Source organism: Medicago truncatula, chromosome 3 (assembly GCF_003473485.1).
Source record: "Medicago truncatula cultivar Jemalong A17 chromosome 3, MtrunA17r5.0-ANR, whole genome shotgun sequence".
NCBI classification, from domain to species: Eukaryota; Viridiplantae; Streptophyta; class Magnoliopsida; order Fabales; family Fabaceae; genus Medicago; species Medicago truncatula.
Genome location: NC_053044.1, coordinates 2,601,762 through 2,662,709, shown reverse-complemented (window position 1 = coordinate 2,662,709; position 60,948 = coordinate 2,601,762). Strand labels below are relative to the sequence as shown.

Here is a 60,948-nt window from a genome sequence, read left to right as displayed (position 1 = left end):
TATAATGCTATTAACTTACATTTTAGTTGTTATAAATGTTATTATTTTTTACTTTTTGAGTGCATTTATTATTTTTTAGTAGATTTACATGTTATAATTAATTTTTAGGGTATATGTTAGTTGATTAATGTTGTTAAAATATTTGCATGATGTTTATGTTATATGCTTAATTTTTTTATTTTAGTAAGAGTATAAGATTTAAAATTTTAGGGTTATTTTTATGAATTTTAGACTCTATGTATAATGTGCACATCAAGTGTTCGATGAAATGTTTGAATGAGTTTTTCATTGATTGTTTTTAGTTTCTTATTGTGTAGATTTAAAACAATGGTCGGGTGGATCGACGTTCATGCGCAATTCAACGGCGGAGAACCTCAGAGTTTGAAGGTTCGGTGCCTTGGTGTAACGTTAAGATGTCTCAAGGATAAACTGACTGAATTCAACGAAAGAGTCAACCCCAGAGACACAAGGATGGTGGAACACGTTTGGTATAAACGTCCAACGCTCGACGATGGGAGAGTATCATTCACTTGGGTGGAATTAACGAACGACGAAAACGTGACGACCATGTTTTGGGAGCACAGCATGTTCCAGTGGATCGATATGCGGGTGAAGTTGCTTAGATCAACTGAAGATATCATCAAAAGTTTGATTCCGCTAGAAGATCGTCATTAGTTAGGGTAAGGTGCATTCCAACTACAACAATTGTCTTCATTTGAATGGGGTAATTCAAACCTGTCAAACAACAGGACTCGAGCATTTCGCGAGCACCTCATGTTTCTCCTTTGAAAATATTAAATTCTTGTTATGCTGGTTTAGATGAAGGTATTAAGTGTCAAGGATTGAACCTCAATTCTGTGGCACTTGAATACCATCATCTAAAGCAAGCCTCATAAAAATTTATTCTTTTCAAAGGGAAAACATGAAGTGCTCGGCGAAATGCGTGAGTCATGTTGTTTTGCAGGTTTGAATTTATCCCATTCAAAGGTAACACAATTGTTGGGGTTGGAATGCACATTCCAACTGCAACAATTGTCTTGCCCTGGATGGGGCAATTCAAACTTGTTAATCGGCAGGACTCCAGTATTCGATGAGCATCTTGGACAATGGTATTCAAGTGTCAAGGAATGCACCTCATTCTTTTGACACTTGAATACCAGCGTTCAAGATGCTTATCGAATACTGGATTCCTGCTGCTTAGCAAGTTTGAATTTGCCCCATTCAGTGGTAAGATGATTGTTGCAGCTGGAAGGTAAATTTCAGAATCTAATGTGTAATGCAATGTAATGTGATAACATATATTTTGTTTTGAATGGAACAATAATTATCTTATTTTGTTTTCAAATTTATTTATTCCAAATGCAATTTTATTCTAAATACCATAATGTCAAACAAAATGTGCGCGACAGAAAAATAAAACATAAAAAAATCCAAAACAATTAGGCATTAAAAGCCATTACATTCATTCTTCCTCGTCACACAAATCAATCGGCTTGTCCGCTACAGTCCCTGCGGTACCTTGTTTTGGTTGAGGACCGAAATAGCATGTCCTCCCGCTCCTCCTCAACCTTGAGTGATTGTACACTGGCACCTTCGAACCCTTCTTTTTTTCGGAACCATCGCAAACAATTCCATGCCACGTCATAGGTGATTTTTCTTTTTTCTTCTCATCATCGTGAATGTTACCCTGATTCTGATTCTGAGACATATCTACATTAAAAGAAAAATGGCGATCAATTCAACCTATACTAACAATTCTAACCATTCTAACCATTCTAACCTAAACTATCCTAACATATCATAAAATCAACAAATCAATATAATCAAAATTTAACAAAAAATAACATACAATTCGACCACAAAGCAACAATACAATAGGATTCAAAAAACTTACTTGTTTTTGTGATTAAAATTGGCTTGTAATGACTTCAAATGACTCAAAATTGCACCTTGGATAATTAAAAACGCAACAATGGAGTTTTGGAAACTCCTATGCAGTTCTGTTCTTATAACATTTTCCTCGGTAGTTAACTGCCGAGGTTTTCCTCGGCTGTTAACTGCCGCCGGTTTCCTAAAAACTTCGGCAGTTAACTGCCGAGGGACATTTGTGTAATTTACTTGTGTGGCATAGCCAAACCAAATGTGGGAACAATTCTCCCTTTGTTATTAACTCTCGGTGACGAAGTGCATTCAATGTTGCTTTACTCTCTTATTATCCAGTTCTAGTTCTCTCGCGATTCCCTTTCACTTTCGTAGTTCTAAAGAAATGGCGAAGGGAAACGACAACCGAAACGACGTCGTTTGTTCTCAGTCACTTACGGAGGAAACAACCAACACTCAAAGGCGGCGATTGGTCGCCGGAACCCTAAAATACACACCGCTGGAGCTTCCAACTCTTCCTGTTGATCTCCTTCCTGAGATTCTTTGTAGGCTTCCGGTGAAATTACTTATACAGCTTCGATACGTTTGTAAGTTATTCAATTCTTTAATTTCTGATCCTAAATTCGTAAAGAAACACCTTCGTATGGCAACCAAACGCCACCACCTCATGCTAACAAATGTTGATGAGTTTGTTACGTATGATTCCCCAATCCCTTCACCTTTTTCTACTTCTACCATTGTTACACAAACACAACTTTACCTTCCTACTAGTACTCTCACAAACGGACATCTCTGGATGGGCCTGCTGTGCTCTTGCGACGGCGTGTTTTGTGGTCAGCTCAATGATGATTCTTATTTCTTGTGGAACCCTTCCGTTAGAAAGTTTAAGTTATTGCCTCCTTTGGAAAGTCACAATTTTATCAGAACACTAAGCTTTGGATATGATCACTTCGTTGATAATTATAAGGTCATTATTGTTTCTGACGAAAATGAAGTTAGGGTTAATACTTTGGGGACTGATTATTGGACAAGAATACAGGACATTCCATATTCTGACCCCATTTGTTTTGGAGATGGAGTATTTGTTAGTGGCACTCTTAATTGGTTTGCATACGAAGTCATTATTTCTCTTCATTTAGAGAACGAGTCGTATCAAAAACTTTGCCCACCTGACTTCGGGGATGAAAATAATCCGTGGGACTTTGGTGTGTTGAGGGATTGCTTGTGTGTCTTTGCAACTAGTGATGAATATTTGGATGTTTGGATTATGAAGGAGTATGGAAATCAAGAGTCTTGGACTAAATTGTACACTATTCCTAACCTGCAAGATCAGAATTTGAAAGCCAGTAGAGCTTTATATATTTCAGAGGATGACCAACTGTTGGTGGAGTGTTGTGAAATTGAGGGTGAAACTGGCTATATCAAGTTGGTTGTTTATGATTCCAAAACTGGCACATTGAATATTCCTGAGTTTCAAAACAAATATGACCTGATATACTCAAATGTCTACATTGAGAGTTTGATATCACCTTAAGCTGGGATTCAACTGCAACATATATATGGTTAGTTTTTGTCTGTGTTATTTATATGTTATGCCTGCTCTAATTCTTGATTACTTGTTAGATCATTATTAATCTACTAGTTATAGCTTGATCATTGCTTTTTATTTTCAATAGTTTGGTTAATTTGAGTTGTTGATTCTCTCACATCTTGCACTATATTTTAAATAGTTCGCAATCATTAATTGCATCAAAATGTTTGTCATTTGATTTTCTAAGATTCGCGATAAGATGTAGATGTTACAATGTCCGCTTAGTGTTGCATAAATTTCTTAATGTTTGCTTCAAATCTTGCACAATGCATTATGAACTGAACTAAAACCACAGTTACTGAGTAAATTTTTCATTTATTTTTTTCTTGCCCAAACTTTGAGTTTAGTAACGTAAAGTTCTATGCTCATTCACCTTTTCCTGAAGAACCTCACCCTACTGTTTTCAATGTTCATGTTCATTGCTCCGTAAAGATTCTGCATGTGTGATGCTTGTCAGCTCTCATTAGTCCTTTCTCCGTAAAGATTCTCGCAGAGCTTCTATTTTATGATGTATGGTTACATTTATCAAATGAGGATTCTTTACCAATTAGCCTATTATTTTCTTGGTGGTGATGATAGTTGTCCAATTATAGGGTTTTTCATGTAACCTAGGTTCTTTCTATCCTCTTTTTGAACAATATAAAATCAACTAGTTATCTAGAGATCAAGAGAGAACAGACTCATATCTTGAAAACTTCAGTTTTCCCATGACAGTTTGGGATAGCATGGTCATTCTCAGTGTTTGTTATTACTCCCTCCGTCCCGCAATAGATGACCTATTTGAAAATTTGCAATTTTGACCTAGTTTACTTTGACCATATTTTTCTACTAATATACAAATATAAATAATATCATATAAGATGCCGTTAGATTCGTCTCGATGAGTATTTTCAAAATATCAAATTTTCATAATTTTTTTAACATATTATTCAAGATATTTAAGCTCAAAATTATGCATTGGCATGCGTAATGGAGTCAACTATGTCATGTATTAAGGGACGGAGGGAGTAGCTTAATTGACTTAATTTCTTTACACACTTCTCTGGTATGATAGTGTTGATTACTGCAAATTAATAATTAAAGTATATACGACTCATAGTAGTTGAACTGCAAATTATTACTCCCTCCGTTCCTTTTTAATTGTCACTTTTGAGTTTTTTACACAAACCAAGACAACAAATACTTTTTACTACTTTTGATACAACAATTCATCTTTTTCCAATAATAACCTTCATCATTTAATATCTTATTTCATATATCTACAATAAATAATCAAGGGTAATAAAGGTAAAACAACATTTAATGTTGCATTGAACTTTGAAAGTGACAGTTAATTAGAAACAAAAAATTTATGCAAATGTGACAATTAAAAAGGAACGGAGGAAGTAATTATCAATCATACTGCAAGTGTGTTGAGGGATTGTTTGTTGGGTTTAATTATGGTAACTTTATGCCTTGCTAGTCATTAGTTTTCTAAAGAAATTAACATGTTATTAATTTCTTGGTAACTTTATTCCTTGCTAGTGCTGAATTAATCATATAGTACATTCAGTTTTCAATAAAGGGTTACCATTCCCACTATGTTTGTTTTGATGGTAATTATTATTTCAAACATTTTGGTTTCTGTTTTGACGTAATATTGATCTTTTAATTGTGCATATGATTGATTTTATTTTTTTGTTGTTACTGCTGAGTGGTGTCTAGTTTTCTGATTGGCTGAGTTGAAATGCTAATATGATTCATGCCATGCATTCATTTTCGAGCTGCTAAGTATTTAATGTTAGAGAGATGTGTTAGAGACTTAGAGGAAAGAAACTGAATGAATCATAAGAAGGGAGAGGCAGAGAGTCGCGACTCACAATTTAGAGAAAAATGGCCACACTGTTGCGTGCGACTGAGAGAGACAGAATGAGAGGCCGCACTTGCTCCTTGCACAAAAAACCCGATTTACTTTTACAATCTTGACTTCAATTTTTCAAGCTGCAAATGGTCTTTTTTAAGATCTGGATCTAAATCGTGATTTTGATAACATTGATTGTATGCACTGATTCAAATTGACAAGGAGCGTATTATGATTTTTATGTTTTAGCTCTTGCTTTTTTATAATGTTTGAGGGATAGAAATTCACAAGATAACGGTTTCTTCTTGTTGAATGATTAATCTGAAAATGAATTTTTTATATTTTGGTGTTTCATTTGCAGGCGTTTTAAAATTCTGCTTCAAAGATATATTCATTATATTGTTGTGTAAATAATATTTTTAAATTCTTAACACATGCAGCACATTGTACAATTCATAACATTGGTAAAATGGTCCGAATATGATTGATAGTTTCTGAGATGGTAGTGAAGATCCTTTCCATACGAGTTCTACCTTATAATGTCTCACTATTGTGTTTGTAATTTTAATTGCACCTTAAGCCTCAAAGTACTCCTTATGACGTAATAGTTGGAATGTCTCTTTTTCAGGTTGGCTGTGTTTGTTTGTTTCAATGGAAGGGTTATTCAAAATCAGAATTGCTTGGGTTCTTTTTGTGGTCTGGAGCTTTGCTAAAGATGGGATTGAAAAGGGTAATAGTTATAGGGTTATTTAACTTCTTAAGTTCTGTTTGATTATTTCTTCTGGAATCAAATTAGACGGTAAAAAACCTATATGTTTGGAATAGATAGGATAAACCTGTCTCTGACTTTATTATTGTCTGTTGTTTGCCTTGATAGAACATGGATAGGTTGTGTGATTTTGAAGCGTAGTGAAATGGATAATTGAGGGATTCTTTAATTGCAAAATGCATTTGGATGTTGTATTTTCCTTGCAAAAACATATTTGTTACCCGTTTGTTTAAGATTATTTAAAAATCAGTTTACATGTTTTAGTTATGTTTGTGTAAGCTTATTTTTAAAATCATTTTTCTGCAGAAAATAAAAATATATTTTGATTAGGTTTTAAAGGAAAAAATATTAGTAGAAGAAAGAAATACAAGATATGTCAATGTCTTTAAGTCACCGTAATAAGCTTGTCTGAACCTTTGAATAGAGATCTTATAGTTTACACAATGATTTGTGAATTTTCTTTTTCCACCATCAACACCTATTTCAGATTATGAAATCGGAAAAAATGGAGGGTGTTGGACGGTGTTTTTAACGTGTTTTTAAAAATACCTCACAGTTGACGGGTCCTCGTTATAACATGCACTTTAGTGTTACGGATAGTTTAGGAAAATATTGTCTTAAAAGATCAGTTTAAGTATTTGTATTTTCCTAGCAAGAAAACTCAGTAGGGTGTCGTGTCTTTCGGTATTGACCAAACAAATTGATCAATCAATATTTGGTGCTATTGTGGATGTTATGGAAGTATGTAGACAATAAACAATGAAGAATTGAGTTCCATACAATTAGGAAATTTTTTGTCCCAAGTCCCAGTTCATTCCAAACAGTTTCACCTTGCACAGAGAAGAAAACTACAAGCTCAAAAGGCATTTTTTACTATGGCTAACTCATAGATATTTCTATAAAACATGAGTCGTATTTCTACGAGACATTTTTTACCACCAATCCAAATGGAGTCTCTGAATATGTCAAGAAACTAAGACTTTTCATCTACTCTTCATCTTCAAAAGAAAAGGACTAGTTGAATGTTTTCCAGCACAAAACTACTGTGCAGTGGGACGACTTGAAGCAAAGTTTTTCTAATCGGTTCTTTCTTATCACAAAGTGCATGGAAAAGAAAGAGGAGATGCCAGTTTTGAACAGCAGGACATAGAATCTATATGATGTGTGAGAGAGGTTCACGTTTCTCTTGAAGAAATGTATTGTACACAACTTTGATGACTTGCAAGTTGCAACTGGTGCAAATGTTCACTAAAAGTCATATTACTCACATAGTTCAAATTCGAATGGTCTTAGATGCTTCAGTTGAAGGTATTATGAAGACCAAACCTTCAAATGAAGTGAAAACATTGATTGAGAATTTGGCTCTAATAAGAATCTTGGTTCCTTGGAGTTACAATTTCGTAACAGTCACTGCATTATGTTCGTCTAAGCCATTGAATAGAGACCTGAAAGCTCGCATAATTATTTTGTTAAATTAGGAATTCAAAATCTGAACCATTAGATCTTTATCAATGGTCAATGACTGCACTGATTATAGGAAATCCTTTTCTGCAGTTCAGTCAATGACTTACTTTCACATTGAGGGAATGTAAAACCAAACAAATCAAACAACTACTAGTATAGGTTAGTGAAACACTGTTATAACTGGTTTTGCATAAATGAACTGGTTACTAGAATATGCAATGACAAGAAATAGACTAGTTGCTTATGTTTGAACTTGGAAGAGTTTGAACACATAAAAGACAAATGAGTAAACTATATCTCATAATAAAGAACTTGTAGAACACACATGTTAAGGAAATATTATTTATAAGTCAAATAGAAGGTAATGAAATCAATGGGATACTCACATTGTGCCATCTCCAGCTGGACCAATTACCTTGCTTGCTGAATTAGCAGTTATGCAAATGCCATTTGCTACACCTCTTTGATGTTGATCCTGTTTTCCAAAAAAATAAGTCATATATCTTGTTACAATTCCATACAGAACTTTTTCAAGAGGAAAAAAATCTGAAGAGTAGAAACAAAATCTTACCACTTCTTTATTTTGCAGAATGAATAAACAAGTAGAAATTATTTCCTAAATCATTCAAAAAGAAAACAATTAGGCAAGTTCAATGAAGATCAAGTTTTCAATAAAATTAAACCGATCTCCCGAGTTTTAGCAAAGTCGATTCAACTCCTTTTCAACCTCAATATCGCTTGTTGCCAACCTTCACAAGTTGTTGGTTGTAGCATGATAGAGTTTCACTTACAATCAAAAGATTCTTTAAAATGGAAGCACTATATATCCACATGTACAATGTAAAGCCTGACAGCATTGTCATGAAGGGGAAGCTTTGCAAGATTGGTATTGATAACACCACAAATATAAGATGAAGACATGTTTTAAATTAAACAAAAGATGAAATGTTGATTCCGAGTATTTGTCACAAACCCCTGCGATGCGAGCAAGATTGATAGGTCCACAAATTTTTTGTCACAAACCCCTGTGAAGCTGCATCAATGTTCCTCTTTGACTCAGAAGGCACTATCAATTACTCGAGAATCTATGGCTTTAGAACCCAACGAAAAACATGAGGTCATATCCAACGGAGGGCAGGTAAACATGACCATTGGTGCTATAAACTTTGGAAGGACATTCTATACCGTTGTTTCAGAATAAACTTTGGATTATTCCAGAGGCTCCAACTACGGGTGGTAAGGCTGAACTCTTTATGCATTCTCCTGCCTTAAGCCCATTCCACATTTGGGGAAAGAATCTAAAGTTAGAAAGGCAGAACAGTCCGATATTTAAAAATATATTAGAGCACGGAATAGTTGATATCTGCTTTGAAAATTGTTCTAGAATGAGTGAAGCTCATTTTTCTATCGCTTCCAATTTCAAGACTCATTTGGTTGATTACATCGGTGAAAGAGGAGACAATGTACCAAGGCTTTTTTCTAGGTTGCCTGACATAGAAACGACTATGTGCCTCGACAGAAAAAGAAAGCGACCAGATAAACATGCTTTATGTTCTCAAATTCGCAGGGAGCAAGAAAATGTTTGGGGATCAGGTCCGGCTGTGCTGAACTGTGTTTTCCAGGAGTTTGCTGCTGCGGGATGGGTTGCGGGCTGCTGTTCGGTTTCAGTCTGCTATTGTTGTAGCAGTGTGTGTTTTTGGTTTCTGGTTTTGGTTTTGGTGGCAGGCTGCAATTCTGTTTTTGCGCCTTGCTTTGATTTAGGAGGTAGCCTTAAGTGTTGGTTGAACCAGCTATGGCTGTTTGTTGTTTTTGGCTTTTTGCCAATTGCATGCGTCTGTGTTTGGCTCACCTTGTATTTGTTCGTTTCTTGCGCCTCTTGCTCGTCTTGAGCTAGGTTGTGTTTCTAATAATATTTAGCCGTTTCAAAAGAAGAAGAAAAAATCCCTGTACTAGCAGAGAAAAGTAAGAGGATATAAATAATGTACATCCAAAAAATGGCTTTGAAGTCGAACTCGTACACTAAGTGCTCATCTTTATCTTTCCCTGTAATTCTATATTCACATTCTGCACTGCACAAGATGTAGACCAAGACTTATTAAAAACAGTTTTAGCATAAACCGTAAGAAAATTAAAACAGAATCAAGCGTTCATGTCACAAAACTCCAAGTTTCTTGAGATGGGGACCTTAGCACCAAGGTATTTTAGCTCTCAAGCCAAACAATCAACCACAAAAGGTATGTAAAAGGTCTCCATTTTATACCCTCTTTTTGATGTTGTGGTTATCCAATTCTCCCTGAGGATAGCTTTTATCAGCTTTTGATACGTCATACCTCTACATGCTACTTGGAATAGAGTTTCCGGTCTGATCAACATCAACATTTCCTAGTTGTCACACTTTCCTTGACCATTTATTTAGTTGATCAGCCCGATTAACGTGTAATCGGGGCAGTCCAAAACCATAACAACGGTACAAATTTGTTTTAATTCTATAAGTTACTATGTTCTCATCCATGTATGTATTTCTTTCCTATTCACAGCCCCATTGGACCAAACTACTATAACACAAAATATAACAACTTAGCTAACTATAGATATTTACATAAACAATTTAAATCCTTTTAATATTTCTTCTAGGCATATAATACTTTAAAATGCAACTATATAAAGATTTGTGTCTCAAAAACAAATCAGTGTCAGTGTCCTTCAGAATAAGATGGGATGACTTGCGGCTGATGATACAAAATAACTGAAAACAAATCAAATACCCTTTTCACTTGGAGGATCAAGTAATGAAAATGTGGGCAATACATAGCTATTTTTTTTTTTTTTTGACAATCCACTAGTTCATTACTAGAACAAACCAAGAGAGAACACAGACCAGACTTTAAGAAGGGCATTCCCCACCCAAGTACATGATCCTAGAGTTTTTGCAGCCAGAGCGAGCTCATGAGCAGCTACATTACAAGAGCGATTAACAAAACTAACAGAACAACCATCTAAATTACCAAACAAAATCATGACAGTCACTAATAAAAGGGCTTATACTAGCTATTGTTGATACACTTAACTACAGCTGATGCATCTAATTCAAACACAACATTACTAAATTGTAAATCTAGAACTGATTGGATACCCCCCCATCTTAGACCCAGAGTTTTTGCCAAGAGTCAATCTGCCATCAAATCTGCACTTCATTTCGCTGCAAAGAGCACCTCTCTGTCGTGGTTTCGAATTAGCAAACCCCAAGTGACCTTCCCATGTTAGCTTTCAGAAAATTTGGAGGAGCTGTCTATCTCTGCACTGGAGCCTTCTGCCTAACGTGGGCAATACATAACTATAAGATAACTATCCATTTACAATTCTACACTTCGGTACATTGTTTACTATAATTCATTGGTTGTTTGCATATGTTATAGTCTAAAAAACAGTTCACACCATCAGATTCAGAGGGAAAATTGACTAGGTTGAAAGTGAAGAAATCCAATTTGTCAAAAGGCTACATCTAGTATTATATAACTTATGTTGAGTCTAGTGTAGCAGCAGACAAAAGAAAAAATCGTCGGTGGTACAGAAGATTGGGTTGGAGAGAAGACATTACAATAAACAAATGAATTATCTTCCTTAAAAACTGACATCACAATAGTATTATATGACATATTCAGTTTAGTTCATAATCCATTGTGCAATATTTGAAACAAACATTAAAAAATTTGTGCAACACTAAGCAGGCATTATTACACCTAACTCATAACGCAAATCTTAGAAAATCAAATGACAAACCTTTTAATGCAATTGATGATTGCGAACTATTTAAAATATAGTGCAAGATGTGAGAGAATCAACAACACAAATTAACCAAACTACTGAAAATAAAAAGCAATGTTCAACCTATAGATTCCATCAACCATTGATTAACAATGATCTAACAAGTCACCAAGAATCAGATTAGGCATAATACATAAATAACACAGACAAAAACTAACCATATATATGTTGCAGATGAATCCCAACTTAAGGTGATATCAAACTCGCAATGTAGACATTTGGGTATATCTGTTCATAGTTGTTTTGAAACTCGGGAATATTTAAAGTACCATTTTTGGAATCGTAAACAACCAACTTCATATCTCCACTTTCAATCTCATAACACTGCAGGAGTAGTTGGTCATCCTCAGAAATATATAAAGCTTTATAGACTTCTAAACCCCGATGTTGCATGTTAGGAACACTGTACAATTTAGTCCAAGACTCTTCACTTCCATACTCCATAATCCAAACATCCAAAAACACATCACTAGTTGCAAAGACACACATGCAATTCCTCATCACATCCAAGATCCACGGACCATTTTCATTCTCATTCTCGAAATCAGGTAGCCAAAGTTGTCGATACGACTCCTTCTCTAAATCAGGTAGCCAAAGCTGTCGATATGACTCCTCTAAATCAAGCGAAAGAATGAAATACATACTTGAATTATTGCTTGCCAACCAATTTACAGTGCCACTCAAAAATATTTGTGATCTATGGATGTGGTAATTAGTTGGGATGTCTTCGAGTCTTACGTAGAAAAGAAAACGTAGAAAAGAACACGTTCGCCTGGAATTTCCAAAGGGGGCAAAGTATAATTGTTAATGAAATGATCATAGTTGAAGCTTACGTAGAAAAGAACACGTTCGCCTGGAATTTCCAAAGGGGGCAATAACTTACATTTTCTAATGGAAGGGTTCCACAGAAAATAAGAACCAGCTTTGAGCACACCGCTAAAGATGCCATCGCAAGAGCACGTTACGGTCACATTGTTATGTCTATATGTGACACTGACATAGTTACGTCGAAATGTGAAAGTATTAGGAAGGTAAATTTGTGTCTGTGTAACAAATGTAGAAGAAGAAGAAGAAAAACGAGGGGATTGGGGAATGATGCATAACTAACTCATCCAAATCATTCCTCAAGGCTATCATGAGGTGGTGGTTTGTTGATATACGAAGATGGTTTCTTTGCGAATTTTGGACCGGAAATTAAAGAATGAAAGAACTTAATGATGCACCCAAGTTGTACCAGTAACTTGACCGGAAGCCTACATAGAATGTCAATCAGAACATCGAACGGAAGAGTCGGAAGTGGCGGCGGAGATGTTATGGTTTCGGCGGTGAGTGACAGAGAAGTAAGGACGATGTCATTTGGGTCTTCTTCCCTGTCGCTTCTACTGTCCGCCATTTCTTTACAACAATAAGTGGAGTTTCCAAAATTAGGGTTTGAGTTCTGAATCGTATGTATATTTGATCCAAAATTAGGGTTCGGTTCTATGTAGCACAACAACAATGGTTGGTGAGAAAAGGAAAAAGACGCTGGCTATGTGAATTCCCACAGTGGGGTGATGTTTTGAGTATGGCCAACTAGCTTAGCTTTTTCTGGTAGAACAAGAATAACACGGTGAAACATGCAAGTCAAACATATTACACTTTGAAGATTGTATTTTCTTACAAACAACATATTATAATACAGCCCGAGAAAAGTTTAGCCTATCTATTTAGAACATATAGTTTTTTCACCTCATCAAGGTTTACACCATAATAAATAATCAAAATGAACTTGGGGATTCCACAACCCTAAAACTACTACCCTTTTTCACGGCCATCTTCAGCACCGCTCCAGACCACAAGATACCGAAGCAATTCAGCCAGATAGAGAATAACCCTTCTATTGAAACGAACAAACACAACCAGCCTGAAAAAGAGACATTTGAACTATGATGTTATAAGTCTATTTTGAGGCTTGAGGTGCAATAAAAATTAAAATATTGAGACATTATAAGGCAACACATATGGAAATGAACTTCAATACAATCTCAGAAATTATATCAATTATATTCAGGTCATTTCACCAATGTTATGAATTGTACAATGTGTGACGTGCATGTAAGAATTCAATAATATCATTTAAGCAAACCCCCTGCAAATAAAATACCAAATATACAAAACTTTCATTTTCACATTAAATATTCAAAAAAAATCCATACACACTATCAAAATGCGAGAGCTAAAATAAAAAAACCATAACGCTCATAGTCAGTTTGAATTTGTGCATAATATTAAAGCGTTATCAAAATCACGATTTAAATCGTAAAATCGTGCAATCTTAAAAATGAATTGGGTCTTTGTACCATAAGTGCGGCCTCTCACTCCATCTCTCTATGTTGCGCGCAACATTGCAGCCATTTTTCTCTCTGAATCAGGACGCTCAGTCTTTCCCTTGTTTGCGATTAACTCGGTTTCTTCCCACTCCGACATCTCTCTATCAACACTCCCGACAGTGAATACTTAGCACTTGGGGAATAAATGCTACGAATTAATAATGTTAATCTTTCAACTCAGCCAATCAGAAAACTAGACACCACTAAACAGTAACAACAAAAACAAATAAATCATATGCACAATGCCTTTGTGATCAGGTTGAAGAAACAACAACATATCTCTTTTTACACTGTCATGTGGTCTCGATGGTGTGGAGCAAAGTTATGCACTGGCTGCAGTGGTATATGGTGACTTCTCCTAATCTATTTTTGCACTTAGATTGTTGGACTAAGGAGCGAAACTATAGAATTTTCAATAATAAGGCCAAGGAGATGGATGAAATCATGGATGACATAAAGGTTTTATCTTGGCATTGGAGTTTAAGTAGGCTAAAAGTAGTGGCTTCCTTGTATTACTAGTGGTGTTGGAACCCGAGAGAGTGTTTTTGAGATAATAAGGTTGAGGGGGATATGCTTTAGGAGTGTTTTTGCAACAACTCTGTGATGATCCGGCTGTTTTTGGGGTTTATGCTAGTGTTGTTAGCTGACATAGGGGTGTTTGTTTTTAGTTTTTGTTGGGTAGTTTGCACAGTCTTGCTTCTGAGTTGCCTTGGGCGTTTAATAAAGTCTGTTAGCTGTTCAAAAAAAATCATATGCACAACGAAAAGGGCAATATTATGTCAAAATGGAAACCAACATGTTTCAAATAATAATTACCGTCAAAACCGAGTGGTAATCGTAACCCATAATTCAAAACTTAAAACTGAATGTACAATATGATTAATTCAGCACTAGCAACACAAAGTTACCAAGAAATTAATAAACATGTTAATTTGTTTAAAAAATTGATGACTAACATGTATGGGGGAAGCTCTACAGAGCAGTCAACTAGAATGAGCACTAAGCCACATACCCAAGCACTCGCAAGGATAAACATGTTTCCATTCTGTTAACAACCTCACCTTTTCATTATCTTGGAAAATACTCAAATATGCAGCATTCTTCTAATTCTCAAAACAAGAAAAATGAAAACGAGGCATAGAATTGCATTAAAACTCACTATAAGTTTCAAAAAGCTAAATATGAATTATTCACACACATGTGAAGTGTATGACTATGATAATACAAAGAACGAGTGGTGAAAGAAAAGACCTGATCTTCACAAAACAATGTGCTGATTTTAAAACTGCAGGGTTTGGAGAATTGAATTGGTACATGTTTTAGAGCATGAAATAGCAACCTATGAGTTTCATATATATAAAAGAGAAGAGGGATACACTTTAATGGAAATTGCAAATGCGAGAACTATATACTAGGGAGCACAGGAGTAAGCCAATTTCATAGTAAAGGTATTTCTAAGAGTGAGCAGAAAACTAACATATGATATGATTCAAGTTCAAACCAACCAATAGATGCAAGAAAGTCAAATCATCTTGCAATTCTAGAAACTAGCATTTCTAGAAGATTATTGAGATTGAAAAAAACCTTGTAAAAACAATGAGAAAACAAAAAAAAGGAATAAAATCTAAGAAAATGAATCCTATATTCCTATCTTCTGGGACACTTAAAACAATTAAACCAAACCAAACTCATTGTCCTGAGTGGAGATGCAACTCACTTGTACTATGAGCCATATATACTTTAATTATATAATTATTAATTTGCAGTAATCAACACTATCATACTAGACTAGTGTATAAAAAAATAAAGTCTATTAAGATAATCACAAACACAGAGAATGACCATGTTAATCCCAAAATGTCATGGGAAACTTTAAGAGGAGTGTTAGGAACACTCTTTTATTCACCCTATTATTGGGTAAAATTTATGTGGGTCACACACTCTAGAAATTAGTCTCACCCAATAAGAGAGTGAACTATTTAAAATATAGTGCAAGATGTGAGAGTAACAACTCAAATTAACCAAACTATTGAAAATAAAAAGCAATTTTCAACCTACAGATTCCATCAACCATTGATTAACAATGATCCAACAAGTCACTAAGAATCAAAGCAGACATAAAATAAAATAAATAACATAAACATAAAACTAACCATGTATATGTTGCAGTTGAATCCCAGCTTAAGGTGATATTAAACTCTCAATGTAGACTTTTTGGGATATATGTTCATAGTTGTTTTGAAACTCAAGAATATTAAAAATACCAGTTTTGGAATCGTAGACAACCAACTTCTCCTCGCCACTGTCAAACTCGTAACACTGCAAGAGCAGTTGATCATCCTCAGAAATATATACAGCGGCAGATGCTTGGAAACCGTGATCGTGCATGTCAGGAACACTGCACAATTTAGTCCAAGACTCTTGATTTCCATATTCCTTCATAATCCAAACATTCAAAAACATATCACTAGTTGCAAAGACACACAAGTAATCACTCAGCACACCCAATGTCCAGGAATATGACTCATCCTCGAAATCAGGTGGGTAAAGCTCTTGATATGACTCATTTTCTAAATCAAGAGAAAGAATGAAGTACAAAGAACTATCTGATTCATCATGTACATACCAATTAACAGCACCACTGACATATAATCCCGATCTACAGATTGTGCAATAATATGGGATGTCGTCTATTCTTTTCCAATAATCAGTCCCTAAAGTATAAAGAAAAACTTCATTTTTGGAAGAAACAGCAATGACCTTATACTTATCAATGAAACAATCATACCCAAAGCTTATGGTATAAGGAACAATTATGGTAAAAGGAGCACTTTTGTCTTGATTTTCCAATGGAGGCAATAACTTAAACTTTCTAATGGAAGGGTTCCACAAGAAATAAGAAGTATGAGAGAACATACCCAAAAAGATGCCATCGCAAGAGCACTTCACTGATGCGTAGGTATCTCCATTAGGAGGGTAAAGTTGTGTTTGTGCAACAATGGTTGAAGTAGAAAAAAGCGAAGGGATTGGAGAATCATACATAACAAACTGTTGTTGATGATCAATAGTTGTTAGCATAAGGTGGCGGCGCTTAGTTGACGATTGAAGATGCTTCTTTACGAATTTAGGATCAGAAATAAGTGAATTGAAGAACTTACAAAGGCACCGAAGCTGCACGAGTAATTTCACCGGAAGCATACAGAGAATGTCAGTCAGAACATCAAACGGAAGAATCGGAAGCGGCGGCGGAGATGTTATGGTTTCGGGCGTGAGTGTGAGAGAAGTAGGGACGATGTCATTTGGGTCATCTTCTTCCCCGTCGCTTCTACCCTCCGCCATTTCTCTAAAATTAGGGTTTGAATTCTAAATGGTATATTTGAGATCCAAAATAGGGTTCGATTCAATGCCGCAGAAGAATAACAATGGTTGGATTTTAGTTTCTAGCTATGCGAATTCCATAGTGGAGTGAAGGTTCTGAGAATAGAGTGGGATGGTGGTGGTCCTATAGACTCTACCCTCTCATCATTCTTATTTCAATTTTTAAATAAGTACTTACTTAATTGTCATTTTTTTACAATTTATACAAACACAATTAATAAATATTATTATTTTTCATACAATAATTTATATTTTTATGAATTAAAATCCTTTTCATTTATCAAAATAAATGGAGGATACAATCTAAAAAGAGATAGACATAAAAAAGAGATAATAAATATTTTAATTAAATAAACCACAATTATTAATTATATTATACTTTTTTTAAATTTTTTTTTTTGTATCTATATCTCTCCAACGAAATGGAGACAATTGTAAATGGAGAGAATCTTGACTCATTTTAACATAATGAAGTATTTTGATTAAGATAACACACAATTCCATTTTAAAATTTCAATATCACGGCTGGTTATCCTAATATTTAACCCTTTTTAAATGTGGCGCCTTTATTTGGTGAAAATTGGATTAGGGCGGGAGAAGAGAAAAATTAGATTCACAAATCACAATACAACTTGAATATATAAAGGAAACTCATAAACAAGATTGAAACAAGAAAGAAAAAAAGAAGAATGGTTCGAAAAGGTGATATTGTTTGGGTAAGAGAAATTCAGTTCCCTCACAACAACAACAACTACAATTGGTCTCCAGCTTTAGTTACATCTTCCAACCACCTCGGCATCTCACTTTCCTTCTTCAACAACCCCAACACCACACAACGCACCTTCTTTCTTCAATCCGAAGTTATTCCTTTCGATGAATTACCCTTTTCAAACGATACATTTCAATGCGAAGCCTTCCGTTCTGCACTTAGGTTATTCGGTCTCAGAATCGTTTCAAGTTTGCGGTGCCGTTGTATAACGGGTCATAACCAAGAGGAGAGGGTTTTACACGGGTCGGGTTATCAGTTTGACCCGGTTGGAGTTTTGGCTTTTGTTTTAGATGCTGCTGTTTTGCCTTGGGTTGAGGCTTCGTGTGCTGTTGATGCTGTTAAAGTCGTTGCTCAGGTTCATGCTTTTCGTCACTACTCTTCAATTAAGCAGAAGAAAGTCTACAGAGAAGCTCCAAAATTAGGTATTTTGTTTTTAATCTTTTTCTTATAAAATTGACTGTTGAGATGATAAGAATTCTGAGTTCTGACAAATATCTATGAACTAATGTACAATAATAATTTGAGAAATTATCATAATTGAATGCAACATAAAAGTGGTTACATAAGATAAGAAATATTGAGTCAAATTATGAAAGACAGAATTGGGGTAATTATTGTGGAAAACAGGGTAGAGATTTCCTTTAAAAAAAAGGGTTGAAATTTGTCTATAGACATGACATTTGTGAAGAAAAGTCATAGAAGCATGATAAGGGTTTAACAAAAAGTGATAAGAGACTAAGGAGTTAGGAAGAGAGTGATCAAGGGTTCGAATTCTGATTCTTTTCTGACACTGATTAGTTACTATTAAAGTACTTAGTACTAAACAACGATGGATACTTCGTAAGAATAACATGATTAACAAAATAGATTATTGTTGGATTTTTCATACAAAAACTCTAGATTGGATTATTAAAAAGTAATATTAAAAGATCTTATAAGTTGAACGATATTACCATTGTTAAGTGTGACAGTATTGTAAAAGTCTTATAAATACATGAATGTCCAGAACACAAGTTCATTACCTGACAACACTTAAAAGCAAGAGCTGAATACCTATGAAAAATTAAATTACAGAACCAAAATATATACCTATGCATACACAAAGATAGCTTTTGCAGGGGTCTGGTATGGGATGAATAATTGTTCGGGACTGATTTAGGTAATCCAATCAGATTTATGCACAATGGTAGAATTAGAGGGAGGAAATAAAAGCGTTAGAAAAAGTTAGCTCCGAATTTGGCACGTGGTAATTTGGGTGATATGGAAAAAGTTAGCTCCGAATTTGGCACGTGGTAATCCAATCAGTTCTCTAATGTGAACTGCTGTGCGGCTGAAGTGGATGAGATTAAGATGATTTCACTGAAATGGCTCCTGAGTAAACTACGCAAAAACTCATGTCTTACTTTGAATAGTGTTGGAACCCTTCACTGTGTATGCTTATGTATTGGGGTCTGCTGTGAGGTCGGGTGCTGATTGGTGGCTGTGTTTTGGTCTTTGCCTTGATTGTCTGTCTGTTGTTACGCCTTTGCAATTGAGTCCCTCAGGATGCCAGGTCTGTAGTGGTTTGTGTTTAGGTGATTTGCGTTTTCTTTTTTCTAAGAGCCAGCTGTTAATTCTGTGACCCTCTAAGGTGGTGTTTTGGGGTTGCTGTATCAGCAGTTTTAGCTACAGGGGCAGTTGTTTTTGGTAGTTCTTAGTTGTTTTTCTGCTATTCAGAATTTTATTTGTATCTTCAATCTCAAGCGCAGTTTGTGCTCAAGTGTTTTCAATAAAAGTTTAGCTATTAAAAAACAAAAAATAGAGGTAGAATTTTTTATGCTGTGAAAACAACACCTTATCACATAAAAAAGGCACTGGTAAAGCACAAGGATGCAGAAGAAAGATGGAGGGAGATTATTGTCTTGCGTAGTAATGCAGAGGTATGTTCATGTGGTGCAGCAGTGTGTCATGAGTGGACATGATTGCTCGACCGGATCATCGCTGAAAGAGTGAACAATACTGTCTTCACGAGTTGGATGGGAATGATGGCAGGGGTGGTTTGGTTGGCAGGGAAGCATTTAGATGGAGCAAAGAAGTAGAATCATACGGTGAAATATTTTTGTTTAACAATTTTTTGGGCCCAATTTTTCCTTTTTATCAAACTTGATTACACGGGCATAGATTTGTGATATTGAGTTTGAACGAGTCCACACAATTTCAACCAAGTTTTCCCAAAATTGAGTATGTATGTGATTCAACTAGATTTTCCTACCTAGAAACATACCACAAACTAGTTTACTAGTCCTCTTGTGAGTTTGTTAACCATGCTTGTGATGATTATCCATAATTTAAAATGGAAAAAGTATTATACTATATGATATTAATTTGTCAATATTTACCATTTTATTGACATAACGAAGCTTCTATCTCATTCCTATGTTGAATAGTATCTTGATATTAAAAAATTATGGTGTTTATCATTAGGTGATAATGTGAAGGTGCATCAATGTCCCTCTTTGAGTCAGAAAAAAATTACCACTGATGCTATAAGAAGATTGAAGCCAACAGTTCCTGATCTGGAAGGACATTCTGTACAGTTGTTTCAGAATAAAATTTTGATTATTCCAGACGCTGCAGCTACCAGTGGTAAGGCTGAACTCTTTATGCATTCTCCTGCCTTAAGCCCGTTCCACATTTGGGGAAAGAATCTAAAGTTGGAAAGGAAGAACCATCCGAGACTTAAAAATATATTAGAGCATGGAATGGTTGATATGTGCTTTGAAAATTGTTCTAGAATGAGTGAAGCTCATTTTTCTATCGCTTCCAATTTCAAGACTCATTTCTCTAGTTTGCCTGACATAGAAACCACTATATGCCTTAACAGAAAAAGAAAGCGACCAGATAAACATGCTTTATGTCCTCAAATTGGCAGAGCTCAAGAAAATGAAGGTTTTGCATACATCTCAAAAAATACCAGACCTAGGATCTCAAACATCAGTACTCTTGAACCAGAAGAAAGTATTCGAAAAGACATTCTGTCCTGCACACACTTTCATGAAACTAGCATAATCTTCACTGATGAGGTCCATAAAGTGGATATGGAAAGATTTCAAAACTTGATGTTCCAACAGTCTTTTACATGTGAATCATCTCCTAGTTTAGCGTCTGGCTTCCATTCTGATAATCTTGAGGCTAATGCCAGTGCAACAAAAGTAAAATCTGTATTAAGATCTAGCTCTTCTGTTTACCAGGAGAGGCTGCAAAGAAGTTGTGATGGTGATATAAGTATAACACCTCTTAAGCCAAAAGAGTCAGCAAGATTAAAATCATTTTCTGGAGATCGTTCGCCAATTATATTCAGTTCAAAAGTCAGAGAGCAATCAGAAACTCATGTTCCCATTTGTTCTAAATTTCTGAACATGAAGTTCCCCAAGAATTTCAATCTACCATCAAAGGAACATTTGATAAAGAAGTTCAGTGTATTTGGCACTGTAGATTCTTCAAACACACGTGTCTTTTGTTACACTGGATCAGCTCGGGTGGCTTTTTTCAAAGAAAGTGACGCAGTTGCTGCATATCAATTTGCCAAAAGAAAGGTCCAGTTTGGTGAGGCTAATATCCGGTTTTGGCTAGATCCTTTTGAACACAAACGAAGAAAGTTGAAGAATTTATATCATGTGCATCCCTCAGCAAAACTAACAGGATCACCTCTGAAATCATGTCTGAAAAAATCCAATTCCTTGAAACAGGAAAACATAAAGAAACGTAGGGTAAGATTTACAATAGAAACTTAGTTTGTACTAATTTATTGTTTTAAGCATGTTGTACGCTATTTATCTTTATTCCTTTTTTACTATGGTTAATGAATGCCAACTGCTTTATTTAATATCATGCAAGTACTCAAAAACTTCTAGTTTTCAAAGTTACCAAACAAACCGTGGAAATAATACTTTAATTTACTAAGAATTTCGAAAGTTCATCCATGATTGTGTTTGAGTTTCAATCTGCAGATGTTCAATGCAACTCAACATAAAAGAACTATGCAGGTTATGAACATTGGTTCCTTGGAGTTATAATTTCTTAAAGTCACTGAATTATGTTCGTCTAATACATTGAGTAGAGATCTGAAAGCTCAAATGAGTGTAGTGAGTGTTGACTGCACTGATTATAGAAAATCCTTCTCTGTAGTTAAAATCTGAACCATTAGACTGATTATAGGAAATCCTTTTCTGTAGTTCAGCCAAGGAGGATTTACTTTCACATTGAATGAACGTAAAACCAAACAAATCAAACAAGTACTCGTATAGATTCGCGAAACATTGTTATAAATGGTTTTGCACAAATGAACCGGTTCATTCCAATAATTTTCTTCAAAAGACATCACTCATAAAATACATAAAATTTGAAAACACATTGGTATTACATCAAATATTCAAATGGAACCAATCAATCCAAACTCAACTAATCTACTGGAAAGTTCTTCACTGCTTATATGATCTCCACTGAAAGCTCAATAATTAATCAAAACCCAAATTTGCATGATGCAAATTCCAACGAGTAGTCATCCAAACTTAAGTCAAGCTGCTATCCAATGGTATTGTTGTTAGGATATTGTCCTTTGCTGACATTCTATGGCAACAAACATTCCCAGTTGCTATAATATTTCACCTCTTGCAAAATAATGTTAATATCAGCGCAACTGCTCCGAGGGGGGTTTTCTTTCAATCAGGAATGGTTTGAATGTCAATAACAATGCAAGTCCTTCAATAACATTGAGCACAAAGAACACCAGATGGGGGCCTGCAATTGAATGTTCAACAGTGAGCTAGTTTATAAATATTTAGCATTGACACCTTCAATTGAAGGCATGCCAAGTGTCGGGCACGTGTCAATGTCCAACACCTACACAGTATTTGGCACATGTTGTTACATTTAATCACTTCTATTTTTAAAATTATTATCAATTTCTATGTGATATTGGAGTGCTCGGTATCTATGTTTTTGTTTGTCTTGGTGCTTTATTTATTGTTAACCATAATCATCCTATCAACAAAACAAAACCAATCACTGCTGAAGACAGTAGAACAAGAAGTTCAAATGTTACTCGATCTAAAGTTGCAGTTTCTTTCTTTTGCTTTAGCTCAAGTAAGAACTCTATGCTAGAAACAATATTTTAAATTGCGGTAGAGAAAAGATAAGTGGATAAAACATTGTACTGAACCAAAAATCGAAACCGTGAGTAGAGAAAAGATAAGGCTTATATATTTTTGAATTACCTAATGAACACACCATGAGTGGATAAGACACTAATTATTACCTAATTAGACTAAGAATTTCAAAATTCAGCAGCATCTGAAACAGAAAACACATCAAACAAATTAGTTGAGAGTTATACCTGGGAGGAAAGAAGCATCCATCCTCTTTTGTGACCAAGTTAAGCTGCAGTTAGCAAGATCAAAATAAGAACACTGCATATAATCTTCATTATAGCAACGTAGTGAAAAAAGGTACTGTTAAATTAATGCTATATGACTATGAAACACTCGTGACATTTATTCAATGGAATTAGACTATGATACACGGACACAGAACATCGACACATCGATACTGGTCATAATTTGCTAAATATGAAGTATTTGAATGGGTCAGTTAGTGTCACTGTCGGGTACTGACACATGTCAGACCCCAAACTCACCTTCAATCTGAGTGTTAGCGTTACATAGAAATTGGATCATAAACTGGACAGAGTAATCTCCATTGAATACTTTCTTACTAAAATATGCAATGACAATAAATGGACTAGTTACTTCTGTTTGAACTTGGAAAAGTTTGAACACATAAAAGATACAAATGAATAAACTATATCAAATAATAAAGAACATACACACATGTTAAGGAAATATTATTTATAATTCAAATAGAAGGTAACGAAATCAAAGGGATACTCACATTGCGCCGCCTCCAGCTGGACCAATTACCTTGCATGCTGACATAGCAGTTATGCAAAGGCCATTTGCTACACCTCTTTGATGTTGATCCTGTTTTCAAAACAAAAAGAAAGTCATATATCTTGTTGCAATTCCATACAGAACTTTTTCAAGGGGAAAAAAACCTGAAGAGTAGAAACAAAATCTTACCACTGCTTTATTTTGCAGAATGAATAAACCAGTAGAAATTATCTCCTAAATCCATCAAAAAGAAAACAATTAGGAAAGTTCAATGAAGATCAAGTTTTCAATAAAAATTAAACCGATCTCCCGAGTTTTAGTAAAGTCTATTCAACTCCTTTTAAACCTCAATATCACTTGTTGGTTGCAGCAAGATAGAGTTTCACTTACAATCAAAAGATTCTTTAAAATGGAAGCACTATATATCGATATGTACAGTGTAAAGCCTGACAACATTGTCATAAAAGGGAAGCTTTGCAAGATTGGTATTGATAACACCTACAAATATATGATGAAGACATGTTTTAAATTAAACAAAAACTGAAATGTTGAATCTGAGTAATTGTTACAAAAGGTGAATGCTAACCCCTGCAATGCGAGCAAGAACGATAGGTCCACAAATTTTTTGCACTGATTGATATAAGCCAAGCTGGAACATTATAATACCAACACCTGAACAAGTTTAATATGGTTCAAGTGTATTCAGATTATGTCTGCATAAAATCCATTTTTGATTCATTGAACAAGCAAGCAACCAAATAGCGTCATGTCAACCCGTACAAGTTTATGTGCAAGTGCTATCATTCCTTGGAGATAAAGGGTTAGGAAGGAAGGACTGTTCCTAATCTTAATAAATATCTAAAGATTCATAAATGTCCAAGATGTACCTGATACTGCAAGAATATTACCGACATCATTAGTTCCAAAGTTCAAACCGCCTAACCTTCGAGGACTTTCAGCCCATAATGAGAAAATCTTCAAAAATAAAATGTAGAATAAGATAATAGATGCACAGGTTGATGAATGGTAGAATAGAAAACAGAAACATCTTTAAGTAGGAATAATAATACCTCTGCAAAAGCAACGTCATGAATCGCGAAAACACAATAAACAATAATAGATGACATTAAGGGCCAATTTTTTAGGAGGCTTTCATCTTTTTGGATCGTCTTATTTTTCTCATCCTCGTTAGTTCCATTTTCTAAAGCTTCAATTTTGTTGGTCGATACTTTGTGATTATGAAGTGTCTCCTACATTGACGCAGATGTTTTAGATCATTAGTACTCATAGGAGAAAACCGAAAACCACATAAAAAGGATACGGAAATATGGTGACATATCATCATAATATTAAGGTCAGAATAGAAGTCACACAACATAAAGATAGGGCAACTATATATGTGATTAATGAACAGATACAATGTTAGAATTCAACAAGATACATACCGGTAGCCAAATGCAGGAAATCGCTACAACAAATGCCATAGCTGATACAATGAAACATGGTAAGAAGTATGGAAACCTGGAGGGATGTTAAGTTTTGACAAATGAAACTTAGTACAACAACAATTAAAAACATAATAGACGATTGAAGTTTGTTATAAGATGAAAAAAAAAAAAAAAAATCCACTTACTTGTCCCAAAAGGAATCCTTTGGAAATATATTTGGATATTTCTGTACTGGCTGTGAAACAAAATTGGACAAACTATTAGAGAAAGAAGTGACAAATGCTTTGTTTTCATTTTCTTTTCCCAATTTGGAAGAGTATTACCTTTTTCAACATGAAATATATACTACCTTCGTCCGTTTTTATAAGTCCCTTTATATCATTTTTTTGTATATGTTAAGAAAAATTGACAATGTAATTAGTGTACATTGTGTATAAATGTGTCAAATTCCGACTTTTCCTCTTCCAAAACGAATTAGTAGTATAAATAAGGTGTAGATTTCGAAAAAATGCAATGAGTATTTTGAAATAGAGCTTATATTTAGGGACAAGTTTTTCCAAAGAAACGAAAGCTTATACTTATACCGAGGTAGTACCTAAATTTTGGGACACAAATGGAATAGCAACTCATGTCTTGCAATACAAGTTATCTCAAGTCCATGTTAAAATCCATGACTTTTTCTGAATTGTTTTATCCCAGAAGGAACAAATGAAAAACAAAAGAAATATTACCTGAGCCAAATAACCTCCCAACGCTGGTCCGAAGACCAATCCTACTCCCCAAGCAGCTGCAACCTGAAATCAGATTATAGTTTGAATCATTACAACAACGGTGATGTGGTTCAAAGAAACGATAAACAAAGGTTTGTGAGACTTACAGTTGATTGTCCTAAAGCTTGGTATTCTTCTCTAAAAATTTCAGAAGAATAAGCCTATTAACGAAGGAGGTTATAATAAACAAATTATATAGATAATTTGAGATATTCAAGTATACAAATCCAAACATTTAATATAAATTGTTTTGAGTGATACCTTCATTGGTCCAAGCAAACCATTTAAACCTCCAAGAACGAATCTCATCGTAACAGCCATCCAAAAACTTGTGCAAAGGCCAAATAGTGTGTTGAAAATTATACTGAAATCAAATCAGCACCATTGATATTTTAAGAAGACATTGAAGCCCTTTTTGGATAAACAACTTAATGAAATGCTTATTGCATAAACACTTATAATATAAGTACTTATGTTTATGCTATTTAAATACAAAATAAATAAAGTCATTGTTTTCTTGTATAAGTTACGAGCTGTTTTCACAAGCTATTCTGTACAGCTTATGAAAATAAGTTGAAAATGGCTTAGAGACACGTCATAAGCAGTTTCTGTAAATTCTCCCAAACAATATTAAAAGTTCTTATACTAGTAAATAAGCTCAAATTAACTCTTAGTGTATCTCAAAAGAAAAAGTATCCACCTCAGTTGCAACTTACACAGAAATAATTCCTATTATCACAACAGGTTTTCGACCATAGCGATCGGCTATCATTCCCCATAATATAGATGTCGAAGCTCTACCAAGCATGTAGGCAGATCCTATGACATTTTCACAATCATATGTAGATAAAAAAATGAAGAACTTATTATTATATAGAACACATCAATGAAAATACTGCCATTAATCTTACCTACATAACCAGCATAGGAACTGATATCTTCTTCTGTTTTAGCAATATTAAAATCCTTTACCTGATATTATATAGAAAACATTATATTATACAATGTAATATTTAAAAAAATAATTCATTTCTTCCATGGATTAATACAATTAGGAAAACATCAACCTGCTGCATGAACATTTCATGTTATATCATAGACATGAAATATGTGACATGTTTCCAAAATTTGTGAATATTTATTACAAAGATGGACACAAACAATTTTCACATGATAAAGTCAAAATCTAAAGAAACTTTTAATATCTGAAATGAGAATTCATGTAGTAATGTGCGATAAAGACATAACAGGAAACAGTAACTGTCACTCACCATGAAATAGAGGTATGGAAATAAAGATGCTATAGGAAGAGCTGTAACAATATCACAAAAGAAAAAAGAAAAACAAAGTGAGTAATTAGTGATAGGAACTATGAAACACGGACACGACTCGGACACTGACACGCCGACACCACTAATCATTTGAGAAAATCACATAATTAAGTGTAACTATGTGTTGGTGTCGTGGCGGTGTTAGACACGACACATGTCCGGCATCGGGACACGCCTAATCCGAAAGCACTCTATGCAATCAAACTCTAAGTTGAAAAATGTTTTTGCTTACAACTACATAAGACAACAATCCATATATTGAAAGCATTTCTAAATGTAACATCCTTTTTCAATGCCTTGGCTTGATCCACCTTACAACCAGGACAATTCTCATGATAATATTGTTTCTTCAACAATGACTCTCCAAAATCTTCCATGTTTATCTAAAAACACAATACAACCTTTGTGATTTTGTTATTCCACACCAAATCCTTTTATATGTAAGAAACAACTAACGTGTTGTCAAATAAAAGTTACAATATTTTTATTTTTTATTTTTTATTGGGAGAACACGTTGAGGAATGCAGAGAAATATAAAACATAAAGTGTACTACTTTAGTGGTTTGTTCCGTAAATGAACAAACATTATTATATGTTGATTAGTAAATCATTGAAGAATTGAATGGGATAGATGTAGATCCAGAACTGATCACAAATATATATACTCATTTGGTTATTGTGGAAATGAACGTGGACACACATGAAAGCATCAAACATTACGTCCAAGATGATGGTAGTTTTAAATCCATAATATGCCATTATTATGGTTATTACATGGGTTAAATATGCATATAAATATACAAACTTTTCGTTTTAATTTATTTAAAATTTTCATTCTTCAGGGGCGTTGCGTTATAGATTATCTAAGTATTCTTTATATACTTCTTCCCCCTCATAAGCCGAGGCTCTAAGCCTTCTTGAAGCCTTAACCTACGCTGACAATCAAGGCATGAGTGGCGGAACTAGAAAAAAAAGCTCGGGTGGGCCACTAAAATTGAAGGTCTATAAGCCTCCGCTAACATGCCAAGTATAAACATTAGAAAAATCACATATGCTACTTTTGAAAGCGCGGAAAACTATAACCGTTGAAAAATTGTTTAAAGTGTCGCAAAATAGACCTATAATTGAATTATTTAATTTTTTTCGGGTGGGCCACTACACCACTTTGCAGGAGTTTGAATCAACAGAAACTTAAAACCAACACAATTGTATAAAATCTCGCAAAATAGACCTATGGTGGTTAATTTTTTAATTTTTTCGGATGGGCCGTGGCCCACCTCAACCCATGAAGGGCTCCGCCACTGGGCATGGCGTCCGTCATATTTGAGTCCAATTGTAAGCTAGTAGTTGATGTTATTATTTCCACCTCTACTCTTCTTAATGAGTTTGGAGATATAATCTCTAGATGTAAGACCTTATTAGCATCCCACAATAATTATTATGTGCTTTATGTCATGAGGCAAGCAAATAGGGTAGCTCAAAATATAGCTAGAGCTTCCTTATCTCATCAGAGCCCCTACCTTTTTCATGATGTTCCTCGTTACTTGTATCCACTTATTATTATTAATGAAATGAATCAATCTTGCCTTTGCTCAAAAACAAAAAAAATTCATTCAATTTTTAGTCTCTATAAAATTTTCAATCACTATTGTTGGTTCTTATTTTTAAGCCAACTTTTATATTTTTTAATGAAATTGTGCAGAAATATTTATAATATTGTAAAAATCCCTCCAATTTTTTTTTTTTAGAATTTTTTAACAAAAATAAATTAAATATAAATTTCTAAGCTTAAAAATATAAAATACTCATATTTTGTTAAAAAATTCAATTTTTTTGGGAGAAATTTTTATAAGATTATAATTTTTTCTGTAAAATGTTATTCAAAAATATGAATTTTGCATAAGTTTACTTAAAAAGAGAGACTATAAGTGAAGATGGAAAACTTTTGGGAGCCTAAAAGTTAAAAAAAAACCTTTATAGGAACTAAAACAAAAAGATGACATATTCGTAGGGACCAAAATAAATTTAACCCTTATTATGGTGCAAGCAATATTACCACGGTATAATACAAATTGAAAATTTTGGTTTAATTCAGTTGTTCTCTTCGCACAACTGTAAAGCTTAATCGTTTGAGTTGCATAGAGTAAAATGAGCTCCTAACAAGAGATCGAATGAGCTTGAGCCACTTGCCACTTAGATCAATTCACTGTTAGTAAATTGTGCAACAAAAAAGTCATACTTACCACTGTATTACATTGCAGCATTAACCCACTTTGTGCAATGTCCGTGCATTTTTTTTAGGTAGATAGAAGGAATGGAAAATAAACATTGAACCTAACACACAAGTGAGGGGTCGGGATCGAACCCCAACCATGTAATTTCGTCATTTTTATTAATTGAACTAAATTTTTTTTTAAATAAAGAACCAATAGAGGTAGGACTTGTGGACTCCGTATTAATTTAATTCACATTTTATAATATTGAAATTTATCTCAATTTTAGTTTCAATATCGATATTTTAGTTTCAATATTGATAAAAAATAATATAGAATGATTTTTTTATACAAAAATTAAATTTTTAATAAAAAAATCATTTATTTTTATGCAATACACATGAATTTTTTTTATGGTTAAGAAAAATAGCATTTTTGGTTGCCAACGCTTGAAGTTGTTGCAATGAAACTTGAACGGTTTGTTGAAATCAGATGCCGTTCTAGACACGATAATTTCTTCAGTAGTCATTGTGTTTTTCGAAACGTCTTAAAATTGTTTTTTTTCGAATTCAGAAAAGTACCTTTAATAAATTGAAACTACCAACGAAGATATTACAGGGTTGAGTCACAACCATGTCGCTTTCTTTAAGACGTTTCGCGGCACTACTCGAGTTTGTGCAAGGTAGACTAACAACCGCGCCGCCTCCAGGATAAAACAGTCTAGTCCGCCTGTTCGATTATGTACCGCACCGTAAGTAATCGTTCTAGAAATAACACTCTAAAAATATGGTTTAATCAATCGTTTGATTAAACAACTCAATACGGTACGTAGACCACGCTTTCGGATAATGATTAAATTAATAAAAAATTAATTTAACATTTTCAAGGGACAAAAAAATAATCTTTTTTTCTACCCAAGCCCGGCTGGACGGACGACGGCATCTAGCGTGTGAAATATATATATAATTTCTTAATGCTCACCCGTTCGCAAAAGTGGGTACCCCAAGGGCACACCGTTGTAGGCCACTCCTCACTTATATAAACACTTACTAGGTAGTATGGCTCTCAATCTTTCTAAGATGTTTATTTCTTATCCAATTTTTCACTATGTTGCTAGTGTTCCAACAACATCTTTTTTTCAATTCCTTTGCTTGATCCACCTTACAACCTGGACAATTCTCATGATAATATTGTTTTTTCAACAATGACCCTCCAAAATCTTCCATATTTATCTATAACACAACACAACCTCACTTGTTGTCAAATAAAAGTTACAATATTTTTATTTTTTATTGGAAGAGAACACGTTGAGGAATGCAGAGAATAAAACATAAAGTTTACTACTTTAGTGGTTTGTTCCGTAAATGAGCAAACATTAATATATGTTGATTAGTAAATCATTGAAGAATTGAAAGGGATAGATGTAGATGCAGAACTGATCACAAATATATATACTCATTTGGTTATTGTGGAAATGAACGTGGACACACATGAAAGCATCAAACATTACGTCCAAGATGATGGTAGTTTAAATCCATAATATGCCATTATTATGATAATTATGGTGCCAGCAATATTACCACGATACAATACGAATGAAAAAATTTCGGTTTAAATCGGATATCCTGTAAAGGTTAATCCCTCGAGTTATGTAGAGCACAATAATCGGCAAAACTCCTCTAACAAGAAATTGAATAAGCTCAACTCACTTGTCACTTAGACCAATCTATTGTTAGTAAATTATGCAACACGGAGTTCATAATTACCGATGTGCTGCATTGCAGCATTAATGCAATGTTCATGTATTATTTTTTACTTTAATTTTTGTAGATAGAAGGAATGTAAAATAAACATTGAACTAATACACATGTGGAGGGGTCGGATCGAAACCCCGCCACATAATTTCGACATTTTTACCAATTGCGCTAATTTTATTTTTAAAGAATCAATAGAGGTAAGACTTGTGGACTCCGTATTAATTCAATATCGATATTTTAGTTTCAATATTGATAAAAAAATAATATAAATGACAAAATATATTTTTATACGAAATATTAATATTTGTTATACAAAATATTAAATGTTTAATTAAAAAATCATTTATTTTTATGTAATGCACATGATTTTTTTATATATCAAAACTATTATCATTAATCAACCAATGTTCAATACAAGAACGCTTAAAATAAAAATTACGGTGACTAGCCCAAGAACAGGTCGCCCTAGTTAAAGTATGAGCAACCATGTTCGTTTGTCTCCTAACAAACTTCATCTCGAGGTTGGAATGTAAAAATAACTGATAAATAATACTAAAAACAATATCATAGAATTCTGAATCACCATGGCACAAAGACGATAGAGCTCGCACTAGAGTAGTTGAGTCGGATTGAAAGACAACATTTTCCCATCAGCAAAGTGAACGACATCGAGTAAGGCTACTGCCTCCCCCTCCAAAACTATCATATTTGCCCGCTGCCAATTCGTTTGAGCCCGAATGAATTGCCCACAAAAGCCTCTAACACAACGCACAAAAAATGTAATATGGTTATGATCATGAAACGCGGTATCCACATTGCATTTCAACCACGTCTTGCACGATTTCTCCCAAACTGAACCGTTACTTTGCACTCTATATATAAAATACCCACCTCAACTTTGATATGAAAGAATATAAGCTGATATTTTTTACCTCTAATAAAATATATAAGTTGGTACTTTACAAATCAAAACCCTATGTGAAGGACTGCGAGTCTGAAAAATCTCATAAAAAAAAAATTGAAAATGGATACCAATCTCCGTCTTTGTGATCCTTTGATAATGGCGTTTGAAATTTCAACAAACTTTATACTTTGCTACCTCTCTTTTACTAGGACCGTATTCGTGGCTTTTCTCTTATAATGACACTAAGGATAAACTCATTTGGAGTGACTGCTCTAATGGTGAGTATTCAGTTAGCTTAGGATATAGGTGGTTTAATCGACTTCTTCATCAACAAGCAACACATATTATTTGTTGGAATTGAATTTGACGTCTTCCCATATTTGAAAACTTACGACACTTTTATTGGTTAGGGATGCATGATAGTCTCCCTACTAAAGCTTTCAGAGGGTCTACACACCATACCATTGATACTACTTGTCATGGATGTGGTGCGGTTATTGAGGACGATATTCAAACTCTTCGTGATTGTCTGAATGCTATGTCCATTTGGAGTTTTATCTATGACAAAATTACTCCAGAGATTCTTTATCAGCGTCGTTTCTATGTACTTGGAGGCTCGACTCTCAATAAAAAATAGGCCCCTAATAAAATAAAAACTTAATTTTTTTAAAAGAGCAATCATCTATTTAATTGAAAATAACACCGTAAAAATAAAAAAAAAGAATAGTTAATATTGTAACTATCACAAAAAATATCAATATTTTAATCAATAAAATAAAAATACAACATCAAGCTAATAGCTTTATCAATCTTCTAGGTTGTTATTTTCCCTAGTTTAATTTGCACACAGACAAAAATAAAAGGTTTATAATGTTTTAATTGAGAGAATAATTATAATGTTTGTTCTTTCAAAAAATTATAATGTTTGTTGTTAGAGATTAGAGTTTTACTATTTTATATGATAATTATGGACTAAAAATTACAAGAAATGCTCTAACAAAAAAAAAATATTATATTTTTATTTATAAATATATAATCAAATATGTCAAGGAGAATTAAAGAAGAAAAATGAAACATCAATAAAAAGAAGAGATACGAAGAAAAGGAAAAGAAAAATTAATCAAATAAGAAAAAAAGAAGAAAAGGAAAATTTAAAACAATAAAGTGAATCATGGGTTGTTACGTTGAACCCATGACGATAAAGTGAATCATGGGTTGTTGAATCCATGTTAAAAAAAAGGACGAGAGCTTATATACAGGGACGGAGGGAGTAACCTCCTTTTTTTTGGGTACATAGTGGGCCGGAACCAGAAAAAGAAGACAAACTATAAATGAATGAATAAATAGTGTGGTGTTACTCACAACACTTTTGGTGTTATAGTGTTAACTTCAACAAAAAAGTCATTTTAATGACTTCATAGAATTTTCCATCATAATAAACAATGATGGTATTCTAGCATCTGAATTTTGCCAAAGCATCAACACATTGATTGAAATTCATGGTAAGAGTGATTCACCGCAACCTTTCACTCCAACTCAAACAATCGATGAATCTTCATAACTAAAGATCTACAAATTAGACTTCCATTCTCATTATTAAAAATAACATTAGAAACCACTAAACAATCGACATTCCATTCAACTGCTCTAAATCCAAACCTACTCCTTTAATAAAAAATGAAATTAAAATAACCTACTCCTACGTTCACACGTAATTTCAGGTGGCAGTAGAAACTAGTTGGCTTTTAAATTTATATTGACAGTAGTATACATAAATTAGGGCGAGGTTTAGGAATCACATACAAATAAAGTACAAGAACGTCTAAGCCAAGAAACAAAGGGAAAAGAGAAAAACAACAAACAAAAAGGCCAAACAACAATAAAATAAAGAGTATTTCTAATTACACCCTGTTTAATCTTGGTTGCATTTCAAAATGATAAAATTATCCTTTCATAAAATTTAATTTTCAAAAAACATCTTCCTTTTTTCTTGGTTACACCCTAAAATTCCTCTTTGGGTCATGTAAACTTAGTTTCAGTAGGTCATGTAAACCGAGTTTAAGTGTACATACTTAAACTCAGTTTAAGTAGTTAGTTTAAGTAGTTCATGTAAACCGAGTTTAAGCGTACATTTAAAAGTTCAACCTTGTTCAATGATTCTACGTAATCTCAGTTTAAGTATATACATGTAAACTTATTTTAAGTAGGTCATGTAAACTAAGTTTAAGTGTACATACTTAAACTCAGTTTAAGTAGATCATGTAAGCTAAGTTTAAGTAACTCATGTAAACTGAGTTTAATTACACATACTTAAACTCAGTTCAAGTAGGTCATGTAAACTCAGTTTAAGTAGGTCATGTAAACTGAGTTTAAGTGTACATCTAAAAGTTCAACCTTGTTCAATGATTATACGTAATATCAGTTTAAGTATGTACATGTAAACTTAGTTTAAGTAGGTCATAAACTGAGTTTAAATCTACATACTTAAACTCAGTTTAAGTAGGTTATGTAAACTAAGTTTACATGAACCTACTTAAACTGAATTTAAGTTAACCTCAACAATGTAAAACTGAAATTGTCGTGCAGTTGAACAAGAAGAAGAAAATTGAAACCAGCGTTATTGAAAAAGAAGAAAAAAATCACTTATTTATATGCAATCGAGTATGAATGAAAAATGTTTTGATTCACTCTTTAATTTTCCGTAGAGATTAATTGAATATCAGAATTGTTTGATCGTTGGTGGGTGAAAGAGAGTGGAATTTTAGAGTGAGAATGAATGAAATCAAGATTTTAAGAAAATTTATTTAAAAGGACAATTTTGATATTATCAAAAACTTTTTAAAAAAATTGGGTGTAACCAGAAATATATAGGATGTGAATAGAAAAACTCTAAAATAAAAGATCGCTAGAAGAAAATTAAGAATATTTTATTAAATATTCTATATAATTATTACTACTTTCCCATATAATTAGAGTTTGATTGTGTGTGTAAAGTCAGTTTACACAGTCATCAAATAGTATCGTGCCATATCATTTACTCTTAAAAATGTGTTATTTATTTAATTTATTAAATAAAACTAAAATTAATTATGTTTTGTTATATTTGTGCAACACATCTTCACATAATTCTATAGAGAAATTGTGTCTCTCACAATTTCGAGAGATTTCGAGAGAATTTGTTTCCATTTTTCATGATATTAGGGTGGATCCGAACGAATTCTTCGAAAAATATTGTGTCTTCCACGACAATTTTTAGATCATAAAGACAATAGGATTCAATGGTTATTCATTGGAGTCGCGTTCGCATGAAGAAAGGAAGTAGGAGAATAGGGATATTTGATACCTTTGAGAAAACGGATAGATGCAACAAAATTATTTTTTTCGCGAAGCAATAGATTAATTAAGAGTAAATGATGTTACACAATACTATTGGATTACCGTGTAAACTAAATTTGCATAGTCGGGGCACCACAATTAACCTTTTAAGAGTTTTACTGTTTTAGCAATATTTAAAAAACTACATATTCGATCATATCAATATTATTTTAAGGAGAATTCTTCCATGGGAAGAAAATACAAAATTTCTGAGTTTAACCATACAGGGAAAATAAAAAGGTATGATTGTATTGATTCATACTATTGATTGTTACAACAACACATATATAGGATGGCACAGACCACGAACATATCTTATCACATTCGGACAAAATAGGTCGGGAGGGAAAAACTCACCTTGTGCACCTAATAGATCGTACGACAGAGATTAATCACTACTAAATGACAGTGAATACTGTAACATGGTTATACAAAAAAATATTCGATGGCAGGCTACTATGATAGAGAACCATAATGTGAAAGCATCAATCTGGTCCTGTGATTGATATGCATTAATAATCCTCACCCTTTTTCTCTAAAGAGGATTTTTATAGAGAAAAGGTTCAATTTATATCCTTTATTTATGTTAGTGTAACTGCTGAGAGGGTGTTTTCTTTTTTTCAGTCAAAAATGGCGTAAACATCAATAGAACTCCAAGTCCTCCAGCAATATTCAGGACAAAAAATACCATATGAGTCCCTGCAGTTATGCACCGCATAGAGGTTCAGGAATTCAGGTAACTAATATATCTAGTAAAATAAATTAATGTTAAAATGCTCTTAAGTATTTTGATGTCATATTCATAGAAGAGTTCCTATGTCATTCTACTGTTGCAGCTTTTCTTTCTATTACTTATGTGTAGGAATTAAACTCTTAAATATTGTTATGTTGTTTACAAATAGATAGCATACAATAAGAAAAAATTGAACAGTTACATATGTGAATGTGATGTATGTAAGTATTGACTCGTTAAAATTAGTTGAGCATCATACCTGGGAGAAAAGATGCGTGCATCCGTTTTTGTGACCAAGCTAATCTGAATGAACAAAATATCAGAATAAGAAAACTGAATATATTATATTGTTTTCAATATATGATTGTAGTCAGAAATGAATTCTACATGCCAAGTGATATATTTCATTCTATTGCATATGGTTAGTTGGTTAGAAGTTAGTTTTAGAGGTTACTTGTTTTCCAAGTAAGCTAGTTAGTTAAACCTCTATGATGAACTAGTGCTATACATAGCTTTGTATCAGTTCAACTGAATAATGAGAATAGAATTCACCTCACAATTGGTATCAGGGTCCTGTAAACATTCAGTTTTACAAACAAAAACACAGTTTTTTGGAGGGAAGTTAGTTAAAACAGTTTTCTCATTGATCTTCAAGATCCTTCTTCATTTCAATCTTTCTCATGTTCTTCGAACGGATTTGAAGATTCAGCTATGGCAGAGCTTCAATCTTTCATGCCACCTGCAATTCCTAAGTTTGATGGGTTATATGATCACTAGGTAGAACTCACGGAGAAACTGCTGCGATCAAAGGAGTACTGCGGATTGGTGGAGACTGGAATCACTGTGGCACCATCAAATGCAACTCCTGAACAACTCAAAGCTGTAGAAGAAAGCAAGATTAAAGATCTCAAGGTAGGACATCAAGATTCACCTATGTGGTGTGCTCTATAGAATAATCAAATGATGTCATTACTCTCTCAATGGATGAACTGCAAAGCAGTTTACTTGGTCAAGATCTAAGGGGCTATGGGCGTGGAAGAGGACGTATTGGTGCTAGAGGGCATGGAAGAGACAGGAAAGCAGGAGAACTTGTTGAATGTTATAAGTGTCAAAAAATCGGGCGCCATCAGAATGAATGTCCCAATCGGGAAAGTAAAAATGCAAATTTTGCAAAATTTGATGACACAGAAGAAATGTTGTTTATGGCTCAAAAAAGGTGAGCACAACAACAAAAGAAGAAGTGTGGTTTCTTGATTCAGGGTGTAGCAAACTAAAGCTTGGCTATTTGATTATGATGATGCATTTAGAGAATCAGTCAAGCTTGGAGATGATTCCAAGATGAATGTGATAGGGAAGGGAGATCTGAAACTATGCATTGGAGGTAAGATACAAATCATCACTAATGTGTATTATTTACCAGGATTAAGAAATAATTTGTTAAATATTGGCCTGTTATAGCAGAAGAACCTAACTGTTGTTTTTTCACAAATATACTTGCAAAGCTTTTCATTCTGAAAGAGGATTAGTGATGGGTACTCAAATGTCTTATGTGATTAGAGAAATCAAAGATTCACTCACACTGCACCACCTCCAGCTGGACCAATTGTTTTGAATATTGACATTCCAGTCATAGCAATGCCGTTAGCTGCCCCTCTTTGACGTTGCTCCTGTTAATGAACATGCCATTTATGCTACAATTTCCTTAAAATATGATCTTAAATTTTGGAATAAAATAGTTTAGAGTGGAACCAAACATTACCACTGCTCTATTTTGCATAAGAAATAAACCTGTGATTATGGTCACCTGAAATCCAGCAAAAAAAATTTCAATCAACGAAATTGGACTCCTTTTCGATGTTTAATGAAGTCAATGCAATACATTTAGAAACTGCATCACTAATGATTGGTTAAATAAACAAAACACAATAAACTTACACTGAGAATATTCTTCAGAAGAGAAGCAATATTAATCACTAGGTATAATGTGATTCCAGAAAGCATTGCTATGAAGGGGTAACTTTGCAAAATAGGTATGGCTAACACCTACATAAGGTGACAAAACATCAAGACAATTTTAGAACAAGAAATAATGTAATGCTGAGTTGCATTAACCACTATGAATGGTGAAAACTTACCCCGGAGATGCGAGCAAATCTTGCAGGTCCAAAAGATTTTTCTAATGATGGGTATAGGGAAAGCTGGTAGACAATAAGACCAATACCTGATCATTGATCATTTCAGAAGAGCTGAATAATTAAGCAGTATATCTTGTGAAAAGAAAGCACAAAATAAAGTATATCTAAGTATTGAAGTTATAAGAGGAAGATGGAACAGAAATTTAGTTATGATTAATGTTTGGTATTGTGATGATACAAAAGACTAAGCACTTTCCCAAAGTTGCACTATATATTCCTAGTTCTGATTAAGTAAGAGAATAATAAATCACTAGGGATGCATACGCATATAAAAGATGTACCTGATATTGCAAGAACATCACCAACATTTTCAGTTGTGAAGTTCAAACCACCCAACCTTCTAGGACTAACCGCCCATAATGAGAAGACCTATCAAGAAGTAGAATGATGTTTACTTATAGCCTATAATATAAAATATCAGTTCTGCTGCAAGTTAGTTAGAACAAGACATCAACGAAGGAAAAGCTTGTAGCATCGACACTTCAGATAGAAAGCGTTCCCGAGATTGACATGATACCATCACATGAGATTACATTCAGTTAATTTCTTTTCTCAAAATATTATTAGTGTCAATGTGTCAGTGTCATGTCCGTGTTTGTGTTTGTGTCCGTGCTTTATAGAAGAAAAGTCAAAATAACATCTATTAAATATGCATAAACTAACTTTATTAAGTAGAAATGGTACCTCTTGATAAGAAATATCATAAAGTGAGAAAATGCAATACACAACAATAGATGACATTAAGGGCCAGTTTAGGAAGAGGTTTTCATCTTTTTGGATTATCTTGTTTTTGCCTGCTCTCCCATTTCTTCCAGTTTCTAAAGCTTCAGCATCATCAATGGACTCATTGCTAAGAGGGTGGTTGTGTAATGTTTCCTACAGTCGGACAGGCATGCATTTATAGAAATTATATTGATGGTAAAGTAAAGAGAAATATTTATTGTTCGCGTGAGCATAAAAAGGGAAGTAAAAGCAGGACTGAGCTAAAAAACCTACACAAAAAATGTCGCTATATCATGCAATGTCAATATAATAGCATTAGAAAAATGTTGCTATACTGTGATCAAACAGTTATACTGGCTTAACAAAATATTAAGTTATTTATATCACTGCCGATAATTTTCTAACCAACCGCTATATGCGTTTAAAGTGAACTATCGCTACAGAGGAGCCAAATCTTAGGATATAAAGATACAAGTGAGAATTAAGTTGATTTTGGATGCTTGTTTCTGAACCAAAGAGGAACCTGAAAGAACTTTCTATCTATTATTCAGACCCTTACTTTTACTGATACCACATCAAAATTGGTAATAAACTTGAGGAATCTGTAGTTGTAAATCAATGATATAGATCGCGATTTTTCAACCACCATAGTTTAGCATAAGTGGTTGGTATGCAGTATGTCTGAGTGTTTTCACCCTCAGATACCAAGTTGAGTTTGATTCCTACTCATAAAAAATGTCATGTTTTTTCAGAATCCAGTAAGATACACATACCGGAAGCCAGATGCAGGCAATTGCTACCACAAACGCAAAAGCTGATATCGAAATGGAAGGCAAGAAATATGGAAACCTGCGACAAGATATATGTTTTGAAAATGACAATGAGCTTGGAAGAAAAAATTAAATTGTCAAAATTTTACGAAACCAAAAATCAAGATATATAAATTCGCTTACTTGTCCCAGAAGGAATCCTTTGGAAATAGATTTGGGTATTTTACAGTTGGCTGAAATATAAATTTCACACAAATTATTAGAGAAACAAGTAAAAGTGTGTTAAAATAATAGACATCTAACAAGTCCATGTTTGAATATACAAGAAGGATTTCTAAGTGTTTATCAGTTCCAATTCATGATCATCACATATATGGCTAAGGTATAGTATTCTCACAATACATCAAGTTAGAAATCCAATTGGGAATTCATGCCATTTTTCTATGTCCAAAATCTAAGACTATTCTCAAGACATATTTTCATTACAAAAGGAAAAAAATAGAGTACCTGAGCCAAATAACCTCCCAAAGCTGGTCCAATTATTAAACCTATGCCCCAAGCTGCACTGAACTGAAATCGTATCACTATGAGATGGTGAAACTGTGTGTATCAACTATACAACAGAGTCAATTTATATATACTCAATGCCTTATAGGTGTCGGACATCGACACTTGTCGGAGAAAGATTACAGAAGCTTACAGTTGAGAGTCCAAGAGCTTGCTTTTCTTCTCGAAAAATTTCAGAGCAGTATGCCTGTTATTAGAAAAGGATGCGACAAAAAAAAAAATTAACTGATATCTAAATATACAAATGACAGACATATGATTGCTCTCTGATGTTGAAGGATGAAACATTTAGGTATTATTGTGTTGATTGGTACCTTCATTGGTCCAAGCAAACCATTTAAACATCCAAGAAAAAACCGCGTTGTAACAGCCATCCAAAAACTCGTGCTAAGGCCAAATAGTGTGTTGAAGATGATACTGAAATCAAGTAATCATCATCATCAATGCTCTAATGGAAAACCATATTCTCCCTCTATTGAATAAACAACTTAGTTTAGCACTTATACCATAGACACTTGATATATAAATACTTGTGTACAAGAATTTTCTATAACAAAATATAAAATAAAGTCAAAATATTTGCATAAGCTATCATGAACAACTTATGGAAGTTAGCTGAAAAGAACTGACACACATGTCATAAGTTGTTTCCATAAGATCTCTCAAACAGTCCTACAAGTGTTATGCGTGTAGATAAACTCAAATATGTCTATTCGGAAAAAAAACCTCAATGACATATATACTTACACCGAGATAATCCCTAAAATTGCCACAGGTTTTCTACCGTAACGATCTGCTACTATCCCCCATGATATTGATGTCAAAGATCTTCCAAGCATGAATGCAGATCCTACAACATTTTCACAGTCATAGTAGGATAAGAAATAAAGAACTTATGAAGATAAAAGACATCAAAGGAAGTTTTAAAAAAAATAAAAAATAAATCAATCTTACCCACATAACCTGCATAAGCACTTATGTCCTCCTCTCTTTTTGCAATATTGAAATCTCTTATCTAAATAAAAATACTGTTCACATTAAATGTTGGAATACTTTAGCCAAAATGTAGCAAACTTTAGATAACAAAAATGCATTCACCTATTGTGTCAGAGAAACTTCCAAGAAATAATGATGTCACAAAATTAAAATATGTACTATGATGAATTTAAGTTATTAAACTTACCATGAAATATAGGTAAGGAAATAGAGATGATATAGGTAGAGCTGAAAAGATCAAATACAATGACATCAGAAATGTATCAATAAGCAGCTGAGAAAGATAAATCACTACTAAGAACTTTTTCTTGGTTAATAGCTTCAATATGCTTTATCTTGTGAAACTATAATATAAGGGATTGTACATTTTTACACCTAAAAGTTTGACAAACTAACTAAACTGTAACAGAATTTTTATATTTCTTTCTTATAGCTATCATCATTCATCACCAAAATTAAAAGAAGAATCATCATTCTTTAACAAAGTGAAAATTAATTTCAAAGCATAGCTTACAGCTGCATAAAACCACCATCCATATGTTCAAGAGATTTCGAAATGAAACATCAGTTTTGAGCTCTTTTGCTTTGTCAACTTTACAACCAGGACAATTCTCATAGTACTTTTTCTTCAACAATGTCTCTCCAACATTTCCATCTTCCATTTTTTTCAACACAAAACAATGGTTACAATGTTTGTGTTATGTTATGACCCTCTTCACCGAATTCTTTTTTTTTTATTTGCAATATGAAAAAGACTAATCAGAAAGACACAAAAAATACAAGAAAATAAATTGGCACTTGTTCTTTGAACCAAAAGACAATAACAAAGATTTGTCACTTTCCTTCAAAAAAAAAAAAGATTTGTCACACAACTGAAAGGACAATTATAGAGCTATGAGAAGAAAATAACAACATTCATGTAACATTAAATTGTGTTGAAAGAGACATGATTGGATCTGCAAAGCCTGACATCATTGCACACGTCAAACTAACAAAAAAAAGACCAAATCATGAGAAAGGAAAATTGCAATTTGGTCACGAGAACACTAAATGCTGTTGGTTTTGTGTTAATTTTAAAATTAAAAATAGCATAAAAAATCAAATTTTATTTTCTAAGACAACAAAACAATAGTATGTTTCCTTCAAAAAACAAAACAATAGTATGTTTGAAAATGTATTCAATTAAGAGAAATGATGATTTAGTTTGTATTGGTGTACAACTTTTCTACACATGCTCTTTCAAAATAAAAAATAAAAAAACTTTTCTACACATGCACCAAACTGAAATATTCTACGTAGATATTTGGAAAGACATTTTAGAACTAACATATAAAAGTACTAAAAAATAATAATAATACCACAGTACTATATCCTTTCAAAAAAAAAAAACCACAGTACTATATAATAGTGTGATTTTTACACCAAAGACTATATATATATAAAATCACTAATTTAAATTAAAAGAGATGAAAAGGTATGCAAATAGTGATTAAAAAATGGCTTAAAACCAACATAAATAAGAAGAAAGATTTGTTAAAAGGAAAAACTGAAGCTTGACAAAAAAAAAAAAAAAAAAAAAAAAAAAAGGAAAAATTGAAGATAAAAAATATCGTATCCCCTAATTACAAAATATCTTTTATTATATTTATATAAAATGATAAAAAATGATGTCGGTAAAGAGTTTTATATTTGGTTTCAAATTATTTTTTTAAGGGACAATGGTATTAAATATTTTCAACTTGAAGCATTTATGGGGATGGGGGAAGGTTTGCTTCATCTTGGTGGAAGAATTTACTTAGTAATTGAAGTGGGGTGGGTGTGAGAGTTGATAATTGGTTTGATTGATAACTTATATCGTGAGGTGGGGGATGCACAAACACTTTATTTTGGTGTGATCTTTGGTTTGATGGAGGGGTTCTGATAGACAGAATTAGTCGCCTTTTTTCCTTAGCTGATAACAAAATGGCGATTGTGGAAGATATGTTAAATATAGGGTGGGAGAAGGGTGGTGAGGCTTGAAAATGACGGCGACGTTTATTGGCTTGGGATAAAGTAAAATTGAGGGAGTGTTGCATGTTACTTTATCATAATGTTTTGCATGTTAATGTTAGTGAGAGGTGGATCTACCAACTTCGTGAATATTCAAAATATAATGTTTATGGCGCTTATAACTACTTTCTTTCAATGGACCAACATATCAATGTTGATCATTCAAATATCTTTTGGCATAAGGAGGTTCCATTAAAAGTCAACATATTTGTTTGCGTTTGTTACGTAATCGTTTATCAACTACAAATAACTTAATCAAGCGAAAGGGTGCTCCAACCAAATGCTATGTTATGTGCATGGAACTGTGGCAAGGAGGAGGATATCTAGCATATCTTTTTGTCTTGTGGTTTCTTTGAAAAAATTGGGTCTGATATCTATGTTTGGTTAGGTTTTACTATGGTTCACTCAACTCAAGTTTTCAATCATTTACTTCAATTAGGCTCGATTGGTGGCTTCTCAAATAGAGTTAGCCCAGTTCTTCATTTAATTTGGCTTTCTTGCATTTGAACCATTTGACACAAAATAAATTCAAGAGTTTTCAACACACAGGGGGGAATCTCTTCAACATCTTTAGCCATCATTTTGGTGGCTAAAGGCAAATCATCCAAATTTTGTTTTTAACTATCACATGTGGTGGCTTAACCCTAATTTATGTTTGGTTTAACTTTCTAGTCTTGTTTTGTGTTTCTTAGAGAGCTTTTTTTTTTTTTTTTTTTAAAAAAAAAAAATTCGTGCACTATTGGATCCTTGATGTAATCGTAGCTTTTCCTCTTAGTCTTTTCTAGTACTCCTTGTGTGGGATTGACTAAGAAGTTCAATTAATATATTCGATTTTAGCTTCTTCATAAAAACTTGAATCATTTATGGGATATTCAAATAACCAAAATTAAATGACTTAAATGCACTTTTCACCCCCTAACTTTTAAAATGTAGCGATTTTAGTCCCCTAATAAATAAAAGCCAAAGCCCCCCCTCATGTTTAGCCTGGATCGATGAAAACCCATGAAGGAGATTCCATGGGTGTGGAAGATATTTCAAAGAAGAAAATGCAGTTTCTTCCGATGGTTTGATCCTAGAGTGCTCGAGAGACAGAAGAAAATTATGAAAATTATACGAGGATTGTTGAAGAAAAACGATGCATTGAAGAATAAGGAGAAAAGTCTTGTGAATATCATTGTAATATTTGGAATTTTATTGTTTTTAAGTCAGTTCACTTATTGCAGTATTGTATTAAATGTTATGTTATTTAGGTTGTTAACCTATGCATTGGTTTACCATATGCAATTTGTGATTTGGAAATGGAGTAATGAAATTAGTTTGTTTACGTTAATATTGCAAGCCCTGTTTTTAAAGAGTTATCAGACTAACAGAAGAGGACCCTTTTTAACAGGAATATCATTTGATTTATTATCAATATTGTCCTAATTCTCTTGGATTATAAATATTAAAATTAGGAATTTATTTTTCAAAATCATCACCAAATTTTAAATAGTATATGCATTTGAAACATCATTAGAAACACTTGAATTATCATCAATTTGCTCATTTTCATGGTCTAATTTATTCAAATTTTTGTATGTCTCACTTGATAGTGAAATTTAGGGTTGAATACACTTGATGGAGGGAGGGAGGGGGGTATATACCAAAAACATCATTAGGGTTGAAAACATTGTTCATGTTTGGGACCAATGGTGTAATTTGCTATATAAACCCCGCTATACAACAACTTTTGTTATATACACCCCCAAAATTATTTCTGGCGCCAAAAACTCGGGCCCTAGACCGTCGCACCTCGAGCCTATGCCCAAGGTCGGCCCTGTTCTCATGTCTCCCTCTGTATCTCACACTCCACCAAGAAACTCATAACAAAATTAGATCGCTTTTCAAATTCGGCACCATGAGTTCCACGTCTCAAGATGTAACATTTGAAGAATATTTGCTTTTGAGTTTAAGATTACTTATTAATAGATAGTTTTTCTAAAGTAAAAAAAAAAGTGAAGGAATAAGAAGCGAAAATATTTCCACGCCTTTCTAAGAATTATTCATTTTGATTATTCATTCTGACAATCTACATAAAGAAGTTGTTGACCTTCTACATAAAGTTCACTGTCCCATAGATCCATGAACGTTGTGTTTACGAGGATTGATTTTGCCACTGTAAAAAGTCTAACGATGCAGCTTGTTGTCCGTTTGTCTTCTATTCATGTGTAATTAATACTTTATATATAAAAGTAAAAAAAATATTATGCTGAAACCGTCCACGAAAAGAAATTGCAAAGAGATGCATAGATTGTGGTACGGAGCACCATTCATGGGGTGGGATGTTGAAAAATTGGGGGAGGGGGTACTAAACATGATTAAGGAGGTGTGGGAATGAAAAACAATGGAAGAGGAGAAGGTTTGATATATGACAGTGCACCAATTTTTCTACTAACATGCATTGTCCTCGTCACTTTCTCTGATGTCTCTCCTCTCTGTTGTTGGTGTGTTCATTGATTCATCACCACTCTTTTGATGTTGTTGACATATATGGCAATGCACAAGAAGAAGAGCAACTCTCTAGTTAGTTTTTTTTTTTTATTCCAACGACGTCGTACCATTACAAAGCCTTTGTTGGTTAATCGTCTCTCACCTCATCCGCCACCTCTAAATGTGACCTCCAAACACCCCCTAGAAAGCCATTGCGCTAATTTTGTGTTTGGTCACTAAGTCACCGTTCGATTTGAGATCTAATGTTAGTGTTGCTTTTATGATTTCTTTGTTATGTTTCTTTGCTTGTCTTTTTATTGTTATTTTTAGTTTCTTTCCAATTTGTACTCTGAATTTGCTGAAATGCTTGGGAAAGGTGTGTTTTGTTGGTTTTGTATTTTAAGTAAGATGTCTATATAGGTTGTCTTCAAATTTAACATTCTCTCAGTTTACAATTGATTTATCAACATGCGATTAAATTTGTAACATCAGAAATTACTTATAGACGATATGATTGAACACTTAAAAGTAACTTTTTCTTGTAGATGGATGAGATTAAAGACTTAGGATCTTGCCTTATTATTGACAATTTACCATATGTGGGAGGAATTAGTTTGGTTATAATTAAGATTTTGTTTTGTTATCTTCAAAAAAAATTGTTGGTTTGTTAATTTTTCATTGACTTATGAAAGGCATACATGCATTACTAGCGTGTTTTTTTTACTCTCTCACTCACTATGTGTACTATATCCTAATTTTAGCATTTGAATAAAGCTTATTTTTTTGTCAAATAAAAATACGGGTCGGTTAAAAATCTTAGTCTCGATTATTATTTTACGTAGATTGTTATAAGAAACTAATGGCATTACCAACATTTAGTATGGGACAATACTCATTGAGAAAGAAGAAAAAAGAGTATTGTGACGTCTAGCAAACAAATAAAGGGACTATTAGTCCTTCACAAAATATGAATACTCAAAAATGGTTTATTATGATTGTTTTGTGTATTTGCAACATACAAATATGGAATTTTATCCCATTTTACATTGGAAGAGCTTCCACTCCAACTCGTGTTATGTATGGGAGAAATCTTAATCACATTTAGGCATAAGGAGAAATCTTCAATGAAGGAAGAAAAGGGAAAGAAAGAAGAGGAAGGAGATTAAATTTTCTGATTTAGCGATAAACAATTGTCTCGTGTATGAATTATTTGGCTCAACATCACTCTTTAGTTACCCAATTTTGGAAAATCAATGTGAAAACATTAATGGATAATATTTTTTTTTTTCAATTGGTTTAAGCGATTAAATTTGACTCTATTTGATAAAAATAGTGGACGACTGATAAGTTAGTTGATAGTTTATAACTGATAGCGCAATTCTTATAGCTGATAGCTTATGACCGGTGACTGATAGCTGATAAACTACTTAAAGTGTGTGGTAAAATTAGCAGTTCAACTAGCTGAAAAATATAAAATAACATAAAAGGACATTTTTAATTCATAATAAAGTTTATATCAACTAATGTTTAAGTACTTAAAACTTAATAATTTAGATTTATTAATTTAATATTATTATTAAATTAATTTTTTAATCCCTAAATATTAATTTGTATTTGGCTAGAAAAATTACATATAAAGTATTAAAAAATATAGTAACAATAAATAAAATTACATATTTTAAATGTAACATTAGTTTGTACCTTCTTTAAAAAAAAAAGTAGATTGTAGAAAGAAAAAAATAGTACTCCCTCCGTTCCTTTTTAAGTGTCTTTTTAGAAAATTAACACTAAAATAGCGATGTGTATTTTTGCACATTTTATTCCTATTATACCCTCATTTTAATCCACCAATAAATTCATACTTTTTTGCAGACTCTTTATCTTTCCAATAAATTTAATATGTTATCTTTCTCTCGTAACAAACCATTGTCAGTTATTATCTTTTTCACCAACAAATTCTTACATAAAAATTATATTGATGAAACTTCTTCTTCTTCATCGCCATCTTGTTCTTATTCTTGTTCTTGTTTTTGTATCATGTCAAATGAGTCTTCAACTATTGCTCTCTCTTCACCTTTCATTAGTAATTCCAACGAGTCTTCCACTTTCTCTTCCTTTTGAACATTCATGGAGTTTTTTATTTTTCTCCTCTCAAATCTGTTCTTTTACTTTACACTTGGAATTTTTAACAATTGTTATCTTATTTATAGAATTTTAACTTTTCTTGAAACCATTGTTTGTAACACAATTTTGTTTAAATTTAAAGATAACAAGAAACAAACTTTGTTTAAAAAAATACTTTACTTTTCTTTTACTTTGCATTAATTAGTTTTATTGAAAAAAAATAAGTAATTGACAAATCGTACCCTTAAAATATCAAAAAGATAGTTAAATAGAAATGAAAATTTCATCCTAAAAAGATACTTAAAAAAGAACGGAGGGAGTAAAACGTAAACATAATGTTTTGCCGTAAGAATACACTGACATTAAATATGGAAATGAAAAAAAACGTAAACGTAACAGTAAAATAAATATCTTTTTATATCAAGAAAAAAAAAAGATCTTTCATTAAAAAAATATATTCATATATGCCTGTTTAAACCTTATGTATTTTAATTTATAATATAATAAATATTAAAGGGTAAAAAATGGAATTTAATTAAACTAATAAGGGTAAAAATAGAATAAAAGATCATAAGTTATAAGCTCAAACGCTACTTGGAATAACTTCTGAAAAATAGCTTATAAGCTTGTGAAATAAGCTATAAGTTTGTGGTGAAAAAACATTACCAAACAGAGTTTTTTTGATCAAACGAGCTTATAAGCTATCTACTATAAGTTATAAGCTAATTTTTTTGTCTTACCAAACAGAGTCTTTGTCTTTGAACGTGGTTGAATCACATTTTTTTTTACAAAAATAAATGATATTCATGTATTCAAATTGATATAGTACATCGATACAATACAAATCCCTAAAAACAAAAAGGATGAATTTGCAAACAAACTCACAATATTCATGTTAATAGCATAACACGACAAAGTACAAATGCCTACACATATGACTATATTCTAGTCTCCGAAATACTCATGTCTTCGAATTTGCAACATTGACGACACCAAAGTCATTGATTGGATCTGCACTAAATCAAAGTTGATCTAAACTCTAAACCGAACAAATACATGAACGAAACAAGAAAGAGAAACAACGTTGCACAAAGACGATGAACGAAACAAGCGCTAAGATGATGAAATCACAAAAGAAAAAATGGAATAGATGTGAAAATCAGTTATTTCAATAAAAGCAAAAGATAAAAACGAGTTAGAGGAGTGATTTTGGGTCAAAAATCGACTTTAAATCACCTCTTTTTGGTGGATGAAGGCAAAGAAACTAGAGTTATATGATGATGGCTCATAATAGAGAGGTGTGGTTGAATCACATTTGAATGACATAAAGTTTGATTAAGAAACAAAGTTAGTCCATTCAAAAAAAGAAACAAAATTTATTGTTACAAATGTTGCAATTTGTGTTTGTGGGGCTAAAATATATAAAAGAAAAATGAGTAGGCCTCTACCTTTTCAGTTATTTCAAAAAGGTCTTGCATGTAGTATGGTAAAGCCTAAGATGAGACCAATTGAGTAGTACAAGTGGGAAACACAGCACGTTACACAAAACACAATTAGTGTTATTGGACCCCATTCACAACAACAATGCTTTTGTGTTATTTTTGAGCACGCTTAATTCCCTCTTCTTCCCACCCTTTTTTATTTGTTTTTGCCATTTTACTTTTTATCACCATGAAGTGTCATCATCATTCCACGCTCATGAATCATTTCTTTCAATCCTTTCCGTTTTTTGCAGTAGCACATTCACAGGTAGATATAGAATGTTTTCACCCTTTCTCTTAGGTGTAATCTTTGGAGCTAGATCATATCAACTATTCTTGTGTTAAGAGTCTCCTATTTGATGAAATATGAGTCCCACGTACATATCTTAAATTGGGCATGAGTCCCACACATTAAATTGCTTAAGAATTGAAAATATGTTTTTAAATAGAGACAATTCATATCTTACAAGTGGATTTTCTAAAAAAATCAAGAGACATGAGTCTTTAATTAGCGAGGACAATCTTACAATAGATGAACCCACTTGGGTTGGTCTGGTGGTATTGGCTTCGGATTTAGGAGTGTGCTCCTCCTTGAGGTCTCAGGTTCGAATCTCTACTATGTAAATTTAGGTGGGACTAATTTAGCTTCTTAAAAAAAAAATCTCACATTAGACGATATAAGATTTAAAAATTATTACATAAGCAAAGTCATTCATCACCTTAATTCCAAGTCAGTTTTATAAAGGTTGAGTTAGATTAAGTTTCGCAAGTAGAGATTGGAACTGACGAATTAGAAACTCAATCCCAACCATCCGATCTTGATGAGTGGTGGAGATCATTGAGTATAAGTCTATAACCTTTTCTTTTGGTCATTGAATTTGATTGTGACACTTGCACTACTAAAAGAGGCAATCCTTTTGATAGAGAACCATATGTAAGTTTTTAGATAAAGCAAACATCTCAAAGAAATAGAACAACTACTTTGTTTTACCCTTTTCATCTCCTTGATCTAGTCTGTGTACTAAGGCTACCCTAACCTTTCTCATCTATTAACACTACAAAATCATTCCTTAGGAAAAGAAATCAAGCCTTTCCTTTTTAAGTTATGACACATTGATTCTTTTAAAGCTTTGGTCCTATTTTTTTCCTTGTCTCATGGAATCATTTTACACTCTCATTTTGATGACATTTTCATTGTTGTCATTGGAATTTCATGGATCTTATGCTCAGAATATCAAATCAGTTCATGTTCTTGACCTCCTCATAAGAGATCATACATTCAAGTCATTAGACAAAGACTTCAAGACAGGAATACCACAATCAGTGAAGCTACCTTCAAATTTATCAGGCATCAAAGTAGATACAGTGAGATTTAGATGTGGAAGTTTAACAAGGTATGGTGCAAAATTAAAGGAGTTTCATCTTGGTATTGGTGTTAGTATTCATCCATGTATTGAAAGAGTAATGTTGATAAGACAAAGCATAGAGTATAATAATAATTGGTCTTCTATATATTATGCAAACTATAATGATCTATCTAAGTATCAACTTGTTTCTCCAATTGTTGGAATTTTAGCTTACAATGCTGATGAAGATTCAAATTCTAGTAGTAACCCTTTTCAACTTGGAATTGAAGCTGGTGAAAAACTCATCACAATTGATTTCAACAATGCTACAAATTTCAACAACCAAGAAGAAAAAGGTATCAAAGTGAAACCATTATGTGTAAGTTTTGAAGGAAATGGAAAAATGACACTTGCAATAACAAAACCTTTAGCAACAAATGTTTGTGTTGCTAAAACACATGGACATTTTGGTTTGGTTGTTGAGTCTGAGTCTTTACAACATCAAGATGATGAGTATAAAAAGCCTATAAGACTAAGTCAATGGAAAATTGCAGTTGGGAGTACCATTGGTGCTGCTTTAGGTGCTTTTCTTTTAGGTTTACTTTTTGTAGCAATGGTTGTTAGGGTTAAGAAAAGGTCAAGAATGGTTCAGATGGAAAGAAGAGCTTATGAAGAAGAAGCACTTCAGGTTTCAATGGTTGGACATGTGAGAGCTCCTACTGCACCTGGAACTAGAACAACACCAACACTTGAGCAACATGACTACATAACTCGACATCCTCGTTGATGAGGTTTACTGCATGTTTGGATTCACGGTGAGTGTGGCAAAATGACGATGTCACCGTTATTTCGTGAAATTCACCTTGATTTCAAAACATGCAGTTTATTGTGTTACTAGTTAATCAGTTTTGTAACATTAAAGATGACATTCAATCAAATTTATTATAGGCCAAATCTTAAATTGTATTATTAGTTCATGTTAATTGTAATGACCGTATGATTATGTGAATGCATGAAATTCAAATCTTATATAGAGGACTTCAATTCCTACTTTATGCTGATATTAAAACATCTTTTTCTACCTTCTAATTGTAATGTTGCTAAAATCCACAATATCCTTTCTCTAATCATATTCATTACATTCTCTGACAGAATTGCATATATTTTTGACATTGTTGAGAAAATCTTTGATATATTTAGTCAATAAGTGCTATATGAGTCATATTGTTGGTAAACATTTGGTTATTTTTGTCACCTTAGTGTGTCAGAGGCAATTATGCATGTGTGTTGCTTGAAGCCACAGATTTGCATGTTGTGCTGTTCAAAAGTCAAAAGAAGATAATCTTTTTATTTTTTGAAAGCAAAAGAAGCTAAGCCTGCTATGCAAAACAATATGATAACACGACAATTTGACTATTGTGACAAATGGCAAATGCATTTGACTATGTGACTAACAACAGTTGTCCAAAATAATATGTTTATTATTCATTTTCTTTTTAACTAGCTTGAGAAGGATAAAAGGTGACATAGTTAAAAAGGTGAACATGCTAACAAATGGAAGAGTAAAAAATTAATTGAATTTTATGAGGTTCTAGAGGCAGAAAAAACTATAAGCCCCCAAACCTGTTATAATTGTTAGATAAAAAAATATTGGGATTTAGTTATTGGACATTTATATTTCTAGGTTAGTCTAGCCAATTTATGTTTTGCTATATAATCTTTTGTAATCTATTTTGATATGTAATGTTATTGTAACTAACGGTTGGCGAGCACTACATGCAAGTTTATTTGTTCTTTTTATTGCACTAATGCATATAAATTATAAACAACAATTTTATGAAATTTTGGTTAAAATTATAAACATAGATAACATACATTTTACAATTTCTTATTGTAAAACGATACCAACACTATAAATATAATATTTTTAAAAAAATATAACAAATATAATATAAATTCTTATCTTTTTGAATGACACCAGCAAAATAACATTGTTATGGTCAAATTTGATTAAGGGTGTAATTTGAAGGAGAAAAAACCAGCCCAAAACAACCTACATTATATATATATTATTCAAAACTCTAGCCTCTCTGTATTTCTTTATTGAAACCCTAAATTGTTACATGGTATCAAAGTTTGTTTCGATCATCCTTGAAATAGTTGTTGCTTCGACCGTAGAATTCCCACAAGTTTGGGGGTTGTATTTGCTTTGTCTTTTGAAGTTTGATTCTCTTGATTTGTTCTTTTGTCAGTAATTTTGGTTCCCTTTATTGGTTGCCTTCCATTTTCGATTTGGGTTTGTGAAAGTTTTATTGGTCTTTTTATGGAGTTAGTTTTGTAATTCGGTTAAGTTCTAAGGTGTGGTTGAATTGGGGATTCCTTTGCTTGTTATATTGACGGCTTGTGATTTTCGGTACTTTTTTTTGTGTGGCAGTTGTGTACTATATTGGTTATGGAATCATTGATACTTGGTATTTTGACGAATACCAAAGGGTTGGATAATATTTGTATTCTAAAAAAAAAGGAATTGATAGGATATGTTTACATAATTCAGTTTCATCGAAATTGATATTTTTGATGTCTTGGTCGCAATTGCTTAAAATTGGTATGGCACAAATTGGTCCATCACACCTTGCTTCTTAGTCTAGTTTAGTTTTGGTTTGATTTTGATTGATTGTCCTTCACTCTATTGTTCTTTTGGTTTGTGATTTGGTTCGTTTTGATTCACATTGGTTCTTTAATTTATCTTGGTTTATTTTTATTTGATTTAGTTTGGTTCAAATTGATTTGGTTTCACTTGGTTTCGTATGTTTTTTTTTAGTCAAGTGCTCACAATTTGGTTGTTTGGGGAAGTCAAGTGCTCACAATTTGTTCTTTGGTGAGTTTGTGCTCATAATTTGTTTGTTTGATGAGTCAAGTGCTCACAATTTGTTTCTTTGGTGCTTCAAGATTGTGTTCACGATTGGTTTTTGAAGAGTTCTCATTGAAGACAATTTTGAATCTTTTGATTGCTTTTATTTCCATTGGCTCTTCTATTCGATTTGGATTCAATTTAATCTGGTATTATGGCTTTGGTTGCCAATGCTTCCTTGATTGCTCATCTCCTTTAGTTATGTATTGGTTGATTTGTTTTATTTTTTTAGGTTAATTTTTAACAAGCTAGAAGCTTAGTAAGCTTTTACTTGAGGGTATTGTTAGAACTTTATATTATTATGTTTTTCGTATTTTCTTTAACAAACTCACAATGTTTCTTGCTGATGCATGATGAGTTTGAGGGGCAGTGTTAGATAATCAAATACTGGGCTTTTATATTTCTCGGTTAGTCTAACCCATTTATGTTTTGCTATGTAATCTCTAGTAATCTATTTTGATATGGAATGTTATTGTAATGTTATTCCAAAGACTAACCTCTTTGTTATTCTCTATTGAAACCCTAGATTGTTAACATGATATTAGAGCTTGTTTTGATCCTCCTTAATAGTTGTTAATTTCGTTGTTGAATTGCCACAAGTTCGGGGGTTTTATTTGCTTTGTCTTTTAAGGTCTTATAATCTTGATTTGTTGTTTTGTCAGTAATTTCGGTTCCCTCTGTCGGTTGTCATCCATTTTTTATTTGGGTTTGTGAAAGTTTTATTGGTCTTTTTCTGAAGTTATTTTTGTAATTCAGTTTAGTTCTAAGGCATGGTTTAATTGGGGGTTCCTTTGCATGTTATATTGAGGGCTTGTGATTTTTAGTCCTTTTTTTGTGGCGGTTGTGTACTATGTTTGTTATGAATTCTTTGGCACTTGGTATTTTGATGAATACCAAAGAATCGTACAATTATATTCTAAGAAAATAAAATAAAGAAATTAATAGGTTGCATTTACGTGATTCAGTTTGGTCGAAATTGATACCTTTGGTATCTTGGTCGCAATTGCTCAAAATTTGTAAGTCACAAATTGGTCCATCACACCTTACTTTTTGGTCTAGTTTAGTTTTGATTGATTGTCCTTCTCTATATTGTCAGAGTGATTTGGTTTAGAGTGATTTGGTTCGTTTAATTCACATTGGTTCTTCAATTTGGTTCCCACAAGTTTGGGGTTGTATTTCACACAGAATATTGGATTTTCCGACTAGGAGCGAATTAGTTATGAATTTTATTCCCCATAATTTTGAATTTCTTAAACAATTCATTATTTGGAGTTTAAAAATTCAAAATTTCATGGTCAAAGTTCTTATGATGGTCTAACCATGTCTACAATATTAGGGACAAAATTTAACCTGTGAGTGTACGCTTACTCAGAATAAAAATTGCAATTTTGCATGTTTTGGTTAAAAAAATTGAAAACCTTCGAAATGCTATGAAACTTAATGAGCAAATAGTCACTTTAGTCCCTAATTCTGCAGCTCGCTGTCACATAGGTCCCTGACTCAGGATTAAATACAAATAAGTCCCTGACTCAATACTTCCGTTATCACTTTAGTCCCTGACAAAGTAAGCATAGCCATTATGTTTACAATCAACATTAAGTCATTAACCCTCATTAATAAGTTTACGATCATATTAATGGATGATTGATTTTGAACAAAAGAGAGAATTAGATGACATTTAGAGATTTGAGATTTAAGAATTTAGGAATTTGAGATTTCAATTTCGAGATATTGATTTTTGCTTCAGGGACCAAAGTGGCAATTTTTTACTTTCACTTTAGTCCATGTGACACCTCATATGCCATATCATCACTTAACAGAATAACTTAACATCAGGGACTAAAGTGATCATGGAAGTGCAGAGTCAGAGACTTGTTTGTATTTAATCCTGAGTCAGGGACCTATGTGACAGCAAGCTGCAGAATCAGGGACTAAAGTGACTATTTGCTCGAAACTTAATAGATCCATTTTATGTATTTTTTTTAGATGTACCTGTAAACAATCAGCTCAAAATTTGATTTCTAGGACGAGATTTTCGTTTTATTTTTTGGATTTTTGACACTTTAAAAATTCATAATTAATTATCTGCAAAAATCATAAAAATATTCAACCTCTAGACTTATTTGTTGGACTTTGTGTATATTATAGGGTGAAAAATACATAAATTAATATATGTATAATAAGAATCAAAAATTACAGAGTTGGAATATGCATTTATTTTATTTTATTTTATTGGGTTACTTTTCAAACTTTGTATATATTACAAAGTCAATTTTAACGATTAACTATATTTAAAAATATTATTTGAGTAATATATTTATCAACTATAAACTAAGAATATAGTACCCTATATATAATTAAAAAGATAAGTATGAGAGTAAGAGATTTTATTTTATTTTTTTTATCTAGAAGTTGCTTCTCATAACTTTACATATATTAAATTTATATATTCAATGAATAAAGATAATATTCGTGTTTTGTTCTTAGCAAGATCCATAATATTAATTTATTAATAAATATTTAAATTTAATATTTTATTTTGAAATTTCTATATTGACATGTGTTATCTATACTATATATAAAGAAAACTACCCCTCTCAGTCCTTTTGAACTGACTTTTTCCGTTCGTAAAAGAACGGAAAGAGATCTATAAGTCCTAACTCAACTGGAAAATGTCGAAATTGCAAGGCCGAACATCGTGATCTGGGTTCGAACCCTGGACCTCACTGAGTTTAATTTCAGTGGATTACCACTTCATCTAAGACAAAAAAAAACGGCAAAAAAAAATAATGTATATAGTGTCAACCAATTATATTTAAATAATATCAGATGTTATTAATAATTATTTTTGAAGAAACACTGTCAACCAATTATAATTGATTGTAATTGATTGACAATGTATGAGTAATAATACCGACACTAGTAGTCATTTTATAATGGGATCAAGTAGAATTGAAATTCTATCTTTGAAATTATAAAGTTAAGCTCTAACCAATGATTTATAATTTTGAGCATAAATACTCCCTCTCTCCTCATATGTAAGCACATTTTGCCTCTAAGAAGGAACAAAGTGATCAAACTAGCTGCAAAAAAGAACGCCTTGCACGCAAGCCACATGCGGAATGGGTAAAGTGATGCAAATGATTCGGAGATACTTTGGGTAAAGTATATTAAGTTTGCTTCAATTTTCTTTTATATTAATTAAAGCATAGTAAATAGTAGGAAAAGTAAGTTACTATGACAAAATAACATAAAATAACATGATAAAATAAGTATGTAAATGCAGAAACACTAAAATAATTGCATATATTTCAAACATTTGCAATAACATAACACACATGTAACCTTAGTCCTTAGACTTTGAAACTCAATATTCTTCATAAACCTTAGACGACAGACATATCAGATTCACTCTTCACATATATGCTTAATACTACTATGTAGGCATCCCAAAGAACACCTTATGTAGACTATTGAAAACAACACAAACTTAACTAAAGAACATATAACACAAAGCTTCCTTCTGCAACGATCTCTTATATAGCAACCAAGCACAAGTAAAATCATAAATTACCAATTTTAAGTTTCACTCTTTTAAACAAATAGACCCTTATATATAGTTTTAGTTTTGTCACATATATATTAAAAAGTCCAAAACCAAAACCAAAAGAAGGCTATTTGTGAAAAAGTAGTGATGAAAGCTTTAAAAAGGTGATTTATGATTTTACCTTAATTATTAATTCCCAATATTGTTTGGCCAAGAGAAATCATAACTTGGTGTTGCCACATTAGGAGATTCAATCAATGCATAGTTGTTGTAAGCTTCAACATCACATTGAGAATTGAATGCCATCAACTCATCAAAAGATGTATCCAAGGTTGTCATTATTGAGACATTTTCATGCATTGGAACATGGTAGTTGTAGTTGCTATTTGCATCCCCTTGTTGATCATAGAAATTCTGCTCCATTTGAGGTTGCATGTTTTGGTTAAATCCAGGAGTAGGAATCATGTTGCTAACTGGCAAAGAAGTACTTATCATGGAAGTATTCATCATGGTGCTGCTCTTCTTCTGTTGTACAGTTGAAGTGTAGATTTGAGGCTGAAAATTTTGGTTATCACCAGAAGGAGTAGGAGTCATGTTGCCAGTTGGCACAACATGATTCATGGTGGTGTTATTTTCCATCTCAATACATGAATTATACATATCCATCCAAATAGAAACATCTTCTCCTTCTCCTGAATCATTACCTGCATGGTAATCAAATCAAGATTCAAATTGTCGATCAGAAGACTTGTTTTTAAAGTGTGAATCGAAATCTTATTATAAATTGTAAGATGACATTTTTCCTACGTAAGTAGTTCGGTTGGTGAGTTAAGAGACATTGTATAGTTTTTAAAAAAGTCTATAATTGAAACCCTACAATCTAACATAAAATTACTAACTTACTAACATTTGTCTATCTCGAAAAAAAATTACATTTTTAAGTAAAAACCATGCTACATAGCTAAACCTATATGCTAAGTGAATCAAGATTCAAGATAAGATGCATGGCAAATGTAGATATGGACTAAAGATTCATATTGATTGAGTAGTTAGTTTTGTATCAAATCAAGATATTATTCACATGTATAGTAAGATACTAATAACCATGATTACCTGCATGAATAGTGATCTGATTTGCAACAGCAGGTACTGCAGCTTGCTCATGTTGGTCAAGAGGTGCACCATGTTGGAATTGGTTGCTGTAGTTGCTGCTTCCTCCTATTTGGTCAGCCTTTCTCTTATTAGCACCCCTACTCTCAATAACAAGATTGTTCATTGAAGAACCTCCATGATCATGGTCTTGGTAATGTGGATCAATGCATATTGAAGTCTCGTGATGAGAAGAATTAGTTTCTTCAAGTTGATGAACCATGTTGGTATCAGAACCCTCACATGATGATAAAGGTTTTTCTAGATTGTGCTCATCACATTCCACATCATAATCATCTGTTTCCACAGACGCATAACTGCTTTCACCAACACAAGAAGATTTTAAGAATGATTCAGGATACATTTCTCTTGCCAATCTTTCTTCATAATCAATAACAGCAAGCCAAATAGCTGTATCCTTAGCAGTGAATCTATTTTGCAGGCTCCTCGAACGTCTAGCAATACTCTTAATCTTCTGAATATTTGGAGACATATGTTTGATAATGGCCGTCAAAACACAAACTTTCCAAACCTTCTTCAGATCGTGCGGCTTTTTATAAGGTGGTGGACCAATATCCTTACTAAATCCCATTTCGATCCACCATGATTCGTTCCCTGTTGGCCACCATGGTGGAGGAATGCCGCTTTCCAAAGGATGTTTCCTTTGTGGTGGATCGCAGTGTTGCATTAATGACGATACAATTGAACCTAATATTGTATCAGGTAGATCATACAAGGAGTAAGGCTTTACTTGCTCATCAAGCAACATGCCATTCATTGTTGAAACTCCACGTTCTTCTTCATATTTAGCGATTGCAGCTAGACCGTTTTTCTCAAAGTTTACTTGGTCTTTCCACCAGCCGCGTAGATTTTCCGAACAACCAATCAATGGTTTGCCATTGTCAGGTACTACTCCATAGACGAAGCCACGAACATCACAAAATTCCATCATCTTAAACATGTACCTGTCCAGACTACGTGTGAGCTCAACGGCGAGAATTTGACTTTGTTAATCTGAAGACAAAGTTCTCAAAATTGGGAATTTAAGCAAAATTGTTGTCTATGTGAAATCAATTCATAAACTCAACTTATAAACTATAATTTACTTCATATTAAAATTATATATACATGACATGTATACTATATGATACAATTAAAAAACTTAAAAAAAATACATGAACAAAGAAAAAAAGAAATCTAAACTGAAAGACTAAGATGAAAAAAAGGATAAAATTCTATTGAAGATTTCCTGCAAGTTTACCCTAGTTCACTAACTAAAATATGAGTTTATAGCCAATTAAACTTGAAAATGATCCCTGGACTTTAACTTGCGATTTTAGCAATAGATAGAATTAAAATATCCAGCGGCGAAGTTAGAGAAATTTTTACGAGGTCCAAATACAAATATTTTTTTAGGTAAAGAAAAGTTATATATTTTAAAATATTACATATTAAATTTAAATGTTATATATGTTTAATCTCTATAAAACTAGGCTTCGAGAAGTCAAATTTATTCATAATTAAATATTTTTTAAATAAACTAATAATTTCTTTTTCAACGTAGACAAATAAGCTATTTGCATTAAACATTATGTTTGACTATTGATAATTTTTATTGCTAAAAATAATTTCTTTATTGTTGTTGTAGAGACCGAAATGTCAAGATAAATAAGTTTATTAATCAAGTAATAATTTTTTAACCTTTTAATTTATGCTAATTTTTTACAAATGAATTTGTTTGAGGTAGCTAACTATATTAATATACCTAGTGATTCAATAGAAATAAAAAATTTAGGGTAGCCAATGCTACCCCATTCTATCAAAAGGATTCACCCCTGAAAATATTCTTTAAAACGGTTGTAAAATAACAATTAATGTCACTTTAATTAATAATAATTTTTCTCTTTTCAAATTAAAAAAAAAAGTAAAATAACAATTAATGTCACTTTAATTAATAATAATTTTTCTCTTTTCAAATTTTAAAAAAAAAACTACCTTAATATGCCCTCTTGTGCACGAGCCATTGTCTTTCTTTTCAATTGTTCCAGTGGTGTTTTACTGTCACATTGAATTCTTTCTAACTTCATCTTCTTTAAGAGCATTTTATCTTTCCATATCTTTGTCTCTAGTTCCTCAATAGTCATATCTATGTTTTCACCACCTTCTTCTTTTTCCTTTCCTTTATCTTGTTTTGCATTGTTTGAAGCACCATCGTTATCAACGTTGGGATGCATTTCTTCTGTATATAAAATAATCTATAAAAATAAAATAAAAACC

The 60,948-nt window shown here is 32.9% G+C and overlaps 8 protein-coding genes across 11 annotated transcripts; 3 read left to right on the top strand and 5 right to left on the bottom strand.

Moving 5' to 3' along the window:
• The first annotated feature begins 2,163 nt into the window (after positions 1–2,163).
• On the top strand, positions 2,164–6,280 carry LOC11405417 (F-box/kelch-repeat protein At3g23880). Its single transcript, XM_003598329.3, has 2 exons — positions 2,164–3,443; positions 5,941–6,280. The coding sequence occupies exon 1, from the start codon at positions 2,267–2,269 to the stop codon at positions 3,413–3,415; it is 1,149 nt and encodes a 382-aa protein (XP_003598377.1). The 5' UTR covers positions 2,164–2,266; the 3' UTR covers positions 3,416–3,443; positions 5,941–6,280.
• A 5,210-nt stretch (positions 6,281–11,490) lies between these two features.
• On the bottom strand, positions 11,491–12,319 carry LOC11423007 (uncharacterized). Its single transcript, XM_024777762.2, has 2 exons — positions 12,254–12,319; positions 11,491–12,156 (listed from the first exon to the last, which is right to left on the bottom strand). Exons 1-2 carry the CDS (start codon positions 12,317–12,319, stop codon positions 11,557–11,559), a joined length of 666 nt encoding a protein of 221 aa, XP_024633530.1. The 3' UTR covers positions 11,491–11,556.
• Positions 12,320–12,961: 642 nt separating this feature from the next.
• Positions 12,962–17,272, bottom strand: LOC11415252 (F-box/kelch-repeat protein At3g23880). Of its 2 annotated transcripts, XM_013603406.3 has the most exons (3): positions 16,658–17,272; positions 15,893–16,453; positions 12,962–13,273 (listed from the first exon to the last, which is right to left on the bottom strand). In XM_013603406.3, exons 1-2 carry the CDS (start codon positions 17,076–17,078, stop codon positions 15,921–15,923), a joined length of 954 nt encoding a protein of 317 aa, XP_013458860.1. In that variant the 5' UTR covers positions 17,079–17,272; the 3' UTR covers positions 12,962–13,273; positions 15,893–15,920. The 2 variants fall into 2 exon arrangements, with proteins under 2 accessions (XP_013458860.1, XP_003598372.1); XM_003598324.4 differs by having other exon boundaries at positions 15,893–17,272.
• A 442-nt stretch (positions 17,273–17,714) lies between these two features.
• Positions 17,715–22,280, top strand: LOC11417835 (uncharacterized). The gene is made up of 3 exons (XM_024778385.2): positions 17,715–18,308; positions 20,350–21,635; positions 21,876–22,280. The coding sequence occupies exons 1-3, from the start codon at positions 17,807–17,809 to the stop codon at positions 21,939–21,941; spliced, it is 1,854 nt and encodes a 617-aa protein (XP_024634153.2). The 5' UTR covers positions 17,715–17,806; the 3' UTR covers positions 21,942–22,280.
• A 9-nt stretch (positions 22,281–22,289) lies between these two features.
• On the bottom strand, positions 22,290–27,817 carry LOC11418421 (protein ZINC INDUCED FACILITATOR-LIKE 1). Its single transcript, XM_003598322.4, has 17 exons — positions 27,595–27,817; positions 27,303–27,343; positions 26,943–27,003; positions 26,748–26,850; positions 26,293–26,395; positions 26,139–26,192; positions 25,993–26,055; positions 25,447–25,496; positions 25,259–25,334; positions 24,884–25,063; positions 24,701–24,788; positions 24,400–24,485; positions 24,204–24,311; positions 24,003–24,047; positions 23,815–23,903; positions 23,261–23,304; positions 22,290–22,665 (listed from the first exon to the last, which is right to left on the bottom strand). Exons 1-17 carry the CDS (start codon positions 27,737–27,739, stop codon positions 22,556–22,558), a joined length of 1,446 nt encoding a protein of 481 aa, XP_003598370.1. The 5' UTR covers positions 27,740–27,817; the 3' UTR covers positions 22,290–22,555.
• Positions 27,818–35,825: 8,008 nt separating this feature from the next.
• On the bottom strand, positions 35,826–42,453 carry LOC11407005 (protein ZINC INDUCED FACILITATOR-LIKE 1). 3 transcript variants are annotated; one of them, XM_003598319.4, is made up of 17 exons: positions 42,110–42,453; positions 41,783–41,823; positions 41,554–41,614; positions 41,347–41,449; positions 40,914–41,016; positions 40,733–40,786; positions 40,540–40,602; positions 40,216–40,265; positions 40,036–40,111; positions 39,224–39,415; positions 38,821–38,908; positions 38,480–38,565; positions 38,280–38,387; positions 38,104–38,148; positions 37,923–38,011; positions 36,604–36,647; positions 35,826–36,310 (listed from the first exon to the last, which is right to left on the bottom strand). In XM_003598319.4, exons 1-17 carry the CDS (start codon positions 42,255–42,257, stop codon positions 36,198–36,200), a joined length of 1,464 nt encoding a protein of 487 aa, XP_003598367.2. In that variant the 5' UTR covers positions 42,258–42,453; the 3' UTR covers positions 35,826–36,197. The 3 variants fall into 3 exon arrangements, with proteins under 3 accessions (XP_003598367.2, XP_024636009.1, XP_024636011.1); XM_024780241.2 differs by having other exon boundaries at positions 40,216–40,270; positions 40,540–40,597; XM_024780243.2 differs by having other exon boundaries at positions 41,554–41,627; positions 42,110–42,205.
• An 8,156-nt stretch (positions 42,454–50,609) lies between these two features.
• LOC11415251 (uncharacterized) lies at positions 50,610–52,133 on the top strand. Its single transcript, XM_003598317.4, has one exon. It carries the CDS (start codon positions 50,874–50,876, stop codon positions 51,849–51,851), a length of 978 nt encoding a protein of 325 aa, XP_003598365.1. The 5' UTR covers positions 50,610–50,873; the 3' UTR covers positions 51,852–52,133.
• Positions 52,134–57,711: 5,578 nt separating this feature from the next.
• On the bottom strand, positions 57,712–59,620 carry LOC11423005 (uncharacterized). The gene is made up of 2 exons (XM_003598316.3): positions 58,636–59,620; positions 57,712–58,226 (listed from the first exon to the last, which is right to left on the bottom strand). The coding sequence occupies exons 1-2, from the start codon at positions 59,618–59,620 to the stop codon at positions 57,712–57,714; spliced, it is 1,500 nt and encodes a 499-aa protein (XP_003598364.3).
• Positions 59,621–60,948: the final 1,328 nt, after the last annotated feature.

What these genes read in the sequence shown, in the direction of transcription:
- LOC11405417 (XM_003598329.3), top strand. Translation starts at nt 2,267, where the DNA reads ATGGCGAAGGGAAACGACAACCGAAACGACGTCGTTTGTTCTCAGTCA.
- LOC11423007 (XM_024777762.2), bottom strand. Translation starts at nt 12,319, where the DNA reads ATGGCATCTTTAGCGGTGTGCTCAAAGCTGGTTCTTATTTTCTGTGGA. An exon ending in GAACCCTTCCATTAGAAAAT is followed by an intron (nt 12,157 to 12,253) that starts GTAAGTTATTGC and finishes TACTTTGCCCCC; the next exon opens with TTTGGAAATTCCAGGCGAAC.
- LOC11415252 (XM_003598324.4), bottom strand. Translation starts at nt 17,078, where the DNA reads ATGGCGGAGGGTAGAAGCGACGGGGAAGAAGATGACCCAAATGACATC.
- LOC11417835 (XM_024778385.2), top strand. Translation starts at nt 17,807, where the DNA reads ATGGTTCGAAAAGGTGATATTGTTTGGGTAAGAGAAATTCAGTTCCCT. An exon ending in CAGAGAAGCTCCAAAATTAG is followed by an intron (nt 18,309 to 20,349) that starts GTATTTTGTTTT and finishes GTTTATCATTAG; the next exon opens with GTGATAATGTGAAGGTGCAT. An exon ending in AAAACATAAAGAAACGTAGG is followed by an intron (nt 21,636 to 21,875) that starts GTAAGATTTACA and finishes TTCAATCTGCAG; the next exon opens with ATGTTCAATGCAACTCAACA.
- LOC11418421 (XM_003598322.4), bottom strand. Translation starts at nt 27,739, where the DNA reads ATGGAAGATTTTGGAGAGTCATTGTTGAAGAAACAATATTATCATGAG. An exon ending in ATGACGTTGCTTTTGCAGAG is followed by an intron (nt 24,789 to 24,883) that starts GTATTATTATTC and finishes TTATTTTTGAAG; the next exon opens with ATTTTCTCATTATGGGCTGA. An exon ending in TTTTAAAGAATCTTTTGATT is followed by an intron (nt 24,048 to 24,203) that starts GTAAGTGAAACT and finishes TGATGGATTTAG; the next exon opens with GAGATAATTTCTACTGGTTT.
- LOC11407005 (XM_003598319.4), bottom strand. Translation starts at nt 42,257, where the DNA reads ATGGAAGATGGAAATGTTGGAGAGACATTGTTGAAGAAAAAGTACTAT. An exon ending in AAGGATTCCTTCTGGGACAA is followed by an intron (nt 40,112 to 40,215) that starts GTAAGCGAATTT and finishes ATCTTGTCGCAG; the next exon opens with GTTTCCATATTTCTTGCCTT. An exon ending in ATGATATTTCTTATCAAGAG is followed by an intron (nt 38,909 to 39,223) that starts GTACCATTTCTA and finishes ACTTCTTGATAG; the next exon opens with GTCTTCTCATTATGGGCGGT.
- LOC11415251 (XM_003598317.4), top strand. Translation starts at nt 50,874, where the DNA reads ATGGAATCATTTTACACTCTCATTTTGATGACATTTTCATTGTTGTCA.
- LOC11423005 (XM_003598316.3), bottom strand. Translation starts at nt 59,620, where the DNA reads ATGGAATTTTGTGATGTTCGTGGCTTCGTCTATGGAGTAGTACCTGAC. An exon ending in TCAGATCACTATTCATGCAG is followed by an intron (nt 58,227 to 58,635) that starts GTAATCATGGTT and finishes ATTACCATGCAG; the next exon opens with GTAATGATTCAGGAGAAGGA.